Source organism: Chlorocebus sabaeus, chromosome 22, assembly GCF_047675955.1.
Source record: "Chlorocebus sabaeus isolate Y175 chromosome 22, mChlSab1.0.hap1, whole genome shotgun sequence".
NCBI lineage: Eukaryota > Metazoa > Chordata > Mammalia > Primates > Cercopithecidae > Chlorocebus > Chlorocebus sabaeus.
The window spans coordinates 6,930,914-7,003,002 of record NC_132925.1 but is presented as its reverse complement, the minus strand read 5'-3'; positions in this window follow the sequence as shown (position 1 = coordinate 7,003,002).

Sequence of the window (72,089 nt, the reverse complement as noted above, 5' to 3'; positions counted from 1 at the left end):
ATCACTCTTTCACCCTCTTCTTCCTGGAGGCCCTGATTGCTCCTGCACTCTCCAAAGGTTTGTTGACTCCCTAATTCAAATCAAACATAATGGAACCATAACTTTCTCAAGTATATTATTCAGGGTTCTCCAGAGAAACAGAACCAATAAAATATTTAGAAAGAGATTTATTCAGAGGGATTGGCTCACGAGGTTATGTAAGTTGAGAAGACCCACAATTTGTCATCTGTAAACTGGAGGCCCATGAAAATCAATGTTTCAGTTCTATTCCAAACTCAAAGGGCTGAGAACCAGGGAAGTCAGAGGGGAGTACTAAAATCCAAGGTCAGGATAAGATAGAAGGTCCAACTGAAGCAGAGAGAGCAAATTTACCCTTCCCCTGCCTTTCTGCTTTGTTCAGGCCCTCAGTGAATTGGATGAATCCTGCCCACATTGGTCAGTGTGCTCTTTGTTACTCAGGCCACAAATGCTAATCTCTTCCAGAAATAATGTCTTACAAACTATCTGGGCATCTCCTAGTCTGACAAATTGACACATAAAGTTAACCATCACACCACCTACTAACTAAATCTTCAATTTCTAAACACCTGAGAGCATCTCCTAGCCAGCTGATCAGACATGTTGGATACAACAGGTTTCCTGGGTCCAGAGAGAGCCCACTCAATTACAGTGGGTTGTTATTTGTGTCCCATGTGGCTCTTCTCACCAGCTCTTTATGTCCTCTGCTTCTGTTCCTCCAGCATTTCCAAATGTCCAATGGATGAGGTGTGGTGTTTGGTATCACATATAACTTTGACCATCAAAATAAAAAAAAAATCATAGTAGTTTCCAGAAATGTTAGTGTATATATGGAAAAATTAACATTAGACTAGAGTATACATGATTTCTGTGCCTGTGTTAGAGCAAAGTAATTCCATCTCCACTGTTACCAGACTAGTCCAAGTGATCTCTATCTTTATCTAGAATATTCCAATTATATTTTAACTGGATTTAACTGGTCTTTTAATATTCAATTCTTACATTCACATCAATTTAACACAAAATTAATTCATTATTACAGTTAATATTCTCTCTTTTTTTTTTTTTTGAGACGGAGTCTCGCTCTGTCGCCCAGGCTGGAGTGAGCAGCGCCATCTTGGCTCACTGAAAGCTCTGCCCCCTGGCTTCCCGCCATTCTCCTGCCTCAGCCTCCCGAGTAGCTGGGACTACAGGCGCCGCCACCTCGGCCGGCTAATTTTTTTGTATTTTTTAGTAGAGACGCGGTTTCACCATGTTAGCCAGGATGGTCTCCATCTCCTGACCTCGTGATCTGCCCGTCTGGGCCTCCCAAAGTGCTGAGATTACAGGATTGAGCCACCTAATATTCTCTTTTAATAACTCAACTGTTAAAGATATCTTTTTCCTTAAACCATTTAATTATTGCCCCGCCCTATGTTTTTTTGTTTGTTTGTTTTGTTTTGTTTTTACAGTAAGTCCAAAATTTTTTGAAGGATACAATGTCCTATAATATTTGGTGCAAATCAATGCCTCTAACTTACGTCTTATCATACAACACCTAGTTGCTTTCAGTAACTCAAATAACCATGCCTCCAAACCTTCTCAAGAAAACCTCTAAACTTTTGCACCTCCCCAATAACCATCCATATATATGTGATTTAAGAACTCCAGCTTTTCATCTATCTCCATTATTGAGCTTCTAACGAGACTTACATGTTGACTTCCTGTTGGGAGACAAATTTTTATGAGTTTCTTACGTTACTGAATTGTTCAGGCTTTCTAAGCAAAGAACATTTTTCAAAAGCAAACAGCTCTGGAAGCTACAAACATTGTATTTCTCCAGAAAGAACTAGAAATATACATACCCAGAGATTTCCCATGACACTAAAGATAAAATCATGTCTTCCCTTCTTCAGAGAGAGTTGCCTTATATTCTAGGTTAATAAACTTGGAGATGACTCTTGTCTCTCCCATAGAGGTAATTTATTTTCTCTCTTTCTTTTCTTTCTTTCTTTCTTTCTTTCTTTCTTTCTTTCTTTCTTTCTTTCTTTCTTTCTTTCTTTTCTTTTCTTTTCTTTTCTTTTCTTTCTCTCTCTCTCTCTCTCTCCTTCCTTTCTTCCTTCCTTCCTTCCTTCCTTCCAAGGATGGGTATATGTACCAAACATCTTATAAACACTTATATTCTCCTAAAATTCAAGATTCTTCCCCTATAGTGCATCCCATTGCATATACAAAAATTATGTGGCCCCATATAATCACCTTATGGAGATTCAAAGTTCAAAGCAGACAGAAGATGCTGCTCTGCCTGCTGATATTGTTGTGAGAAATAAACCATCTGTGTCTTTGACTCAATGGCCTTGTGTTGCATGTGTGTGTGTCTGTGACATATGACATATATATATATAAAATATATGTATATTTGTGTATATATATGCACACACACAAACCTACCTATATACATGTAGTAATATTAAATATAAAATACCTATTTTCTGGGAGTATTTTCCCACCTATATTGGAATTAGTTTAAGAGCCTTATATTCCTTGGATTTTTATCACTGGTTTTTATAGTGTTCCAAGAAAAGGAGCTTATGGCATGAATGAATAAATACATGTGTTTTCCCAAGTCTAAAGCATGTTTACCTCTGGTATCACAGAGTAGGGACACCTATAAAGATCAACATACGTCAAACTCAATCCACAAATTCAGGCTTGAAAATAACATAATTTCATCTAGATCAAAATGTTTATGACTCAATGTTCCTTTTCTCCCAGGGCTTTAAAAATGTTTATCTTGGTCATCGTTGATGAGCCCACTTTCACTGTCTCCAGACCACATCAAAAGGCTACAGGCTGAACTAATATCATGAAAACTGGATTTAAAAAACTCTGATGTCCTGTGTGCCAAGGTTTCTACTGACGACCTCATTGTCTAATCTCTCCATGAAGTCTGGTAACTTCCTGTTTCCATGGTGTCTTTGGACTTCTTCATGTTTATGGGATTGGATGCCCCTGTTTTACACAGCCCTTCCCTCTGAAGTTTGCTGCTTTGTATCTCAGCCTCAGACCAGTGAAATCCCTGGTGCCTGTTTAAATCTTATATGTGGGCTCAAAATTACATAAACATATCCTTTAAACTTCTCCATAATCCTGAAAAGAGCTGTTAACTGTTTGAATGAGGGAGGAAAAGCAAATAATAAGTGTAAAAGGAGGAGTAGGAGGAGGACGAGGAAGAGGAGGAGGGATAAGGAGAAGGAAAGAGAAGGAGAAGGAAGATAAAAGAAGAAGAAGGAGAATGACAAGGACGAGAAGGAGGGGGAGTAGTGAAGGGAAAAGGGGAAGGTGAAGGGGAAGAAGATGAAAATGATTAAAAGAAAAAGAAAGGAAAAACAAGAAGGAGGAGGAGAAGGAGGAAGAGAGGAAGGAGGAGGATAAGGGAAAGAGTAAGGAGAAGGGGAAGAAGAAGAAGAGGAAAAGGGGTGCAAACAAAGAAGAAAGGAAGAATAAGGAGGAGGAGAAAGAAGAAGAGAAGGATGAGGAGAGGGGGGAGGGGAAGAAGAGGAAGACAGAGAAGAAGGGGAAGAAGAAGGAGGAGAAGAGAAGAAGAGGAGGAGGCGGAAGATGTGAAGGAGAAGAGATTGTGATTGGGAGAGGGAAAGAGAAAGAGGGGTGGAAAAAGAAGGGAGAGAGGGAGAGAAAAAGATACAGAGAAACAAGGAGAGTCCAGGTCCCTGCCCGTTAGACTCTCCTTAGCTCCAAGTATTTCCACTGCAGGGCCCTGCAGACACTGATGAATTAGAAGGATCTCCTCTAGAGTTTCATTCTCCAGATTGGCCTGACCCAGCCCATCCCAAGCTTTACACAGAAGTGTATTAGATTCCTGTGATCTAGACCTGGAACTCACAGTGACATTTTCATTCCCTCTGCTTACCAACTACCAGCTTTGACTCACCTGTGCCCCAGAAGGTTATTTCTATTGGCCGAACAACTACAAAGCAGCTCCCCAAAGTTCCACCATGCAGAGGGGTGCAACCACGCCTTCTTCAATAAGATCTGAAATCTCTTCCAACTTTGTTCCTCTCTGACTGCTCTTTCTTTAGACATAGGATATCCTTGAGAGTCTTCTTTCATTTTTGTAGTTATTCTGCTATTGTGGCTTAATAATTTTTATATTAAACTTCTCTGTTTAAGATTGATTAATCCTGGACTGATTTACTAGTTTTTTGAAATTACTTATTAAAAGCTAAACGGCAAGATGATTAGGCACTTATCAGTGAGGATAAATTCGGCAGATATGCTAACACTTGGTAGAGACATCTTCTTGTGAGGGACTGGCCACATCCATCTCCTGGGATGCTGTCTGATCACTTCCCTGAGAGAGGGTGTCAGATTGCAGACACAGAGAGAACCATATAAATACCATTCCCACTAGAGGATATGACAGGTGTTAGAAATACATCTGCTTCCAGTAGGCAAGCTGAATTATATCTTACATATTTCTTTTTTGTTTTTATTATAGTTTAATTTCTAGGGTACGTGTGCACAGCATGAGAGTTTTTTACATAGATAGGAGCCCACATAGACAATCCTAAGCAAAAACAACAAAGCTGGAGGCATCATGCTACCTGACTTCAAACTACACTACAAGGCTAAAGTAACCAAAACAGCATGGTACTGGTACCAAAACAGATATATAAACCAATGGAATATCTTACACATTTCTACATACAAAACACTCAGAAGTTCAACCAATTCTAAATGGAACATAGGAAAAAATTAAAAGGCATCCAAAGAATGGAATTAGGGCTACAGGGCAGACTTTCAGATCTGATGCCATCTATTTTCTTTTGTCAGTGGAGATAAAAAGTAACATTGTACATGAATCTTAAAACATAACAGGGAAAGAAAGAAAAAGAAAGAGGAAAGAAAGAAAGAAAGAAAGAAAGAAAGAAAGAAAGAAAGAAAGAAAGAAAGAAAGAAAGAAAGAAAGAAAGAAAGAAAGAAAGAGGGAAGGAAGGAAGGAAGGAAGGAAGGAAGGAAGGAAGGAAGGAAGGAAGGAAGGAAGGAAGGAAAGAAAGAAAGAAAGAAAGAAAGAAAGAAAGAAAGAAAGAAAGAAAGGAAAGAAAAGAAAGAAAGGAAAGAAAAGAAAGAAAGAGGAAGGAAGGAAGCAGAAAAAAACAAGAAATAACAAGAAAAAGAAGTATATTTTATATAGAATAATTTTATAACAAAATATTAAATATATAAAATATTAGATTGACCTAATACATCCCACTTATGAATTTTTTTTTACTTTAAAAGCATATTTACCGCCTCGCATTGAGAATTAAATATTTTCATAGCTAGCAGATAATCACTCTGTGATAGTATATATGAGTAGACATAAACTTGTATAGAGAAATAGATATACTTCTAAATCACTAAAAATGAAGAAATCAAATATTTACTGGCTTAAATGGAAGCTGAACATTTTAGTAAAATATATTTCCCACATATCATGATAACACTAATTATGAATTAGAAATTATTTAATCTTGTTGAATAATTATTTAGATTTCTTTTCATCCACCTATCAATCTCTGGATAAATTTGTATAATGTGATGAAAAGAGAGATTTCATTAAAAATTACATTGAATTAAAAATCATAGACTTGGGATTAATCTCTAATTGATTTTGATTCCATAAATTAAAGATATGTGATAATACAAATACAGATTTAATATGCACAGTTAAAAATAAGAAGTGCTTAAAATTTGGCCGGGTGCAGTGGCTCATTCCTGTAATCCCAGCACTTTGAGAGGCTGAGGTGGGTGGATCCCGAGGTCAGGAGATCAAGACCAGCTTGGCTAACATAGTGAAACCCCGTTTCTACTAACGATACAAAAAATTATCCAGGAACGGCGGTGAGCGCTTGTGATACCAGCTACCCAGGAGGCGGAGGCAGAGAATAGCTTGAACCTGGGAGGCGAGGTTGCAATGAGCCGAGATTGCGCCATTGCACTCCAGCCTGGGTGACAGGGTGAGACTACGTCTCAAAAAAAAAAAAAAAAAACACTTAAAATTTAAATATGTATACATACACACACACGCGTATATAAATATATGTATGTGATATAGCAGGATAAATGTTTAAACTGGGAAAAGGACGTAATTGTCTAGTTCATAGTGTGATGTATAGATTAATATTTTACTTTTGCATAAAATAATGTGTTAATTTTCCATGCATATTTAGTGTTCACTAAAGTTAGATATCTGGCAGAATATCGTTCTGACAAGAAGCTGTTAGCAGTTAGTTTGTTGTCGTTCTTTGAAAATAATAACGAAACAGTACTACTTTTAAAGTATTGCATACTTCTAACTTACCTTGAAACCAATTAACCTAAATTATTATGGGATTTAATTATTTGATGATATTCTGATTGAATTTTCTTTAATGCTTTGACTTCAAGAAATAAATCCCAGTTATAATATACCAGTAAATTCTTGTAGTCATAATTCATTTATTTATAAAACAGTGCTACTATTTAAACCTAAAAAGGTTTTGTAATTATCTTTACAACTAAATTGTTGAGAGTTTATCTCCTAATTATCTTGTATTTAGAAATGAAATTAATTCTGCATAAATAAATGGAAATTTATAGAGAATATTATGTTCAACTAAATAAATAATGCTGACATGTCCATAGTCAATGAACATCAATTAATTAGTGAATATGACAAATTGTTTAGTTTTATTATTTAAAGTAATAATAAACCATTTTCTAGTGGCAATCATCACCTGATCTGTTGATCTTGCTATACTTCAAATTTTCTATTAATACACTATATTTTATTTTTAATATTTTGAGAAACCTCCATATGCTTGTCAGCATCTGTAATTTCTTGTACTTTTTTGATAATAGCCAATCTAACATGTGTTAAATGATATCTCATTGTGTTTTTCCTTCCGTTTCCCTGATGATTAGTTATGTCGAGTATTTTACATGTACCTATTGGTCATTTTTTAAAGGGGGGAAATATTTCACATTGTATTTAATTATTTTTATTTTTATTATTATACGTTAAGTTCTGGGATACATGTGCAGAACGTGCAGTTTTGTTACATAGGTATACACGTGCTAAGGTGGTTTACTGCACCCATCAACCCATCACCTACATTAGGTATTTCTCCTAATGCTATCCCTCCCCTGGCCTCCCATCCCCCAACAGGACCCGGTGTGTGATGTTCCCCTCCCTGTGTCCATGTGTTCCCCTTCTTCACCTCCTGCTTATGAGTGAGAACACGCAGTGTTTGGTTTTATGTTGTTGTGATAGGTTGCTGAGAATGATTGTTTCCAGTTTCATCCATTTCCCTGCAAAGGACAGGAACTCATCCTTTTTTGTGGCTGCATAGTATTCCAGGGTTTATATTGTCACATTTTCTTTATGCAGTCTATCATTGATGGACATCTGGATCATTTCCAAGTCTTTGCTATTGTGAATAGTGCCACAGTAAACATACATGTGCATGTGTCTTTGTAGTAGAATGATTTATAATCATTTGGGTATATACCCAGTAATAGGATTGCTGGGTCAAATGGTATTTCTAGTTCTAGATCCTTGAGGAATCTCCACACTGTCTTCCAAAATGGTTGTATTAATTTACACTCCCACCAACAGTGTAAAAGTGATCCTATTTCTCCATATCTTCTCCAGTATCTGTTGTTTCATGACTTTTTAATGATCACCATTCTAACTGGTGTGAGATGGTATCTCACTGTGGTTTTGATTTGCATTTCTCTAATGAGCATCACTGATGAGCCTTTTTTCATGTTTGTTGGCTGCATAAATGTCTTCTTTTGAGAAATGTCTGTTCATATCCTTTGCCCACTTTTTGATGGGGTTGTTTGTTTGTTTCTGGTAAATTTGTTTAAGTTCTTTGTAGATTCTGCATATTAGCACTTTGTCAGACGGATAGATTGCAAAATTTTTCTCCCATTCTGTACTTTGCCTGTTCACCGTGATGATGGTTTCTTTTGCTGTGCAGAAGCTTTTTAGTTTACTTAGATCTCATTTGTCAATCTTGGTTTCTGCTGCCATTGCTTTTGATGTTTTAGACATAAAGTCTTTACCAATGCCTATGTCCTAAATGGTATTGCCCAGGTTTTCCTCTAGGATTTTATGGTTTTAGGTCTTATATTTAAGTCTTTAATCCATCTTGAATTGATTTTTGTGTAAGGTGTAAGGAAGGAGTCCAGTTTCAGTTTTCTGCATATGGCCAGCCAGTTTTCTCAACACAATTTATTAAATAGGAAATCTATTCCCTATTGCTTGCTTGTGTCAGGTTTGTCAAAGAAAAGATGGTTGTAGATGTGTAGTGTTAGTTCTGAGACTTCTGTTCTGTTTCATTGGTCTATATATCTGTTTTGGTACCAGTACCATGCTGTTTTGGTTACTGTAGCCTTGTAGTGTAGTTTGAAATCACATAGTGTGGTGCTTTCAGCTTTGTTCTTTTTGCTTAGGATTGTCTTGGCTATGTGGGCTCTTTTTTGGTTGCATATGAAGTTTGAAGTTTTTTTTCTAATTCTGTGAAGAAAGTCAGTGGTAGTTTGATAGGGATATCATTGAATCTATAAATTACTTTGTGCAGTATGGCCATATTTACAATATTGATTCTTCTTATCCATGAGCATGGAATGTTTTTCCATTTGTTTGTGTCCTCTCTTATTTCCTTGAGCAGTGGTGTCTAGTACTCCTTGAAGAGGTCCTTCACATCCCTTATATGTTATATTCCAAGGTATTTTATTCTGTTAGGAGTAATTGTGAATGGGAGTTCACTCATGATTTGACTGTCTGTTTATCTGCTGTTGGTGTATAGGAATGCTTGTGATTTTTGCACATTGATTTTGTATCCTGAGATTTTGCTGAAGTTGCTTATCAGCTTAAGGGGATTTTGGACTGAGACGATGGGGTGTTCTAAATATACAATCATGTCATCTGCAAACAAAGACAATTTTACTTCCTCTCTTTCTATTTGAATACCCCTTATTTCTTTCTCTTGTCTGATTGCCCTGGCCAAAACTTCCAATAGTATGTTGAATAGGAGTGGTGAGAGAGGGCATCCTTGTCTTGTGCCAGTTTTCAAAAGTAATGCTTCCAGTTTTTGCCCATTCAGTATGATATTGGCTGTGAGTTTGTCATAAATAGTTCTTATTCTTTTGAGATATGTTCCAACAATATCTAGTTTAATGAGAGTTGTTAGCATGAAGTTGTGTTGAATTTTGTCAAAGGCCTTTATTGCATCTATTGAGATAATCGTCGTGGTTTTTGTCATTGGTTCTGTTTATGTGGTGGATTATGTTTATTGATTTGTGTATGTTGAACCAGCCTTGCATTCCAGGTATGAAGCCAACTTGATCATGGTGGATAAGCTTTTTGATTTGCTGCTGAATTCAGTTTACCAGTATTTTATTTAGGATTTTCACATTCATGTTCATCAGGGATATTGGCCCGAAGTTTTCTTTTTTTGTTGTGTCTCTACCAAGTTTTGGTATCAGGATGATGCCGGTCTCATAAAATGAGTTAGGGAGGATTCCATCTTTTTCTATTGTTTGGACAAGTTTCAGAAGGAATGGTACCAACTCCTCTTTGTCCTTCTGGTAGAATTCAGCTGTGAATCTGTCTGGTCCTGGACTTGTTTTGGTTGGTAGGCTATTAATTACTGCCTCAATTTCAGAACCTGGTATTGGTCTATTCAGAGATTTGACTTCTTCTTGGTTTAGACTTGGGAGGGTGTATGTGTCTGGGAATTTACCATTTCTCCTAGGTTTTCTAGTTTATTTGTCTAGAGGTGTTTATGGTAATTTCTGATGGTAGATTGTATTTCTGTGGGATCGGTGGTGATATCCCCTATATCATTTTTTTATTGTGTCTATTTGATTCTTCTCTCTTTTCTTTTTTATTAGTCTGGCTAATAGTCTATCTATTTTGTTGATCTTTCCAAAAAACCAGTTCCTGGACTAATTGATTTTTTGAAGGATTTTTCATGTCTCTATCTCCTTCACTTCTGCTCTGATCTTAGTTGTTTCTTGTTTTCTGCTAGCTTTTGAATTTGTTGGCTTTGCTTCCCTAGTTCTTTTAATTTTGATGTTAGCATGTCAGTTTTAGATCTTTCCTGCTTTGTCTTGTGGGCAGTTAGTTCTACAAACTTCCCTCTACACAAGGCTCTAAATGTGTCTCAGAGTTTCTGGTAGGTTGTGTCTTCATTCTCATTGGTTTCAAAAAGCATCTTTATTTCTGCCTTCATTTCGTTTTTTACCCAGTAGTCATCCAGGAGCAGGTTGTTCAGTTTTCATGTATTTGTGTGGTTTTGAGTGAGCTTCTTAATCTTGAGTTCTAATTTAATTGCATTGGTCTGAGAGACTGTTTGTTATGATTTCTGTTATTTTGTATTTGCTGAGGTGTGTTTTACTTCCAATTATGTGGTCAATTTTAGAATAATTGTAATGTGTTGCTGAGAAGAATGTATATTCTGTTGCTTTGGGGTGGAGAGTTCTGTGGATGTCTATTAGATTTGCTTGGTCCAGAGCTGAGTTCAAGTCCTGAATATCCTTGTTAATTTTCTGTCTTGTTGATTTGTCTATTATTGACAGTGGGGATGGAGGAATATCTATCAAGCAAATGGAAAGAAAAAAAAAAAGAAAGAAAAAAAAGCAGGGGTTGTAATCCTAATCTCTGATAAAACAGACTTTAAACCAACAAAGATCAAGAGACAAAGAAGGGCGTTTCATAATGGTAAAGGGATCAATGCAGCAAGAAGAGCTAACTATCCTAAATATATATGAACCCAACACGGGAGCACCTAGATTTATAAAGCGAGTTCCTAGATACCTACAAAGAGACTTAGACTCCCACACAATAATAGTGGGAGACCTTAACATCCTATTGGCCATTTTTGTGTCTTCTTTGAAAAAATGTCTATTCAGATCCTTTTCCTATTTTTCAATTCATTTGTTTATTGAGTTGTTTGAGTTATTTACCTATTTGGATATTAGCTTCTTATCATATATACAGTTAGCAAATATTTTCTCCCAATCTGTAAGTTGTCTTGTATTGTTTTGTCTTGTCTTTTCTTTCTATTTTCTTTTCTTCTTTCTTTCTCTTCTCTTTTCTTTCTTCTTTCCTTCCTTTTTTTATCTTCTTTATTTCTTTTCCTTCTCTTTTTCTTCCTTTTCTTCTCTGTCTCCCTTCTTTCCTTCCTTCCTTCCTTCCTTTTTCCTTCTCTCTCTCTCTCTCCCCCCCACCCCCTTCTTTCTTCTTTTCTGTCTTGTTCTCATCCAGACTGGAGTTTAGAGATACAATCTTGGCTCACTATAATCTCTGGCTCCTGGGCTCAAGTGATCTTCCCACCTCAGCCTCCTGAGTAGCTGGGACTACAGGCATGAGCCGCAACACTCAGCTAATTTTTAAAATTTCTGTAGAGCAGAGGTCTTACTATATTGCTCTTGCTTCTCTCCAACTCCTGGACAATTCCTCCCTGTGTCATCCTCTTTCTAAAGTGCTGGAATTACAGGCATGAGTTACCACACCCAGCCAATTATTTTCATTACAATGTGTAAGTTGTTTAAAATAGTGCTACTTGTTTATTTTTTATTTTGTTATGTTAATTTTTGGTGTGATATGCAAAAGAATATGATTACCAAGGCCGAAGTCAAGAAGCTTCTCCCCTATGCTTCCCTCTGGGTGCTTTAGGATTTCACCTCTTATATTAAGTCGTAACTCTTTTTCAATCCATAAACAGAATATTTTTATATTTATTTATATCATTTTCAATTATTTTCATTAATGTCTGTTAGCTTTCAATGCACAGATTTTATCTCCTTAGTTAAATATATATCTAAGAGATTTTTGAATTTTTCTCTTTGTATGAAAACTGCTACTGGAACTTTGATAGGGTTGTGCTAAAACTATATATTGCTTTGGGTAGTGCAGACATTTTAACAATTTGAATTCTTCAAGTCCATAAACAAAGTGTCTTTCCATTTATTTGTATAATTTTCAATTATTTTCATTAGTGTTTATTAGCTCTTCTGTGTTCAGATTTTTCATCTCCCTGATTAAATTTATTTCTAAGTGTTTAATTCTTTTGAATGCAATCATAAATGAAATAATTTTCTTGACTTATTTTTTGGATAGATTGTTATTGCTCCAGCATCGTCTCTTCTGGAAATATACCCAGGGTTTTTTTGTTTCATTGGAAAAAATTAAAATCAATGCCTCATGGAGGTAACTTTCACTCCTACGTTCATTGCATTATCATCACAATAGCCAATATATGGAAACAACCTAAGTGTCCATCAACAGATGAGTGGAAAAGAAATTACTCATCATTAAAAAAGGAGATCTTGACATTTGAGGTAACATGGATGAACCTGGAGGACACTGTGAAAATTGAAATAAGCCATACACAAAAGAAAAATGCTGCGTGATCTCACTTGCATGTAGAATCTAAAAATAATTAATACATAGAGACTAGATCAGTCCTTACCAGGGACAGTGAGAGAGGAAATGGAGAGATATTGCTATAAAAGTACAAAGTTGTAGTTAGGATGAATAAGTCTAAAGCTCTAATGTGCAGCATGATGACTATAGTTAATAATATTGTATTTTACATTGGAAATTTGCTATGACAGTAGATTTCAGATCCTACTACCATACACACAAAAAAGGTCACTTTGGGAGAAGATGAATATGTTAATTTGCGTGACTGTAGTAATCATTTCACCATGTGTATATGCAAGAAAATATCAATCATGCTGAAAGCACTAAACAAATATGAAGGAAAATAAAAAATATAAGAAAAGATACAAAAAAATGTATTTGAAAACAGTATTCTTTATCTACTACTCTGAGGCAGGAGCTCTAAAAATATGAAATCGACTCCCATAACCCAAATTTCTTGTTCACATTTCTTATTTTGATTTAACTTCTCATTAGTTTACAGATACAGAAAGTCCTAGTCATGTTATCGGGTTTCAAATAGTATTTTTTGTTACATGTTAACTTATTAGCTTTTACATTTTATATAAATTTTTGTGAATTAAACTATGCATCTCTTTCCACAGGAGACTGACTCATCATCATAGTTAAGAGCTCATTTTGGCTGACAGTAATTTGGACAGTGATAAATTGACAATAACTATCACCCGAAGTAAACCACCTGACAGCTTTGTTGCAAGAGCTACTTCTATTTCTGAAACTTTTTCAGAAATAGTTAAAATAAAATTGGCATTATTGCTGCCCAGAATAAGCATTTGATATTATGATTCACAACACTGTTATTGTTGTCTTTATTATCTATGTAATATTAAGGCATTCATCCTCTATTAGTTTTAATCCTTCTTTACTTCTGATTGGTGTAGGTAGTTATTGATCAAGTAATTTCTGTACAATCAGGCTGATTATTCTCTTTTGTACTATCATTAGCCATGAATATTTTCAACTAATTATTTTTCCAATATAACCAGCAATGCGTTTCTTACATATGCAGATAGATTTGTTTACAAATATTACAAAAAAGTAATATTACTGTAAGTAAGAACTAATAAAATAAAAATAATATTAATATTATAGTTTTCTCTGTTAAAAAGTCACGTGGAATATGGTGATCCTCAATAATAGAATGTGTGACATGTGAATTCATTAAAAAAATTTTTTATTGAAAGTAAAGCTCTAAAAATCTAAATTAGATAAATGAGTAAGAGCTTTTTAAGCTCAACTATCTGCCAATATTGTACCATTATTTACATAATTTTAAATTGTGTATCTAAAATTACAATAAATAATAGTCTTTAAAAATAGAGATTTTTATAAGAAATGGGCACACAAATTGACCATGACTTTTGGATTGTATTTATTATTCAATATATTTAATTTGTATTTAGGTATATTTCCAAAACACATACATATTTTAATGACAAAATGTTGGCGCACCTTACAGACATAAGTAGTTCATTGTACCAGCAAACAGTAAAATTTTACATGTAAAATGACATTATCCAGCTCAATCTTCTTAATTACACATATTGATACTTTATATATGACATTTCTGATGGTAATAAATACATGACTTGTATAATAAACCTTCAATAAGTTCACTTTACTCTGTTTAAAGGATTGAAAGGGCATGGTACTTTTAGGCTGAAATAACATTATTTAATTGCTTTTATTGATTTAAATCTTTTTCTTTGTTCACTATACTCTACCTCATCTCAGTTTGCTTGGTTAGGTACTTCTTTATTTTTTTTCCTAATATACTTGTGGTTCCCTTCCATTTACAATATACATATATTTTTATTGTGAAACATAACATCCATGTTAAACAAAAAAGTATAAAAGAAATATATATATTGTGTGTTTGTTTTTGGTCATTGAGACAGAGTTTCACTCTTTTCACTCAGGCTGGAGTGAAATGGCATGATCTCGGCTCAGTGCAACCTCTACCTCCTGGATTCAAGCGATTCTCCTGCCTCAGCCTCCCAAGTAGCTGAGATTACAGGCACCTGCCACCACGCCCAGCTAATTTATGTATTTTTAGTAGAGACGGGATTTCACCGCGTTGGCCAGGCTGGCCGTGAATTCCTGACCTCAGGTGATCCACCTGCCTCAGCCTCCCAAAGTGCTGGGATTACAGGCATTAGCCACCGCGCTCAGCCTAAAAGAAACACATAGATGAAAAAATGTATTTATACAAGAAACAGTCATTTATTTAACTGCGACCCAAGTGAAGAAAAAATTTAAAAAATTGCTTTTCCTACCAGATTTCACCTGTAAAGTTCATAACAGGCAACTAAATCAGTGCTTCCAGAACCGACATTGGAGTGACAGCTCCTTGATATAGCAGTTGCAACACAGAACTTGCCTCTCTCATTTATGCAGGAATGTGGACTTTTAACTTAATGCAGGTATCCCTAATTTGAAACAGCCAGAAGGGCACAAATCTTAATCCCTTAATGAATCTGAAAGTTATACCACTAGCAGTTAATAAGTTTTAATGTTAAACTTTCCTGTCGTCTCAGGTGATCTGTCTTACAAGTCAAATTGTAGTATAAATTCTCTATGGAAAAGAAAATCTCCCCATTTTGAATTTGAAACCTCAGAAGGATGCACACAATTTTGATATAACTAAGACAATACAAATAACACTGGATGTTGCCAAGGATGAGTAAACTGAAAAACAAATGACTGTATTGAAGCATTGTTGCTCCCCCAACAAAAGAGAAAAATATTCTTTTTCCTGAGGAACTGGACTAAATATTTTCATCTAAAGCAGAATTGCTTTTAAGAATTTATTTTGCCTTATAACAAGCTTGTCCAACCTGCGGCCCGCGGGCTGCATGCAGCCCAGGATGACTTTGAATGTAGCCCAACACAAATTCGTAAACTGTCTTAAAACATTATGAGATTTTTTTGAGTTTTTTTTTTAGTAACTTAGTGTTAGTGTTAGTGTATTTTATGTATGACCCAAGACAATTCTTCATCCAACATGGCCCAGGGAAGCCAAATATTAAACACCCCGAAAATAACATAATTTTATAAGAAATCTCATATTTTAAATAAACTTCATCTGACAATAAAAAAGGTTTAGTAACTTTTTTAAATTTGTAGAGTAATATTTTTAATAGAATACTCTATGTTTATTCATCTAAGCCACTTCTGCCATAAGGGAGTTAATAGAAGATATATCAAAAAATAGAAGATATATAGATATATCAAAAAATAGAAGATATAAGATAAAAGAAGATATATCAAAAAATAGAAGATATATAGATGATTGGTAGATAGATAGATAGATAGATAGATAGATAGATAGACAAATGGACATGCCTACTTTTTATCTACCTATGTTTCATAATACTATGTCACATTTCAGGATATTTTAGTGTTTATTTATTGCCTTTCCTTTCAATTTAATTATTCCTCGTAATAAAGAAGAAATTTCTAATGCAAAGCACATATGCAAATCTATCACAAAAAATCCAAAGCTGTGTATATTTGCATTAGACAGTGGAAATAACTTAATGAATTTAAACTCAGTCACTCATGGATCAGAATCTTTGCTTTGGTCTTTGTCAATTGTGTATCCATGGTTTAACTATTTAATTACTTTGAGTCTCAATTTATTCATTTACTAAAAGGGGGATATTTATACTTACCTATTTAGGGGCAATACCTGGTTAATAGATGTAGAAAACATAAATTTTATGTAAAAAGCAAGGCTTATTGAATATATACAGAAAATGACATTTTCCCTGCTGTTCATTCAATTGTCATTCCAATTGCTCCTTTGGATGAAAAATAGAATGTGTGACATGACTTCTACTAACTCTTGGGTAATTAAAATTTATTTGGTTATTTCAGTATTAAAACATGCATTAGTTCAGTATTTAATATATTTATCCAGTAAATAAGTTAAAAATCAATCTTCATTCCAAGTAAAATTTCTCTCCTCCTCCTACCTAGCTTACTCCAAATAAATTGCCTGTTATAGGGAAAGGGCACATGGGAGTTTTTTTCTATTTTTCTACCTCGTACCTCTCCTAAATGCTGGGCTGATTTTAGTGCCTTTGGTATAGAAGTGGAGAACAAATTGTAACTTAAGGGGCAAGAAAGTTTATATTGCATTAGCAATTTTGTGAGACAACATTAACGCTTCTGCCACTCAGTAGTTGGTTCAAGAGGATTCTTTTTCTTGTAAGGTACATTCATAAGCCTTTTCCTGCCCTCACTAGTGGTCTTCCACAAGCTGTCCTTTTAAATCAGTAGGATGGATTTCCTCTAGCAGGTTACCTAGGTGTTCACACTTACAGATCAGACAACATCCCTACTGGGTACATATTTTTGGCAGCAGTATAAGACAACCTTATAAAAAGAATGTAAGACAATGCCAGGCCAGTTCTCTTTCAAACATATAACCCAATTTTGGTACATGAAAACAATAATATGTCCTTATTCAAACAAGCTCTGGGAGAACATGCCACCCTAAATACTTTCTCTCAAATAAAGTATAACAGCCACATGTCTACCCTTTCGATTTCTTAGACATATCAGACATCAGCACCTAAGTTCCTCAACCTTCAAAAAATACACATCAAACTCACTGAGTAGCTGTGTTGAACCCATTTCCTAGGCTCGAGATAAGGGAAAAAGTTTCCCACCACACTAAGAATTTGCTAAGAGGTGCCTGTACGTGAATTTGGTCACCCTTTCCTTTTATCAAAATTAAAGTCCAAAAGATTAAGAAGTGTGACTTTAGAGGAGAAAGTTTTACGGTACAGTGAGACTCCATACAATTTTATATTTTCAGTTCGACAAATCTCTTACCTCACTTTTATATGTTAATATGTTAATAGTTTCCCTCTCTGTCTTCAGGTCCCAGGTGAAACTGTAACTAAAATAGTGTTTTCCATAACAGTTTTTTTTTTTTATTTTTAAACTATTCTGAGTTGTGTGCCTAGCATATAATATTTACTAATTAATAGTTATTTTTTCCTTATATAATTAAAATACACATTGTTTTATGCTAAAGATATTTAAGGGAATCATTTTGAGGTAAAGAGTTTCCTGGAAAGGGCAATTGTTTTACTTTGACCTGTCATTGCAAGGGTGAAAATAAGTTTTACAGAATTGAAATAGACATTGTGCCATAAAAGAGCACATGGTTGTTTTCACACAAGGTTGAGTTACTCAGTGTCCTAGGAAATACAAAAATGAATGAAGTTCTATTTCCTAGAAAGATAAAAAAATTAGACCACACAAACTTTTTCTATCTTGGTTCTATATCACTAGTAGTTTTGTGCTGTTTTCCAAACTTCATTTCAGTCATTAATATGACAAAAACATGTATAACAATCTAAGTTGCTCAAGACATTTACATGTGTTTGTTAAAGCTAGAAATGTTCTCAATACTTAAGAATACCTTAACCCTAAAAATAACAAGTTCTTACAATCATTATTATACTAAAATGGAAAAATCTATTAGATAGCTCCTAAGGAATACTGAGAAGAGCTACTCTGCTGAATGACTGAGTGAAGAAAGGTCATTTTCTATGGCAGAGATTTTAATTCCATTGGAAATACGGTCTTTAATACATGGTTGGTAACCTTTTAAGGAAAGAATAGGAAACCAGAGAGAGGAGAAACACAGAACCTGTTCAGACAGACTAAATTTTACAGTAGGAAAATAGTCACCTCCAGATACTGAATGTTGTTATAGAATTTTAAATCCATATAAAGCAGGAAATTAATAAGACACTTGTGTGACTATAAAAATCAAATAATATCTCAACCCTAGCAATATATAAATATCAATGCCTTATTTTATAAAATTCAAAATTGGTATATTCCTGGAAAGAAAGATTTGCATCAGTACCTAATTAACGAACAGATCTGAATAAAATTGATGTGTAATACGGGCATGCAGTCAGATTTATTTGTATGCATCAAGTCCAACTGACATATGGCAAAACACATTCAAATAATTGAATATTTTTACAATTTGCACCCTTGAAAGGCCAATGCTGGTATGATATTGGTGGTGAGATATCTTCAATAAGAAGACAACTAAATAGCACACTCATCATCGTCATTATTCTCTTGAAGAGTGCTATTTTGGTACATAAACTTGCATGTGTCACCGTGGGTTCACATGACATCACCGCAGGCAAATCTTGAACATAAAATTGTGAAGTAGGTTCACTGTGTACTGGTATCAAGGGCAGGGCTTGAAACCAGGCTAATGTTATAAACAAGTATCAATCCACTTACACGAGTCCAGTAAGACAGAACACTCACCCACCATGTTAAATGAAGCAAGTTTATTACTCACAGATAGGCAGCATGGAACAACATAAGCTTAGGATTCACCATGCAGCCGCCTGCCAAGGCTCAGGAAAGCTGCCCAGGGTGGTGCATAGAGTCTCTTCTGTGCGTGTCCCATACCACACTGCAGCTGAAGAATCCCAAAAGTGTGCTCCACCCTGGGTTTTATACCTATGAACTCCTGACAGTCTGGGCTAAAACATTTCATGACAGATTGTTCTAGAAAAAGATGAAAACAGAACCCAGGCTGTTTTGGTCGGTCCCTCCTTACCACAGAATGTTGCATTACTAGCACATTCTGCAGTTATTCTTGAGAACTACAAGTGAAAAAGGGAGACAGAGCTGGGTCACCAAAGCCATCTGGGGACTTGTCCTGCAATAATTAGCTTATTAAATATTACTAGTAAAGATGAATTTCATGAATGAATTAGAATTCCTCATTATAATTGATTTAATAAAATGTAATATAAACAATATCATTATAAGTAATGGTAGAAATAAAACATTTTTTAATTTTCCATTTTTCTCCTGTAAGAGTGATTCCTATCAATGGGATAATTACTGTGTCAAGGGATATAAACTTTTTAAAATACTTGATCTGTGTTACAAAATTGCTTCTCATAAAAGCTGTGCCAACTAAATTGCCCACGAATGCAATTTACAAAGGTAAAAGTTAGTATCTATTTTACTATACCAGAGGAACATTGATGGGTACATGCAATTTAACATGTAACACTTCTTTGAGCATTAAAAAAAATTATTAGCTTTTTAAATTTCTTCTAGAAGTATTGTTTGCTCATTTCTATACTTGGTTATATTATTTTTATAACTGATTTATCACAGGATTTTAAGAATGTCTAAAATTTGTATGGTTTCCTCATGTTAGCAATAACCTGTTAGGAGTCATTAAGATAAATAATTTTCTTCATAATAGCAATAACAACAGCAGTAAAACAAACTTAATGTATGTGCTAATAAATAGGCAAAAATTACCAGCCTTACATTTGGAAGATTAGAAAAACAGTGACAACTATTTTTTTTAAATATTTTGACAAAATATAGCAGTAAAGAGAAAAGAAAAACAATAAACTCCCTTGATATTTAATGTCTAGATTTAACAATTATACATATACATCATTTCACAGTTTTAATTTTTTTTGGAAAACCCCTGAAGATAAATAAAAAGCTGACTATCCCGCTATGACATATCCCACTATGATATACTACATACCCCTTATGATATCCAAATGCTATCACAAATTTTAAAGTATAACAATTAGACAATGTACTTTGCCTAAATAAATGAGGAATAACAATTGGAAAGCAAAACATTGAAGATAAGACATAATTCAGTAAAGGCTCATCTTACTCAGCAAAAGAAGAGAAGAGTAGATAATAGGTCATAGTAAGTAGAAGAGGGTTCTACTGTTTAAAATATGCATTATTTTATTGTACACCATCTTCTACATCGATTTTTTTTTAGCTAAAAGTGGACTTCTAAATATTTTGCACTTAAATGGAATTTAAGAATAAAGTTTAACACAGAAAAACTTCCTTTAGGGCAAAGTAAAGACTACAGAACAAGAATAATTTCTTGTTTATATTTTAATTTTTTTAATTTTAATTTTTTTATTCAACTTTCATTTTAAGTTCAGCAGTACATGTGCAGTTTATGCAGGTTTGTTGCATAGGTAAGTGTGTGCCTTAATGGTTTGCTGCACACATCATTCCATCACCTATGTATAAAGCCTAGTATCCATTAGCTCTTCTTCTTGCTGCTCTCCCTCCCCTATCCTTGCTGTCAGACCCCAGTGTGTGTTGTTCCCCACCATGTAACTATGTGTTCTCATCAATCATCTGCCACTTACAAGTAAGAACATCTGGCATTTGGTTTTTTTGTTTGTTTTGTTTTGTTTCTGTGCTAGTCTGTGAGGATAATGACTTTCAATTCCACCCATGTTCCTGCAAAGGACATGATCTCACTCCTTTGTATGGCTGCACAGTATTCCATGGTGTATATGTACCACATTTTCTTTATCCAGTCTGTCACTGATGGGCATTTAGGTTGGCCCCAAGGCTTTGCTATTGTGAATAGTTCTTCAGTGATCATACGCATGCATGTATCTACATAATAGAATGATTTATATTTCTTTGGGTATATACCCAGTAATGGGATTGCTGGGAAATGTTATTTCTGCCTCTAGATTTTGAGGAATCACTGCAGTGTCTTCCGTAATGGTTGAACTAATTTACATTCCCACCACCGATAATGTAAAAGCATTCCTTTTTCTCTGCAACCTCACTAGCATCTGTTGTTTTTTGACTTTTTAATAATAGCTATTCTGACTGGCAATAGATAGTATCTCATCGTGGTTTTGATTTGCATTTCTCTAATAATTAGTGATCTTGAGCTTTTTCTTCATATGTTTGTTGGTCACATGTAAGACTTCTTTTGAGAAGTGTCTGTTCATGTCCTTTGCCCACTTTTTAATAGGGTTGTTAGTTTCTTTCCTCGTAAATTTAAGTTCCTTGTAGACTCTGGATATTAGACCTTTGTCAGATGGGTAGATTGCAAAAATCTTCTCTCATTATGTAGGCTGTCAGTTTACTCTGATGATAGCTTCTTTTGCTATGCAGAAGCTCTTGAGTTTAATTAAATCTCATTTTCAATTTTTGCTTTTGTTGCAATTGATTTTGGTGTTTTCTTCATGAAGTCGTTGCTTGTGCCTATGTCCTGTGTGGCATTGCCTAAATTTTCTTCTAGAGTTTGTATAGTTTGGGGTTGTACATTTAAGTCTTTAATCCATCTTGAGTTAATTTTTGTGTATCGTATAAGGAAGGGGTCCAGTTTCAATTTTCTGCATATGGCTAGCCAGCAGTACCAGCACCATTTATTAAATAGGGAGTCCTTTCTCCATTGCTTGTTGTTTTCAGGTTTGTCAATGATCGGACGGTTGTAGGTGTGCTGTCTTATTTTTCAATTTTCTATTCTGTTCCATTAGGCTGTGTGTCTGTTCTTATATCAGTACCATGCTGTTTTGGTTCTTGCAGCCTTGTAGTATAATTTGAAGTCAGATAACATGATGCCTTCAGCTTTGTTCTTTTTGCATAGAACTATCACGGCTATTCAGACTCATTTTTGCTTTCATATGATTTTTAATTTTTTTTCCTACTTTTGTGAATAATATCAATCCTAGTTTAATGGGAATAGCATTGAGTCTATAAATTACTTTCAGCAGTATGATCATTTTCACAACGTTGGTTCTTCCTATTTATGAGCATAGAATATTTCTCCATTTGTTTGTGTCCTCTGTGATTTCTTTAGGTAGTGGTTTGTAGGTCTCCTTGAAGAGTTCCTTCACTTGCCTTGCTATCTGTATTTCTAGGTCTTTTATTCTCTTTGTAGTAATAATAAATGGGAGTTCATTCATGATTTGGCTTTCTGCTTGCCCACTGTTAGTGCATAGGAATGCTAGCAATTTTTAGACATTTATTTCATATCCTGAGACTTGGCCAAAGTTGCTCAATAGCTTGAGAAACTTTGGAGCTGATAGACTGGGGTTTTCTGGACATAAGATCATGTCATTTGTAAACAAAAATAGTTTGACTTCCTCTTTTCCCATATGTCTTTCTCTTGCCTGATTGCCCCGTCCAGAACTTCCAATACTATCTTAAATATTAGTGGTGAGTGATGGCATCCTTGTCTTATGCCAGTTTTCTAGGGGAATACTTCCAGCTTTTGCCCATTCAGAATGTTAGTGGCTGTGGGTTTATCATATATGGCTCTTATTATTTCTATGTATGTTCCTTCAATACTTAGTTTATTGAGAGGACCAGACAAATTCACAGCTGAATTCTACCAGAGATACTAAGAGCTGGCACCAATTCTAATGAAACTGCTCTAATAAATTGAAAAGGAGGGACTCCTCTCTAACTCATTCTGTGAGGCCATCATCAGCCTGATACCAAAACCTGGCAGAGATATAACAACAACAAAAAAGAAAATTTCAGGCCAATATCCTTGATGAACATTGATACAAAAAATCCTCAATAAAATACTGGCAAACTGAATCTGGAAGCAAATCAAAGAGCTTATACACCACCATCAAGTTGGCTTCATCCTCAGATGCAAAGTTGGTTCAACATACACGAATAAGAAATGTGATTCATCATATAAACAGAACTAAAGACAAAAACCACATGATAATCCCAATAGACACAGAAAAGGTACTTGATAAAATTCAACAACTCTTCATGTTAAGAATATTTTCTAATGCATGGAAATGGTATGAATAGAAAATGTATTAGAAATTCATAGAATATGCCATTTGTTCATATCTTTCAACTGGTGAATGTAGGCAAAGTGGAACAGTTTGAGTTCACGCTAATGTAGTGCACAATTAAACATTTGTTTCATGTGATATTCTCTGACAAGAAACTGCTATGTTAACTAAATTAGAACCTGAGTGTATCTTTTGCCGCTTATGAAGTATTGAAATATAACTTATTTTTCTAGTTAGTCAACATGTTTAGAGATTTAAAAAGTTATTCTTTAAAAAAAGAGACACTTCTGTTCAACAGTAGAAGTAAAAGCCTTTGACAAAAGCAAGTTTTAAATGCCATCTTATACAATTGCCATATTATTTAATTGCCATATAAGTAATCCTTACAAATCATTTTAAAGCAAATATCAGCTATCATGACATTCATCACTAAGTAGTTTACTATGCATCTTTAAAAAAGAAACATTTTTTAAAAAATATGTTTAACATTCACCAAATTTTTAAAAAAATATTTAAATATAACATACTACATTAATTTTTTCTTAACTACCCCTTGAAAACATTTTTACTATTGACCTCAGGAGTAATTATTTTTAAACATTAGAATATTTGTTTAGGTGGAAAAGGTTAGACTTCAGTGTACTCCAAATGTCAGAAGTGATACTGTGAGCCTAAGTTAGAAGTGGACATAAGTGGACATATTTGTACTTATTAAAAGGAGTTTTGCAAAATGGAATGATCTGCCTTGTGCAATAATAAGCTTCTAGCCATTGCAAATATTTAAGCAAAGTTCATTGGCCACATATCAGAGATAAAGTAGTAAATATTGGTACATTGGGTAAAAAGTTCGACAAAATTATATTCACTCTCACTCTAAGAGTCATTAATCTGGGGCGAAATGTCACTGTTGTACTACTTAAAAGCTTCCTACAATTAAAATATATTTCAAAATATAAGGTATGTAAACTGTGAGAATTTTGGTTAGCAAGTGAGTGCAGTATAAAATAAATATAATGGCATTGTTTTATTTACGCATCACTAAACAATTTCTTTCCCTACCTTATGAGACTTATTCTGGTTCTTCAAAACTGCCTTAAAAAACACTTAATCACTTCATAATTTTGCCTTATACAAAAGAATTTCATGGTCAGAAAAAACTCCCATCAAGAGTCACTTCAGTGCATTTATTCAAAGTACTTATTCAAACTGAGAATAATTTCAGCACTGGTATTCTTGATATAGTGTGCTCACTATATCATTATGTGCTCTTTGAAATTTCTTTTTGTGTAAATATTAGTTATTATTTTAAATAATTTGAGATTTTCATTAACTTTTTCAGCCTTGTTCATGAATACTTGAATTTTGACATTTTAATGTACATTTATTAAAGATGAGTATTATGAATTAATACAATTTACAGCTAAAAGAAATAAAGAAATATATGAAACAATACTGTCACTTTAAACCAAGATAAAGAAACATGGAAGTATTTATCCTCTGGCCTGAAGTTGCCAAAACAGAAGGACAAAATATATAAAACAACATTTTGAAAGACAAAGGGTATCAGGTAATGAAGGAGAATAATCTTGAGAGATGGAGGAAATGAAAATAATATAAGCACTATGACACCAGATTCCTGCTTAGAGAGAGACTCCAGACTTCAGTGCAGTTAGGAAGAATCCGTATATTTAACATATTTAATACAATCTAGCAGACTCCTTGAGTTGAGGAGACAGTGATAAAGTACATGGAAAACAAGACAGGATTGAAATAACAGAGTAGCAGAGAAGAAAGAGCTGCATAGAAACAGAAGACCGAAGACTGGCATATAGTCACATTCACATATTCATCTGAGTACCAATAAGTGTGTGAAGAAATTACCAAAAAAAGATTCATCTAGACGTGTTGAGATAACAGTGTCACTCACACAGGCTTGAGGTAATCCTCTTTTCCACCAGTCAGACTGGAAAGCATCATGATTCGTCAGACATGGGTTTGAGTACACAAAGGGGCTTGCCTCTGTAATAGGGAACAAGTAGGCCTAGAAAGAGAACTGAGACAGTGCTACCTAAAATGCCTGGACATCCAGAAAAGACTACTAAATTCACACATAGAGCAATACAAATGTTTTAAATCAAAACCCAGAAACAAAAGAAAATCAAAAAACAATGATCAAAGTACCAGTGAGCTGTGGAAAGAGAGGTGGAAGAAAAAAAAAATATTGAAGAAATCATAACTATCATTTTGTTTTCCAAATCATAAAAAATATAAATGAGACAGAAACTCAAACTTAAAGCACAGTACTCAAGAAGAAAATTGCAACAAGACATGTTAGAATCACATTGTTCAAAACCAGTGATAAGGATGCAACCTTAAAAGCACCAACAGGAAAAAAAAAAAAAAAAAAGGTATCTGCAAAGGAAGAAAGATAAAAATGATGGACCATTCCTCATTGGAAAAAAAGTTAAAGCAAGAAGATGGTGAATGAAAACAATAAATTCAAAAACAAAAAAAAAAAAGTTGATTGAGGTCATTATTTTAGGGGTATGGTTGTGAGGGGCTGTTTCTGGAATAGATTGTCATTTAAATAATTAAGTAAGTCTTACTCAGTGGACTGCATAAGAAAAATTCATTCTCACTCAACCTAGGCGGGCACTGTCTGGTTAAGGACCCAAACAGAACAAAGAGGAAGAGGGAAGGCAAATTCACACCCTCTCTCTCCCTTCTGGACCCGGGACATCCATATTCCAGTGCCCTTGATTACCAGAATTCCAGGCTCTCTGACCTTTGAACTAGCACTTGCACCAGTGGCTTCCCTGGTTCTCAGCTTTTCAGCCTTGGAATGAGAATCACACCACCAGCTCTCCCACTTCTCAGGCCTGCAGAGTTGGACTGAGCTATGCCACCAGCTTCCCTGGTTTTCCAGCTTGCAGGCACCATATGGTGGGACTTCTCAGCCCTCGTAGTTTTGTGAGTTAATTCTCCTAATAAATCCCCTCTCACATACCTCTCTTTATACCCTATTGTTTCTGTTTCTATGGAAACCCTCTCTAACCATGCTAGCAATTTTAGAAACACCACATAACCGTATCAATAGACACACAAAAACAATGATGGCTGAATCTAACATCCGGTCCTCACAAAACCGCTCAGCACACTGAGGTAGAAGTCAGTTCTTTAATCTATGAAAACCTACAGCTAACGTTATATTTAATTGTCGAAAACTGAATGCTTTCCCTCTAAGTTCAGGAACATGACTAGCATGTTTAAGTTCCTCTGTTACATTTAACATTATGCTAGATGTTCTCGACAGAGCAATAAGGGAAGATAAATAAAATCCTTCCAGATAAAACAGGAAGTAAAACTGCTCTTATTTATAGATGGCATAATTAAGGGAAATAATCCATCGAAATTTTAAATAAGCAACTAAAGGCAGTACATTTAACAAATAAGATTAATATGCAAAATTAGTTTATTTCTTCATACTGGCAACAAGTAATTGGAAAATATTTTTAAATACCATTTACAATAGCATCAAAATGGAAAATAAATTTTTTTGAAAAATGAAAAATCTGTACACCATAAACTATAAAATACTGCTGAGAGAAATTAAAGAAGAACTTATATAAATGAAGAGAAATACATAATCATGTGTCAAAACACTAAATACTTTCAATATGAATTTTTCAAATTTGCCATTAGATTCAACACACTATTGTTTAAAATCACAGTAGGAATACTTTCTAAGGATTCTAAGGAATTAACAAAATTATTATAAAGTTAATAAGAAAAGTTAAAGAACTTAGAATAACTAAAGCAACTTTCAAATAGAACAAATTTGTATGCTGTCTAAATTCAAAATTGACTGTAAAGCTAAAATATTCAATATATCAGCATGAAGATAAGCAAATAAAACAATAAAACAGACAAGAGTGCAGAAATAGAACACATATGGAAAACTGATTTTCACAATAGGTACAGAGACAATTACATGGTGAAGTGTCAGTCTTCAATAAACATGCTGGATACCCATGTGCAAAACTAAATTTGGATTCATACCTCACAGCATATACACAGACTAACTCTAAATGTCATAGGTCTAAATATAAAACTAAAAGTTTGAAACTCACATAAGAAAACACAGAAGACCATTTGATATAAACAGGTTTTTTAATATTATGGTCCCACAAGCATTACTCATAAACTAACAATCTATAAAATTGGGCTTTATCAAATTAAAATCTTCTGTTCATCAAAACACACTGTGAGGTTTATAAAAAGATAGTCTATATGTTGGGAGAAAATATTAGTAAAGCATGTATCTGTTGAAGAACTTCTATCTAAGATATATAAATTATACTTCAAAGTTAATAATAGGAAAACAATAAGAATTTGTTTTAAAAATCTGAACAGTAATTTCTCCAAAGAAGGTGAGTAGATGGAAGAAAAGCTCAACATCATTAGTTATTAGGAAAATGTAAAACTAATTTATATTAATAATACTACAGACACAGCAATATGTCCAAAATTAAATAATAATTTAAAAAATTTACTACACCTATTATTATGCAGGATGTCAGAAAATGGAATTTTCATACCCAGTTGGTAGAAATGTAACATAGTGTAACCACTTTGGAAAATTGTTTACTAGTGTCTTAAAAGTTAAATATTCACATATCATATGATCCAGTCCATTCCTCTCTTTCACCCAATGGAAATGAGAGCATATTTCCACACAAAGATTTTAGTATGAATGCTTATAGTATCTTTATTTGTAAACAAAAATAATCTGGAAAATAATTCAGATTTCCTTCATCAAGTTAATGACTAATCTAAATGCAGTGATTCCATAGAATGTATTGTTACTCATAAAAAAAGCAATGGACTATGAATATGTGCTACAAGATGGAAACATCTCAAAATAATTTTGTTCACAGAGATGCTAGACAAAAGACTAAATACTTTTATTCCATTTATATAAAATTTAAGAAAATTAAAACTTATTTTTCAGTTTGGTTGGAAGCTGCTTCTCATGAATCAGATTAGGGTTAGATTTTGCTTCCTTTTCAATCACTACCATACAAAGACAGAAATAGTTTTCACTATGCTGGGCATTGCCAATGTTTCCATGGCTTTCAAGACTTATATAACCACAAAAATAATTGGCCAGCTGTAATCCAAATAAACAACAATATAAAACAAAGCTGAGGACTTAAGGAGACTTAGTAACTGCAAAATAGGAGACTAAGCTAAGCTCCTAAATTAGGCAGCTTTGTAAAAGAGAAAAATAGCCTATTTAGATTCATTTTTAGTGTTGATAGACATAACAAATAAGCCTATATGCTAACTTTTTTATAAATTACAAATTTTAAAGAGATAATTGTATGTTTTATTGAATCACAAAATATTAGTTACAAATCTATATGAATTAAATTAATTATATTAATTTTTATAGTAAAGTTATACTGTACATTATTCAATCTGTTAGGAAATATAAATATAAACTCATGACTATTAAAAAACATATTTTTTCTAGCTCATAATTTTGACAAGTGTTTTTTAGTTCCTAGATTTTTGGTTTTCAGATACTGTTTTTCAATGAGCAGAACCAGAGTCTGTTGAAAACAATAAGTTTCATTTTATATCTAGGGCAAGGAAAGCATAACTTGAGACTTTTCGTTGCCAGAGAGAAAGAATGCTTATAAATATAGAGGACTGCAGAATCTTACGTTTCCACTGACTAGACTGTATTTGAGCATCGACAAGAAACTAATAGTTACTCAATACAAATGAAATCTGTAAAAAGTTGTGATAATGATAATCAAAAAGAAAAATTTTTAATCACATGTCAAAAGTAAGTAAATGCAATGGAGCATGTTTCTTTTGAATTTTGTGATTTATCCTGTTATAATTACATTGAATTTTTGTGCTTAGTACTCATGTTTTTTGTTTTAAACAAATAAAAATATATTAGGCACACAATTTTTATTTAACTTAAATTTAGAGTTTGAAGTCAGAATTAAGTTAAATTTAGCACTTTAAAAAAGAATTTTATATATATATAATATAATATATATAATATAATATGTGTGTGTGTGTATATATATATATATTTGGACAGTGGTCTCTCAGCATTTTGTCCAGGTTAGTCTAAAACTCCTGCCTCAAGCTATTCTACCACCTCAGCCTCCCAAGTAGCTGGAGTTACAGGTTCAAGCCTGGCTTAAATTTAGCACTTTGGGTTGGAACAATGCAGTGCATCATTAACATGACATTGCTGATTTCACCCCAAGATGAAAATAATATATAAGAGAAGTTCAGCATGCATTTGTATATCAATTAAGTATTTTTAAGATAAGAGCCCTGGCTAGAAAGGGGAAATGAGAAAATAATCAAAATTCAGTTCAGAAATATTTTGTTTTAAATGAATTAAAAAATCACAATAACTCAAGACAAAAAACTGGGGAGCAGTAGTGGAAAACAGGTAAAGCATTAACAGAATATTGATTACTATTGAAATTGGATGATTTATATACATTTAAAAAATATTCAGATTTTAGATTTTAAAATATGCGCTGCTAATTAAGAGTTAAATGAAGCAAGAAGTTATGATTTGAGAGTGAGTGAGGTTTGAAATAAATCTATTGGGATAAACAGTTGATGCAAATTGAACTCAGAAAGTAGCTTTTGAAAGCAGTTTTGTTTGAAGATATTTGTTTGAAATACCCATGTTAACCTAGAAAGTTAGAAAAATTGTGTAAATATGTATCTTGCAGGACAAAACATACTTCTTAGCTATCTTCCCAGTAGGCTGACTGACAAACCCTTGTTTATATAGGACAATCTTTCCTCCCTTAAGATGATTGAACTCTTTTTTTAAATGTACTTTTAATTCAGAGAGCTTTATTAAATAGTAAGATAATAAAATAAATCAAGCCCATGGTGTTAGCCATTTCATATTAAATTTGAGAATAATCTCTTTAAATTTGTCATACAGCATATTAGTAACTTATTAAATTAGAAGATCCTAGATATTGTTTCACATCTTAATGTAAAATGTGAAACTAAGTAATTTTTGCTTTAAGATTTGAATTTAGAAAAGTTAGGATAATGTGGTTTATCTATAAAAAGTAGTAAACTATTTTTGGAAACTTTAAATTGACTCAATTTATAAATTTGTCTTATTATATTTAAGAGCTCCTCAAGTATTACAAAGGCTTTGTTTTACATTGTCAAAAACAAAAATGAGGCCAGGTACGGTGGCTCAAGCCTGTAATCCCAGCACTTTGGAAGCCAGAGGCAGGAGGAACACGTTGGGTCAGGAATCCAGCCTGGGCAACATTGTGAGACCTGGTTCAGGGAATTTTACCTATTATTTTGAACAAACAGACCAAAAACCTTAAGTAATTTTCTTATGTTATTACATTTATAAATATAAGAATATTTATAAGCTGAATTTAAATGCTTAGAAAACACTAAGTTCTAGATTTGTTTTTAATAAACCCTTAATTAAAATTCATCATGTTAATTAATTCTTATTTTATAACTAGGTACCAAAAGTTAATCTAAAATTTTAATAAAATCTCACAGCAAAATAGACCACTGATATGTAAAAAACAATAAATATCCAAAGGAAAAAAATAATGTATTTGAAATAAGGAACAAATTGGTATACGACCAAACTCAATTTTTAGATTAAGAAATGTGACATTCATTAAATCAAAAAAAAAAAAAATGGCTCAAGTAGAAGCAGATGCTGGCAGATAAAATTAGGGCAGGCAAAGTTGGGAAATTAAGGAGGTGGGTAAATGGAATTTATTAGAGGGAAAATCAATAGTCTAAGTGATATATTGGGTACGAGGCTGAAAAAATTCAAAGGTAAAATTTTGACTCTTAAGTCTGTGGTCCCTGTGGAGCTATTTGAGAAACGGTGCCTTTCACTAGGATAAGAAACCCTAGAAGGATAGAGGAGGACCACTTTAAGTGACACAGGTGCAAAAGGATTGTCAGTTTAGTTATCCAATGTTGTGTTTGGGGTCGATAAATGTTTGTGATTCAGAAAAGATACTGGGACTAGAGACGTTAATTTGGGAACCACTTAGGTATGTCTTGTTAGTAAATAAATCCACCTAAAATTTATAAATATTGAGAAGAGGAAGGTCCCAAAGTCTCAACGAAACCCAACATTAATGGCTGAGTAAATAAAGATATGATAGCAAAGGAAATAGAGAGTAACAGGAAGAAAACCAGCAATTTTGTCAGGAAATCCAATGTAAGAGCGATTTTCAGTATTCCTGAAAAGTCCATCAAGGTAATATTTATAAAATATCCACTAGATGTAAAGACATAGAAGGCACTGGTAACCTTAATGAGACTAGAGGCATAAATTATGCTGGAATCAGATTAGAATCTGACAAAGAAGTTGAAGAAAAAAAATCAGCTATGAAAGAAAGATAACTAGGTCAGAAAACAGGAAAATTTTGTGTGATCAATATTGTGTGTTTAGTATGTTTCTTTAAAGTAACAGATACTCTGGGTGAAGTGGAGGTATTGAATGAACAAGAGCAAGTAGTTGAAATTTAAAATCTTTTCAATTTATTTATTCATTTATTTACTTATTACAGAGTAAAATGAAAGCAAGTTTATTAGAGAAAGTAAAGAAATAAAAGGGTGGTTACTACTACATGGGCAGAACAACCAAAATTTATGTTCCTTTTTTTTTGTTTTTTGTTTTTAGACAATTTCACTATTGTCCCCCAGACTGTGGCGCGATCTTGGCTCACTGCAACCTCAGCCTCCAGGGTTATAATGATTCTCCTGCTTCAGCCTCCCAAGTAGCTGGGATTACAGGCGCTCACCACTGCTCCCGGCTAATTTTTGTATTTTTAGTAGAGATGAGGTTTCACCATGTTGGCGAGGTTGGTCTGGAACTCTTGACCTCAGTTGATCAGCCTGCCTCGGCCTCCCAAAGTGCTGGGATTGCAGGCATGAGCCACCACGCCTGGCCCAAAATTTATGTTCTTAAGGTGGCAGTAAGAATTGTAACTCAAATTATAGTTTGGAGAATCCCCTAAAATAGTTGAAGAGTCACCTTTTACACTGTACCAGAAGAGAAGTTGTAGCATAGGTAGACGCACACGTTTGGCCAAAGTCTCATCTTAAACCCTCTACTGAAGAGGACACCGTGGGATAAGGTCAAATATTTATAAAAGTGGAAAAGTTTAAGTGCTCGGTTTTGCAAATTGAGGTATTGAATTTGAACACGGAATTACAGTTGTAAGAATAAAACACATTTGAACATAGTATTATCCCAGTAGGAATAAAATATCAAACTTTGTTGAGGTCATATTTAAGGTTATTGATCCTAAATTTATCACATTTGCAACATCCTTGTTTATGACTATATCTAAAAAAGCACCCCAAAATTATTCATTAGTATTTTTGCCATTCAATGACAATGAAAATTCAAGGGAATTCAGATTGTTAATGGATGAGTGTGCTATGAACTTTATGCTAAATAAGAAAAGAAGTGAAGAAAGGACTGACAGAAAAGAGAATCTGTGAACTAGATGTCCTGATGAGAAAGAAATTTTTTTATGATTTTCCTTATGTTTGAATTGGTGATTTTAGAGATTAGAATGACAGAGGGGATCAAAAGTTCCTGTATGCTGAGGAGGCATTAAAAAAAATAGGTCACTGTAAATCAGGAGGTTTAGAAACTGCAAGACAACGTTATCAGAATGAAATTTATCCACACAGTGTATGGATAAGCTATTCAAAATAACACAAAATAACTCGTGTTATTATGTGAAAGAGAAGCAGTTACTAAGAATTCCACAGATGCCAATTATTAGGAGTAAGCAAAAGATTGGTGGGAGTAGAGTATTTAAAGAATAATAGGGATAATAGAGATTTCTGTAGCTTTTATTATGGGGGTTGTTTTATCAGTTTTCCTGGAAGGTGAGAGAATTGTGCTAGCAGCAGAAATGAAGAGCATCACTTGGAAGGCTAAAGAGAAAGTTACATCCTTGGGGAAGAAATAGGTTTCAGCCATGAAAGAAGCAGCAGGAAATTATTTCACAAGGAGTAATAAACTCACTGACTATGGAGTGTAGTTTCTATAGGCAGAAAAGAATTTGGGAGATAGTTTATTAGCAGAGGTCATACTGTCATACAGCATAGTAGAGAATATTTAACACAAAAACTTAGGTTTTGGGCAGTGGTTTACAAAAACAGGAATAAAAGGTCTAGATATATGGTTTAAAGAGTTTCTTTGAAGAATATTTTAGTTCTCTATTGTTGGATTGAAAATACTGCTAATTTAGTGGTCTAAAAATTACCCATTAGCTTACATTTTGGTAGGTAAAAAGTCCAGGCAAGCTTGACTGTGTTCTCTGCTTAGGATCTTTGAGGATCAAAGCTGGAGTGTCATCCAAGCTATGTTCTTATCCGGAGTGTCTGAAGAAAAATCTGCTTCCAAATTCATTGAAATTGTTGGTGGAGTCTAGTTCCTTGAGATTGTATAATTGAGGACATCAATTCCTTATCAGTTCTTAATAAGGGGCTGACTTCAGCTTCTAGAGGGTATATTCTAGTTTCTTTTCATGGAGCCTAGTCCATCCTCAAAGCCAACAATAACACATTAAATCATCCTTGTGCACTGAATCTGTTTGACATTTCCTTCTACCACCATGTGGATATAGTTCTATACTTTTAAGAGCTTGTGCAATTATGCCAAAACTACCAGATATGCTTCTTGCCTTAAGATCAACTATGCTGCATAAAATAACACAATCACCAAAGTGATAGAGCACAATATTCTGTTTCTGGGGATCAAAGTGGGATATTTTGGTGGCCATTTTACAAATTCTGCCTAACATAAGGTCTTTGAGGAAAAAAGGAGTTAGACTTGGCATCACTACATGTACACCAGAAGGGTTAACCTAGAGTAAACATTAGAATCATTTGTGGGGCTTTAAATATAACTCAGGCTGGAACCCTACATGAGAACAAAAAAGTGATCATTTCTGAGGGTGAGGCCTAGGAATCAGTACAAAACTTCCCAGTCACGTTCGACTCAGACGTTACAAGTTAACTAACTTAGTACACCATGTATGCTAGCCACATCAGGCATAGTTTGGACTAACTAACAGTAAACAGTCTCAATCTCCTATTACTCTAATTAATTCATTCCCAGAGCTTTTTTTCTAATTTCAAGGATTCTGAGAGTTCTAAGTTGAATATTTGGGTGCTCGTTATGTCCCACATATGAGCAATGCACACTTTCACATAGAAATCAATCTGTAGATGGACAAGCAGGTCTTGCCAAATTTGGGAAATCATTTAGAATCCTTCAAAACCTGCTGAAGCATTAAACCACTTTCAAAGGTGGATAATGCAATAGAAAAAGTGCAGCTCCTCTGAGAAGTTCTGCTAAAGATACCTGTAATCATACAGGGATTAGAAATGTGACTTTATATTTTGAAAAGGCATATATGAGCCCAAAGGATTTATAGCTTAAAATTTCTAGAATTATGCTTATGTCAAGTCAGAGTTAATTACTGTAATGGCTCTGAATAGTTTCAAATTATACCCTAAACTTGAATTAAGTCCATCTGATCATTCATAAATAGTGAATTTATCTGAAAATGACAAATTTCCGAAGAAATATCTTTAACTACCAATAACAACGGCCATTAATTTATCAAAAAGGTACAACTATTTCTACATTAAGAATGTCTGAATCTTGATTATATTTGAATTTGGAGGCATGACTCCCCAAACAAATATATAGTTATCAATTTCAATTTAAACTGTTCTAATCTTATGAAAAATTAAAAGCCAGTGTTGTCCTCAAGGATGTCACAATTCAATGTAGGAGGCAGAAATACATTTAAACAACAATAATAAGAGTACTTACTTAGCAGTCCTTGTCCAAGAGTTCATAAGCATTAACTCAATAATTCTCATATCCATAATTACACTGGTATTTTTTCAAAGCTCATTTTACAGATGAGGATAATAAGGTCCAGAGAGCTCCAAGAACTTGGGCAAGATGCCAAGATCACATAACTATTTAGTAATTGTGGGGCTATGATTTGAAACTCAGGGGGTTAAGCTGCAGAACAAATACATAACTTTGGGCACTTTCCCTACCGACCGATAAAAGTGGTAAAACTAACTCTAGCAAAAATAGAATGTGAAACAACAGGATTGCAACTAACATTCAAAAGATAATTATTTATTTAGACTTGGAAAGTGACATTTGAATTGAAGTTAGAATTTCACCAGGTATGAAATTGGAGGAGACAGAGTATTCCAGACATTGATAACACTTAATGGTCTTAATTACCAGCTTGAGAAACTGTATTGTTATTTATTTTTAGAAATCTCAAAGGGGTGCTTTTTATCTGCTCCCTCCATTCTCTCTCCTTTTAAATACTCCTCAAATGTTTTAATCTGACTTTAACCAGTCCATGAAAATATTTTATCTCTATCATTACATCTACTGCATTTAAATTATAGTGTTAAAGTATATAAATATATTTGTCAAATTATTTTATGTAATTTTACATAAAACTGCATATATTTGCATATTTATTATAAGCATACAAGGAAAACATTCATGAACATTTTAAAAAACATTTCATAATTTAGTGTTACAAATTGGTATCTCATTTTCATTGCTTTTCTTCTAACAGAATGGTAGTCTCTCAACTAAATAAGGACATCCAAAATAAATTGTAACTAATTACATACCTGTTGGGAAATACTGAACACTTTCCCATGAAGACTAAACAAAATAAGATTCTGTCCACTTTTACCACTTCTATTCAAAATTTTACTGAAGTACAGAACCAGTGTAATAACGCAAAACAAAAATAAATAAATAAAAGTTAAAAAGCAAGAAGAAAAGCTATTTTTATTCACAACGGTTAAAATTATCTACATAGATTATCCTAGGGAATGCAAAACAAGTATAACTAACAAGTAAATTTATCAAGTCTTAAGATAAAAGTTCAATATATAAAATTCCATTGTATGCATTTTGTTTCTTTTTATAATTATATTTTGATAGAATTAAAAATAAAAAATCCACAATATTATTAAACAATGTAAACTATCTAATGAAACAGATTTTAGCCTCCGAAAGATATGTCCATACCCTAATCCCCAGACCCTGTGAATGCTTTCTTTAAAAAAAAAAAAAAAAAAGTGTTTACAGTTGTAAATAAATTAAGGATCTTAAGTTGGGAATATACTGGATTATTTAAATATTCCCTAAACCTAATGAAAAATGTCCTTAGAAACACAGATAAGAAGGCCATGTAAAAATGGAGGTAGAGTTTGGAGTGAAAGTGTCATGAACTAAAGAATGATGAAAGCCTACTGAAACTGGAAGAAAAAGGAAGGTATCTCTCCTAGAGCTTCCAGAATGAGTCTAGGCCTGCTGACGTCTTGATTTTGGGCTCTCGCCTCTAGAGAGAAGAAAGAAAAGAATTTCTGTTACTTTAACCCACCGAGTATGTGATAATTTGTTTTGGCAGCTCTGGAAAACTAATATACTTAATAATTAATTAAAAAGATGTTAGATATATAAATATATTGAAACTATAAAATATTGTTGAAAGTGAAGAACAACTAAACAATTAAGAAATAGCATATCAAAGTAATATTGTTATCATTATGATGGCAGTGGCGGCTCCAAATGGCCTGCCGTTACCGTCATACCGACTGCAGCAGGGAGTCATGACCTGGGCTGCACACTCCATAGAGCTCAGGAGCAGTGAGGAGCCCTTCGCCACCCAGGAACAGCTGCAGCCTCCGACCCAGGCCTCCCATTCCACAGAGCAAACAGGAGCTCAGCTTCCCCCCAACCAACCCCAGGAGCAGCTGGAACCCCTCAAACTGTGGCATCCCTACATTTTGAGGGGCCAGGAAGCCCTCTGCCCTTGTAGGCTCAGAAGTGCCTGCTCCTGCTGTCTAGCTACTCCCTGCTGTTGGCACCCACGCAATCTCGGAACAAAGTCGGGGCCAAGCCTTGATGCCATCAGTGGCAGCAGGAAGCATACAGGTTCCTGAGCAGAAGGGGGTGGGTGCCTGGTGAGGCCCAACTTTCAGTCTAGGTATGCCGGAAGGCTGGGCACTGGGCTTCCAGTCCCGCTTTCACAGACCAGAGTGGGAATTTGTGGTGCCTTTTCCAGGCCTGTCCATGGCTGCTCATGGACCAGTCAGCATGCATTTTCTCCCTTCTGAAGCCCATAAAAGTCCCAGGGTCAGCCAGAGCTGAGCAGATGTCCGGACAAGCTTCAAAGAGGAGCTACCCACTCCAGGGCCTCCTCTAAGATATTGTTGCTCTAAAGCTCCTCTTCATCTTGCTCACCCTCCACTTGTCTATGTACTTCATTCTCCCTGGGTGCAGGACAAGAACTCGGGACCTACTGAATGAGGTTGAAAGAGCTATAACATGAACAGGTCTGAGACATGCCCCTTGCTCAACACGTTGTGGGTGAAGAGAAGCAAATAAGAGCAACAGCCCCTTCGGAAAGCCCAGGCCTGGGAGGTCTGGGCTGTGATTTCCTATTTGGGGCCCTGTGGTTCCTGGCATCTCCTAGCTTCCAGGAACCATCATGTTCTCCAGTGGCAGCTGTGGAAGCTACTTGCAGTGTGCCTGGTCTGGCCACAGCTTCGCAGAGAGCCAGCACCCATGCTGGTACCTGGAGCTGCCTGCCCCACTGAAGCAGCCAGCATGCCTGACTGCACAGTGGCCAGACTCCACCCTTGCTCACGCACCCCTCACCACTCCACATAGTCTCCCTTGCCAGGTATGGGATCCAGGCCAGTAGCATGAGCCGAGAATATCCTGCCAGGCTGATTGGCTCCAGCAGGCCTGAGCAAAACTCTGGCAAAGGCACCACTGACCAAAGACATTTCCAGCCAGAAAAGAGACACTCCAAAGATCCCATAACAATTGTTATAAATTCAATAAAACTCAAATAAAAATCTTTGAAGTCTTTTTTAACTCCAATTGTACATATTTCTTTTATATGTATGTAAAAATCCTTATAGAATTCTCAAGTGACTGTTCCCCTCACCCCTGGTCCTTCAAATACAGTCATACACTGCATAATGACAATTTGATCAGTGACAAACCACACATAGGACAGTGGTTCTTTTCCATTTTAATGGAGCAAAAAGTTTCCTATCATCTAGTGAAATTGTAACCATTGTAACATCATAGCACAATGCATTGCTCACGTGTTTATGGTGATGCTGTTGTAAACAAACCTGCTACATTTCCAGTTGTATGAAAGTATTAAACATTTACATGCCATACAGATAAATTAATAATGATAATAAATGCCTATGATACTGGTTTATGTATGTACTGAACTATACTTTTATCGTTATTTTAGAGATTATTCCTTCTACTTATTTGTTTTAAAGGTTAACTTTGAAACAGCCTCAGGCAAGTCCTTCAGGAGGTATCCCAGAAGAAGGCATTGTTATTATAGGAGATGACAGCTCCGTGCGTGTTATTTCTCCTGAAGACCTTCCATTGGGACAAGATTTGAAGGTGGAAGACAGTGATATTGGTGATCCTAACCCTCTGTAGGCCTAAGCTAATGTGTGTGTTTGTGTCTTACTTTTTAGCCAAAAAGCTTAAAAGTAAAATGAAATTAGAATAGAAAACTTTATAGAATAAAGATATAAAATACGTTTTGATACAGTTGTATAATGTGTTCGTGTTTTAACTGTTACTACAGGAGCGAAACAATTTAAAAATCAATGATGACAAAGTAAAAATTTAAAGTATACTAAGATTAATTTATTATTAAAAAGGAATTTTTAATAAATCGAGTTTAGCCCTATTGTAGTGTTTATAAAGTCTAGAGTAGTGTACAGTAATATCCTAGGCCTTCATATTTACTCACTACTCACTCCCTGACTCACCTAGAGCAATTTTCAGTCCTGCAAGTTCCATTCATGGAAAGTACCCTATACATATGTACCATCTTTTTATTATTATATTGCATTTTTACTGAACCTTTTCTATGTTTATATATGTTTAGATACACAAATACCATTGTGTTACAACTGCCTACATTATTCAGTTCAGCAACATGCTGTATAGGTTTGTAGCCTAGGAGCAAGAAACTATTCGATAGAGACTAGATGTGTTAGGCTATGCCATCGAGGTTTGTGTAAGTATACTCTACGATGTTCACGCATTGATGAAAATCACCTAATGAAATAATTCTCAGAATGTGTCTAATTTTGATGTGACATATGGTTGTGTATTGTCCAACTGCTTATGGCCTTCAAAGATTCAGCTGAGACTAAAAAGCTTCTGCATACGAACTATCAACAGAGTATACAGCAACCTACAGAATGTGAGAAAATATTTGCAAACTATGCCTTCAACAAAGCAATAAAATCCAGAATCTATAAGGAACTTAATCGAATCAACAAGGGTAAAACAAGCAATTCTAGTAAAAAGTGGGCAAAAGACATGAACAGACACTTCTGAAAAGAAACATATGATTAGGCAACGAATGTATGAAAAAATTTCAGCATCACTAATCATCAGAGAAATGCAAATCAAAAACACCATGAAATACCATCTCACATGAGTCAGAATGGTTTCTATCAAAAAGGCAAAAAATAACAGATGTTGGCAATGTGCAGAGAAAGGGGTATGTGCATACACTGTGGTGAGATTGTATATTAGTTTAGCGCCCTAAAAAACAAAATAGAAGTTGGTTGCTATTCTTATTGAGAATCCCTTGGATGCAGTGAGTTGCACTTCTCTTCTCTTGCTTTTTCTGGATTCTCCTCTCATCTTTGTTTTTCAAAAGTTTAATTATAATTTGTCTTGGTGTTAGTCTCTTTGGATTTATCCTATTGTAGCTTACTGAGTTTCTTATATATGCATATTTATGTCTTTCTTTAAATTAGAAAAAAAATCAGCTATCATTTCTTTGAAGACTCTCCACCTCTCTCTTCTAAGACTTCTATAATGTGTACATTGGTCTGCTTGATGTTATGATATATGTCCCTTAGGCCCTGTTCAATTTTCTTTGTTCTTTTTTGCTCTCTGCTCTTCACAATCAATAATTTCAAGTGTATTATCTTCAAGTTTATGGATTTTTTTTGCATGTTCAAATCTGCTGTTGAGATGCTCTAGTAAATTTTTCAATACACTTATTGTAATTTTTAGCTTCAGAATTTTTGTTTGGTTCTTCTTTTTAATAATTTTACATCTCCTTATTGAAATTCACATTTTTTATCTACCATTTTCCTGATTTAATTAGTTCTTTGTCCAAGTTTTTCTTTAGCTATCTGAACATATTTAAGACAATTTTGTTAAAAGTCTTGGTCTAGCAAACCCAATGTCTATCTATCCTCAGGAATGCAATCTGGAATTATTTTTTTTCCTTTGAAGGGGCCATGTTTCCCTGTTTCTTTTGTGCCTTGTACTTTTTTTTTTGTTTTGAAATATTGGGCATTAAAATAAATTGGCAACCTCTTCTAATTTTAGCAAACTGTGTTGAGACATCCTCTGCTTGTTAGTTGGGTATGCTTTAGTCTTTGTGATCAGCCTCAGGTAAAACCTTTACATATTTTTATGTCTTTTCTGAGTATTCATCTTTTCTCTGGGCCTGAGTATGGCTTTTTTGACTATCCTGTATACACAGATGCTTTCAAATTCCCTAATTTTCTGAAGAGATTGTTTTATAGATTTTGAGGGGCCTTACACGGTCTATTGTGTCTTCTCCTCTAATTTCTTGTCCTAGTCTGTGAGTCTTTGTCTCCCTGCAGTTTTTTCAAGCAGCATTTGGATTCAAGTGCTGCCTGAGATCCAGGTTAGAACACTATATTCTACTCTCTCACCTGAACTCTGAGTCGGTTGAAACAGAGACCAGTCCTTCTGGCTGCCTCCAGGCAGATTGGTACATTGCAAATAAGGTATTTTCTGCTCCTTTACATTAACATGAGGGTATTAAGAACTAGGATACTGCCTCCTTCAGAGCAAGATTGTACCAGGCTGGGAAGATAGCAGAGCAAGGAAGAATAAAAATGCCATTTAATTTCTGACTGTTTTGAATGTGACTTTCTTCGGATGGATGTTTTCTTGCTTTCTGCAGCCCTTTAAGTGTTTTTAAGAGTTCTCATAAAGTTTCTTTAGCCAGCCTCAAGTTTAGTTTTTGGGAGTTGTTGTGGTTTTATTTTTTTAAAATGTTTCTATGACAGAATGAAAGCCTGGGGCTTTCTAATTTACAGTTTTGCAGACATCCCTCTGGAAATTTGATTTCTGATACCACATGTTTAAGGACATCTTGGCATAATTTGTTTTTCAGCGAATGTTTAAAACATTTTCAATTAATAGCAAGTATCATTTCTTTTTTTTTTTTTTTCTTTTCTGAAACAAAATCTTGGTCTGTCACCCAGGCTGGAGTGATCACAGCTCACTGTAACCCGGGACTCCTAGGCTCAAGTGATCCTCCTTCTTTGGCCTCCTGAGTAACTAGGATTATAGGCATATGACACCACACTTGGTTAATTTTATTTTATTTTTTTGTACAGATGGGGTCTCATTATGTTGCCTTTGCTGCTCTCAAACCCCTAGCCTCAAGCAATCCTCCTATCTCAGCCTCCCAAAGCACTGGGATTACAGGTGTGAGTCCCAATGCCTGATCAATTTACAGTTTCTTTAAAGTTCCTGTTTCCAAATGAAAAAAAAGATTTAGGTACAAATAGTTAAAGCAATTTTTAAAATGTTAAGTTTCTCTTTTACTTAGTAACATTGTGACTCTGAAATTAATTATTTAAGCTGATACGTAGATAAAATTCACACATATTATCTATCCCTATCAATTTATCCTATTGTAGGATGTCCCAGGATTATTATATTAAAATTATGTTTCTTGGAACAAATTAAGTTCAGTAAATTAAAATATTATAATTTTTCAATAATTGTAAGTTACCACTATTATTTTCATGTTTTCTTGCACTTCCTCCTATTTTTGTTGCTGGAATTTTCAGGGAGTGAATATTTTCAATACATACTCAAGTATTAAATATTAAAAACAGCTGACATAATTTATTTCTTCACCTCATTTTCTCAAACTCAGATTAAGAAGGCATTTTCCTCATAATTTTATTAAATCTATATATTTTAATGTTACAAAATAATCCTATGTGACAAAGGTTAATTCTTGATTCTCAAATTATCATCTTTTATTGGTTTTGTTTTTGTTTTTGAGACGGAGGCTCACTCTGTGGCCCAGGCTGGAGTGAGTGGCGCCATCTTGGCTCACTGCAACTTCCGCCCCCCGGGTTCCCGCCATTCTCCTGCCTCAGCCTCCGAGTAGCTGGGACCACAGGCGCCGCCACCACGCCCGGCTAGTTTTTTGTATTTTTAGTAGAGAGAGAGTTTCACTGTGTTGGCCAGGATGGTCTGGATCTCCTGACCTCGTGATCTGCTCGCCTTGGCCTCCAAAGTTCTGGGATTACAGGTGTGAGCCACTGCGCCTGACCTCAAATTACCGTCTTGTTTTTCAGTGGCATTGGACACAATGAATCATTCCTACTTTTTAAAAATAGTTTTTAAAATTTTATTTCAGGACATACACACTTTACTAGACTTCAGTTTACTTCTTAAGTCATTTCTTATGGGTCTAATTTTCCAGATCTTCTTTATCCCAGCCTCTGATTATGAATATTTCCATGGCTTAGTCCCTCTATCACTTTTCTTCTTCATCTATAGTCTACCAAGGTATTCACTTCCAGTCCCCTGACTTTAGATGGCATGTATTCACTAATTCCCTTTTGTTTTTTTCCTCAGCCCTCAGTTATCACTTTTGGACACATCTATATCGCCACCTATGAACTACAGCTCTTACCAGTCCTACAGTTGTTTTATATTTAAAATATAAGTAAGGCCCTAATATCCTTTCATCTGAACTATTACAATATCTTCCTAACAAATCTTGTTGCTTAAATTGATAATCCCTTCTGGACTATATTCTATGGGTTAGGTAGAATATTGTTGTAAATCAATAAAGCATACTGTATTATTTTCCTGCTAACTATGTTGTGGTGGGTTCCTATAAAGTTAGAACAACATCCAAAGTGCTACTGAAGGCCTCCTAAAAGGCCTAGATGAGATGGACTGTATTTGTTTGCTATCACTGCAGTAAAAAAGAAACAGAAACTTAATTGCTTAAATCAACACAAATGTATTATCTTACAGTCCTGGAGATTAGAAATGCAACATGGATTTCATTGGGCTAAAATGAAGATCCCGTCAGGTCTGCATTCCTTCCTGAGGCTCTAGAGGAGATCCATTTCTTTTCTTTGTGCAGTTCTCAAGACGCTGCTTATATAATCTCTGGTTTATGGTTCTCTTCCGTCTCTAAAGTCAGCAATGACTGTTGAGTCTTTCCTATTGTAGTCCTCTGTCATTGACTTTTCTGACTCTTTTACTTATAAGGAAATCTGTGATTATACTGGTCCCACCCAGATAATCTGCTATATATTCTCCTATCTCAAAATAAGCTGATAAATTTATTTCTATCTGAAATTTTAATTCCCGTTTGCCATGTAACATAACATATTCAAAAGTTCCCGGGATTAGCATGCGAACATCTTTTAATGCCCTTGGTTACTGATGAATTCCAATGCCCAATTCTAACACACTCTCCCTTTTATTCCGTGCATTCACACTAGTGACCTCAATTTTCTTCCTACATGACAAGTTTGTTCCCATGTCAGGGCATATGAATTTCTGTTCTTCCTGCTTGGAAAATTCTTCTCACAGACTTTCCAATTATGTATTTTAACAATTTTATTTTAGATGCTGTCCAAATTTTCTATCTTGAGAGGTGTTTTTTATCATTCTACTTGTAATAATCCTCCCGACTTCAGTCTTTTCCCAATTAACCTCTATTTTTATTTTAATACATTTAGGAAGTACGAGTGCAGTTTTGTTATATGGATATATTGTGTAGGGGTGATATCTATGATTTTAGTGAAACTATCACCTATATAGTAAACATTATACCCAGTAGATAATTTGTCAGCCCTCATCCCCCTCTGACCATCTCATCCTCCTCTTTTGGAGTCTTTAATATTGATTATTCCATTCTGTATGTTCACGTGTACCAATTGTTTAGCTCCCACTTATAAGTGAAAACATGCAGTTTTTGGCTTTCTATTTCTGAGTTATTTCATTTAGGATAATGGCCTCCAGTTTCATCCACGTGACTGTAAAGAAAATGATTTAATATTTTTATAACTGAGTAGTATTCCAAGGTGTGTGTGTGTATGAAATATATGTTACACATATTTTGTATATTACATATGCTATATGTTACATAATATATGTTACATATACTTTATATATTCTATATGGGATATACATATATACATTATGTATACATATGTACACACACATATATATATTACATTTTCTTTAATCATTTGTTGACAGACACCTAGGTTGGCTACTACACACAGAAAAGAACACTTATACACTGCTAGTGGTACTATAAATTAGTACGACCTCTATGGAGATTCTCAAATAACTAAAAATAGTACTGCCATTTGATTCAGTAAACTTCCTTTATTTTTTTGTATAACAGGTATCTATCAGTGTCTCTATGATTACATTGTATTTATTATACTATACTGTGTTTGTGTGTGTGTATCTATCTGTGTACTTTCTGAGTTCCAAATTAGAATACAAACCCATTGAAAGTGAGAAGTAGTTCTATATTTGTCAATGAATATCCATGTTAACTGAAACAGTGCTTGCTACATGGTATGTACTCCATAAATAGTTAATGAATAAAGAAATATACTTTTAAAGAATATGTATAGACTACCATCTATTTATCTATATTGTACTCTTTAATTCCTTCGAGTAAAAAAAAAGTTCCAAAGAGAAAATATGCAAGTTTATTGAAGTAGTAGAATTGGGAGACTGATATTCTGAATTATTATTTACATGTACACTAATTTATCTCTGAGAGGTGAGTCAAATCTTGACTTTTGGTATCTCAGAAAATAAACATAATATGATATATATTCTAATTGAAGTGTACCTTGTGCTGCCTTCTATTTAATATGACAGATTCAGGTTTGTAGTAGGAACTCTCACATCTCATTTTGCCATTCCAAGGATAAGAAAATATATATCTAAAACAATTTTCAGAACAAGTTTAGCTCAAACCAAGGAGGAAACTTCAGAAACCAAAAAGAAAAAAAAAATGGAAATCATAGTTAAGATTTGTGAGAAGACTTCAAGCCAGAGAGATTACAGGTAAGTCAGAACTAGAGAAAGACCTGAACAACAGGAGTTGGGATGTTAATGTCTGCATAGGGATGGAAAACAAGGACTTTATATTTTGCTGTGGAATCTAGATCTGTATGATCCCATAAGCAAGGAGCTTTAAAAGGTTGGCCAAGATTCAGAACTCCTTGTTCTATTCTGTAAGCCTGCTAATCATTCAGGCTCATAACGAAGAAAAGACACTCTGAGAAATCAAAGCCTTAAGTCTGCAACATGCCTGGGAATGGGTTAAATCACATTTCCTAAAGGATGCAGGAATTTCAGGTAAATTTACATGACAAAATGTCATAAATTTTTAAAATTATTATTCTTAGAAGTGCAAATGTAAACATGGACCACTTAAAAAAATAGAAAATACATCACAATAAACTTGAACTCAAAGTAAAATAAAGAAATAATAAATAAAAGCAAATAAAGTCAAATTATTCCAGAAATAAAAATGTGTCTCATCACAAGAATTGGCAATAATGTAAATTTTAAAGTTATTGAAATAAGTATGTTCAAAATATTCACGGATATACTACTACTCACAAGCCAAGCATAGACTCTGACAAATTATCTCTACTTTTTAAGTATACTTGTATCAGAACAAAATTACAGAAGTTAAAAAATATATTCATCGATATTAAAAAGCCATTGAAAAGTGAATACATACTGTACTTCTCTTGCTAATGAAAACTTCGCTATCTGCCGTAGACTATGAGACAGCCTGTGCCTTGATTCATAATGCTGGGTGGTCTCACTTAAAGTTACATTTCAAGAAAAAGCTGAACTTAAAATCCGATTCCACTGGCTGTCAGCATTCAGGCCTATAGCCAGGATCACAATCTAGCATGCTTCAGGAGGCCAGTGAAGTCGGTGGAGACGTAGACCACAAAAGCTGTCAGATATGACTACTTTGTATTAGAAAATATCTAGAGAATTTAAGTAGATACACATTCTGAAATTGCTTGACCACAAAGGCAAAAGTAATTTGACTTTGGCTGAATATATTGATTTAATCAATGGTTCTGAATAAGGGGAAATGTTGTTCTCCAAAGGAGATTTGCCAATATCTGCAGACATTTTTAATTGTCAAAATTGGTAGAGGGTAAAATTGGATTATAATGGGTAGATACCACAGATTTCGATAAATATCCTATAATGCACAAGGTAATCTCTTAAAACAAAGAATTTTTCAGCACTAAACGTCAATAGTGCTCAGATCAGAGAACCTTAATGTAAATGCATTTCCAGGGAGTCTAGATTTAATATGATACACTGAGCATCTAGTTCTTTGTTTCTTTGGTTGGTTTACTGTGAGGAAGTGAAACAAGGTTGAGTTTTTGGAAAATCCTTAGAATGATGCGGTTAACATAAATTCAGAGACTATTAAAGTGGATTATAATATGTGATACAGTTATTCTATTACTAGATATTTCTCCTTAGCGACTGAGAGATTGTCTTTTCACCAAAGTATTGAGAAATTAAAAGTGGTTTTAGGGCAGTTTCATATAGGCTAAAGTCGTCGATAGTTGTGATGGTACAGATGGGTGATACTTCAATAGATATGGTACAATCCTAAATGGCAAAGACATGACAGGCCATTTAACTAACAGAGTTAAGCTGTTGGACAGTAAGATCAAATTAATAATCAAATTATTTACTGCATGAGAATATTTGGAATGAGGAAATTGGCAAGTGTCCCTAGTACCAAAATATACTGGTATCCCATTAAGTGCCTACTTTCATTTTATAACCGAAGAAAATTCTTGAGTCTGCTTATTAAAAGACCAGGCTTGAGCCACACAGGGTTTCAAATGCCTTTAACCAAATTCCAGATCTGAGTCATTTTACAGTCTCAGGATGATTCAAATGAAAAGGAAAGCAAGTATTGAAAAAGAAATCTATAATGATAACACTGGTATCTATGATGAATTTTCAACCTAACATGTCTGGAGACATACCTGCAGCAATTTTGCAATTTGAATGACAAAACAAAAGAAGAATAGCTTTATCCTTTTTGAAATAAAAATCCTGCAGTGTGAAGGAGATTCTTAATATTCATGAGGACAGAATGACTTGCTCTGAGGATATCAGTTATCTAATATCCCCTAAACCCTCAGTGATATCTGTGGAGTTTATGGACACAAAATGTCCACGGTGACAAAAATGAAGGCTATTTGTCAGCTTATCAAAAGAAACTTCACCTCACTAAGACTTCTCTGATGACCCTCAGTGTTAAATGCAGTTTGCCTCATCTTGAAGTCCCTAAAATGGGACGATTACACTTGACTCTTTTTAAAAATCACCAAGTGATTTACTTATCTATTCATTAAATGTTACTAGTTCTAAAGAATAATTGCATGAGCTTGGGATACATTAGTGGAAAATAAAAGAATAAAACAACAAATGAAAAATATTGCCTTCTTGAACTTACATTTTCATCGGGAGCAAGGCAAATATAAGCAGTAACTACCACAGGAAACTATGTTAAATAGTATGTTGTAGGTTGATGGATGTGATGGAGAAAAAAAAGGAAAATTGAAAAAGAATCCAGAATGTCAGGGTTAGGGAAATAGTACGGTTTCTATGCCTCATTGACATCATATTTGAATGAAGATTTGCAGGAAGTGGATCATTCAATGGGTAACTAGGAAAATATTGGTTCAAGCAGGGGAAACTTTGCACTTAGCCAATGCAATGGCGTTAAAGTGGGAATATGCATAGCAAGTATCAAGACAATTAGAAGGCCAGTGTCGGGGGAGTGAAGATGACAAGACAAGAGGAACAAAACTAGGAAAATAAGTCAAGGAGGTAAAAGAAGGAAATAGCAAGGACTTGTACTCCTATGTGCCTGAAATTTTGGGTGTCAAACATATTCAGTAAGCTATGTTGGTGACTATCACAGTGTGTCCCTCTGTTCTCCAAATATTAGATGCACTGTCTTCCTCCACTTTACCCCTTCACAAAGGAAAAAATCCTAAAACCTAAAGCTAGTTATACCATCTATCTCCAAGTCCAGGACCTCTGTGTGGTGTGTAGTAGTTTTGTTGTGGCTTCTAGATGCATCTCTGTTTGATCTGATGACTATGAATTGAAAGGACAAGTTATGTCAGTTCAAATATGAACTAAAAGGACAACTTATGCATTCCAGATATGAATGGAAAGGGAAAGTTACCTATTCCAAATACCGCAGTGGAACAATGACAACAGAGCCATAATATTCAGTCCCATTCGTAAAGAGGGGGATAAAGGACATAGGTGGTGACGTCCTCAAGTCAGATTATATTGGGTCACAAAGCCCAATTGTTAATTAAAAAAAAAGTCTTGTGTAAGTTAGCATCACAATAATAGTCTGAAATTGGCCAGGGTGGAAATATTTACACCAGAGAAATGGGTAAACACTACAAATCAGGATTATTTTTGCCAGGGAGCTGGTAGAACATTTATCAATAAACCACTAAGGTACACAACAGTCGTTTCTAAAAATTTTCAGGACAGATGTTAGGAGGGTTCTTAACCCTGGGAGTGTGAAATGATCCTTCAACAATCTCTAATTCTGTGGCTGGAAATTACTCCTTGGCAGCTGAGCAGATGACAGCTTTCTTTCTAGACAAGGAAAGTAAGGGGCATGAGTGGATATTTTTAGTTTCAAACAATCCAGGCTTCTGGTTCTTTTAAAAGTACAGTTTTCATTTTTTTTTCCAAAAGTCAACAGATACTGTACTCCTTTAATTCCAAGACATTTGTTGTGCCAGAAACACTATATACAATTATTTTTGAGATATAAATCTCACAACTCTATATTTTTTGATTGCTAACCCATGTGTCTTTCCCTCTATTTCCAGCTTCCTTGAACCTTCTATGCTTTAGTTGGAAAGTCACATATCTATTCTCTTCTCCCTGAGGCATTTTGTATATTTGAAAGAATATAAATTCAAGTAGGCTCCACATTCTTAACTTGATCTTTGCTCTGAGATACTTAAATCCATTCATTGGCTTTAAAATTGACAGAAAGCAGGTCCGTGGTTGACTGACGGTGGAGGGGAAGGGTAGAGGAGGGATGCATTACAAAAATCACAAGAAAACATTCGAGGGTAATGACAGATAATATTGCTAATCTTATTTGTGGCAATGGTTTCTTGGATTGTATACTTATGTCAAACCTGATTTTAAAGTATACTTTTAAAATACTCGGCCTTCATTTTTATAACCTAAATACATTTGGAAAAATATAATCATGAAGTCCACACTTTAATTTGATCTTCACAAACAGGACTTTTCCATTTTACCTTTTTCTAGTTGTGTGCTGGGTGGAAGGGCAGGAAGGGAAAATTATCACCTCCTATCATTCTCATCCCCTTTATACTTATTGATTAACAAATTATTTATCTTCTTAAGTCCTCAGTCTCCTGTCAGTGCCAGTAACCAATACACACTATTAGCATTCTGCTTTCCAACATCTGTATCTAGAGCTGCATTTTATTAAGTCAAATATATTACCACTGCCTAACATGGGGAACCGTCCTGGAGATGGTTGCCAGTTGCATCTTCACTATTTGCCCCCAGGCTTCTATGCTACATCCAGACATGTTAAGATCTTGTTATAACAACATTGCACTTCTAGAAGACAATTTATTTTTCCATCAGCATAGTCTAAGTTATACACCGTAATAAATAAATCCCAACATAGCCATTCTTTTAAACAGCAAATATGTATGTCTTATGAACACTGCATGTAATCAGTACAATGGCCTTAGAGTAGGGATTTGCCTAGAAGACATCAAGACAACAAGGAAGCTATGTGTTCCTACATCATGAATTGGCTGGAGTCCTTACTCTTTGTACTTACTCTAATATCAGGGGAACCAGCCCCCAATATTTCAGCGTAGGTTCATTTCTATTTTCCCTAAGTGTCAGTTGGTCTGAGAAATAAAGAGAAAGAGTACAAAGAGAGAAACTTTACAGCCGGGCCTCCAGGGGTTGTCATCACATATTAGTAGGACTGTGATGGCGACCCCAAGCCACAAAACCAGCAAGTTTTGATTAGGGATTTTAGAAGGGGAGGGGGTATATGAACAGGGAGTAGGTCACAAAGATCACGTGCTTCAAGGGGCAATAGAGATCACAAGGCAATGTGAGATTAGAACTAGTGATGAGGGTCTATGTCCCGCTGTTCATGCATTGTCTTGTTAAACATCTTAACAGGAAACAGGATTCAAGAGCAGACAACCGGTCTGACTAGAGTTTACCAGGCTGGAATTTCCCAATCCTAGAAAGCCTGAGGGTACTGCAGGAGACCAGGGTGTATTTCAGTCCTTATCTCAACAGCATAAGACAGACACTCCCAGAGTGGTCGTTCATAGACCTCCCCCAAGGAATGCATTCCTTCCCCAGGGTATCAATTATTAGTATTCCTTGCTGGGAAGAGAATTCAGCGATATTTCTCCTACTCACACATCTCTCTAGAGGCTTTCTGCATGAGGAAAAATATGGTTCTATTCTGCCCTACCCCACAGGCAGTCAGAACTTATGGTTGTCTTTCCTTGTTCCATGAAAATCACTCTTATTCTGTTTTTATTCAGGGTACACTGATTTCTTATTGTTCAAACACACATATTTTACAGTTTGTACAATAGTGGTCCTGAGGTGACATACATTCTCAGCTTACGAAGATAACAGGATTAAGAGATTAAAGACAGGAATAAGAAATTATAAGAGTATTGATTGGGGAAGTGATAAATGTCCATGAAATCTTCACAATTTATGTTCAGAGATTGCAGTAAAGACTGGCATAAGAAATTATAAAAGTATTAATTTGGGGAACTGATATATGTGCATGAAATCTTCACAATTTATGTTCTTCTGCCTCAGCTCGAACCAGTCTCTCTGTTCAGGGTCCCTGACTTCCTGCAACACTCTAAAACTGAAGTTGACAAGGAAATTGTTATTTGGAACCCTGTTGGTAGCTACCTTTCTAGGTGAATAGTAGAGGTGACTACATACAAGAGGAAGTGACCTGGAACAATAATAGGTGGTGTTTAAAGAGTAGGACAGACATTACTGAGTTTGTGGAAGGTATGCAGATATTGGTAATGAGAAGGTCTAGAGTGTGGTCATGAAATTGTGAGACTAACAGCTGATGGAGAGATTGTAGAACAAAATCATTAAGCAGTGCCAAATAACTGAGAAGCTAAGACCTTGTACTGATAATCTATGTGTATATTAAAATTACTAAGAATTGACATTGAAATAAAATAGGAAAGAGTAACATAAAGCAGTAGTTAAAATCATTGAAAAATGAGATAAAGTAAATTGAAGTCATTATATCCAATGTTGTCTAGAAATTAGGAGTAGTAAGAACAACGATGATAGTTATCCATATCTTTTATCTATGATGTGTTAGCAATATAACTGTATTTTAACACATTTAGTATTTATGCTAAAATACCCTTGTCTCCACTTTTACATTTTATGTTATGGATAAGTTGGCACAGTAGCTCACAGATTACCACATATTGCGGTGAGATCATAAAGGGGAATGGAAATTTGCATTAGGCATAACTGATAAACATTAGCATTGGAAAAGAGAGAGTGCATTTTCATTTATTTGAAGAAAAGGTGTATTAGATTTGAACATTTTTTTGGAAGACAGATATTCAAGGTGGTGACTCTCATCACTCAGAAAGCTGAAGTTTTGAAACTATTAAGTTTATATTATATTCTGAATATAAACTATTAAGTTTATATTATATTCTGAATATAAACTATTAAGTTTATATTATATTCTGAATATAAACTATTAAGTTTATATTATATTCTGAATATAAACTATTAAGTTTATATTATATTCTAAATAGTCTAAGAGTGCTGAAACTATTACATTTATTTTCTTAATGTTTCTGAACTATTCCACATTTTGGCCAAGTGCAGTGACTCACGCCTGTGATCCCAGCACAGCACCTTGGGAGTCCAAGGTGGGTGAATCACTTGAGGTCGGGAGTTTTAGACCAGCCTGGCCAACACAGTGAAATCCTGTCTGTATGAAAAATAAAAATAAAAATAAATAGCTGGGCGTGGTGGTGGATACCTGTAATCCCAGTTACTCTGGAGGCTGAGGCACAAGAAACGCTCAATCTTTGAACCCGGGAGGCAGAAGTTGCAGTGAGCTAAGATTGCACCATTGTACTCCAGCCTGGGTGACAAAGAAAGACTTGGTCTCAAAAAAAAAATAATAATATTTCACATTTTGAGAACTGATGGAAGGCAGGTCCTGTATCCCATGATAGACACTGAAAAGGACAGATACCTATTTTCTTAACCTGACTTGGCGGTAATGGCAGGAATATACCCCTTAGGCAAGGCCAACCAAACACACCCACTTTGGACAATAATGGGGAACTAATGTGTAAAGAAGGAACAGTGCAGAATATTTTCATGTGAGGACAACATCTAGTCTCCTGGAGCCCAGTGGAAGTGGCTGTAAAACCAGTGTCCAGTGTCTAGCACTAGGAGTGCTGCCCATGAAATCCACCAGGTCTAATGGTCTGCAGTCCCGCGCTATTCTCTCCAGCGTTGTTTGTGGTATGCTTTGGTCTCAGGTGCTGATTGCTTTACTTCTGCTCACTTTCTGATTTTCATTCTCCAGCCTCCCTAGCGGTTTATTTTCTCCTTAAATCAAGCAGTTTATTTGTTTTGCTTGCAATTAAGAACACTGACTGTTAGGAGTCTCAGAAATATGACAAACAGAATGGAGAGGAGAAAACATTCATAGAAATAAAGTCTGAACATTTTCCAGAGTTGAAGAAAGATCACATCAAGTTTCGAGTAGGAAATACAAAAACAATTTCACACTGAGACTCATCAGAGTGAAATTACAGAACTTCAAAGACAAAGAAAAACTAACGTAAAGTCTGCTCTTAAAAGCCTGACAGACTGACAGATTTCTCATTTGTAACAATAGATGCCAGAAGACAGTGGAACAATGCCTTCAAAATAATACTTTCTAAATTACTGTCAATCTAGAATTTGATTCCCATTTTAACAGCCATTCAAGAATAAGAGGGATTGAAGAAATATTTTAGACCAAAATTCTAAGTTTATTTCTCATAGGCCTTTACTAAGGAGACCATTAAAACATATACGTCAGAAAGAATAATATTAAAACCGAAAGGATGATGTTTAAAAAATGAGAGAACATATTAGTAATAGGATGAGGTTAAGAAGTATTCACAGTAAAATATTAAACATTAAAGAAATCAAAATGTGAATGCCCACTTTAAAAAAATTAACATTATTTTTAAAAATTTTGCATACAAAAATGCATCTACTTTTTGATGAATTTTGACAAATATATAACTGTTTGTAACTATCAGAAAATAAAGACCTGGAACTTTTCCATCAACCCAAAATTTCTGTGCATCTCTTCTCAGTTTCTGTATCGTGACATAAAAAGCTGCTGCTCACCTCCTTCAAGAGAACATGTTACAGGGGATGAGGTTGGGTGACATCCCTGGCTGCCCCCTCTATAGATCCAAAAACGCATTCATGACAATATCATGCTTCCAGCAGGCTTCTCTGATTAAGTGACTAAGCACTACAGAGGTCCTCAGGCTGATCCCTTCCTGCAGCGTGTGGGACTCGTCTACCAGTCTCCACACTGACCTGACCACATATTATTAACTGAGCTGCATTCTGAGATTCTGTTTACCCATTCTGCCTATAGCTTCTCCCTCACCTTTTATTCTTTTGAGATATTTTCTCAGGAAATTTTTTGCACATCAAATTTCATCTTGGTGTGTACTTTTTGGAAGACCGAAACTGACATAGTTGATGAATAAGAGTGGCCCAAGAAAAAGATAGTAAAATGAGGTTTTTTAATGCTGGCTCATATATCTGACCAGAAAATTATGTGTAGAAATGCTTTCCATAGTATATTTAATAATTTTATATAAACATACAAATACATTATTGAGTTTGCTTCTTTAAAGCAGTGCATGCCCCATAGTCACAACATTTCAGATTCTGGTAGATCCCTACCCTTTTCTCTAACACACTTGGAGAGAGTACTGTTCTCTCGACACACTCGCTAGTTGAGAATCATTCCGTTAAAGTATTCCCTTCCCTGAAAGGAGAGCCTGAGTAAATAAATTCCACTTTTAGTATAACAATTAATACCTGAAACTATTTTGTGACTTTTAAGTTTAAATGATTAAACCATGTTTTCGTTTTATTTTCCTTTTCTCACTTGGATTTTAAAAGTTAGTCCACTTTGTCTTGCTTTTTTTCCTGTGTCATTTGCTCCTATTATAATATATAATGAATCATTGAAGAAATATTCACTGAAAACCAAGTCCAAATTAGGTTATATATGTAGATGTTATATAAGCAATTGATTTAGTATTATCATTTTATAATTTTGAGAAGCCATTCATTTAACATTATTGTTTGCTATTCCATATAGACATATGAGTTTTAAGGTTTTTTTATTTTTGTTTAAGGCTCATTTTTCCTTACAAAAGAATTAAACTGGAAGCCAAAGTACCTTAATTCATCCCAAAGATTTACACCTTAGTACAAACCAGAAAGCTGGAGAGAGCAAAAGAGCAGTATTTACTGAACAAGAGGGAACTTAAATAAGATGGATAGAAGAGTTTAGAAGTGAGACAACAACAATACACTCTTATGAACACCAAAAAAATGCATCACTAGTTTGCTTAGTAGTGGCCCTTTTTGCACTTTATATTGCCAAGAGTAAATTTGAAAATTTTGAAAAAAATATTGCTAAGAAGATTATTTTTGTTTCATAAAAATCAACTTAGTATATTCCCATTAATGACCTACTTTTGGCTGAAAACATACCTCCTTATACTACAAAAAGTTACTGAAAAAAATACGTGTCTATACTTACATTACTCTAAGTACAAAAATATGTTCTAAAGTAGTTAATAAATATTGGTTTTCATTTTACAGTCACACAGTATATTGCTTTTTGTAAAGCAGCTTCCCTGATGATAAATGCTGCAAAAATAATTCTTGCTTATGCTAGAACAAAATTGGCAGTAAAGATTAAACTCACATTATACTAGAAAGGCAGGGGATTTCAACTTGAGCCTCAAGCAACTAGACGTTCTAGTTAGAAATGTGTCAGTAAGATTAAATAGTTCAGGCTTTCCTCTGGGTAGTGTGGACAAGACTGAATTTTCAATCACAGTTTATTGTTAAAAAATGGTAGTGAATATTGGAAAGTAGCTTTCATTTAACAAACATTAATAAGCTATTATTATGTGCCAGGAAATGTTCTAGGTTATAGGCAGTAGATGAAACCAAAAACGTCCTTCCATTGTAAAATTTGTAGTGAGTAAACTTCCAGGTAGTTGAATTGAGATATAAAAATTTCCAGTGTATGACACTTCATATACTGTCTTTGAAATCAATTTTAAATTTAGATAAATTTAAAAGACATTCCAAAGGTCTTGGGGAAAATATAACTCGTTTATTTTGTTGTTGTTAGCAAACCAGAGACTTATTTCTAAACCTAATAAACAACGTAATGAGGTAACATTGCTAACCTTAAAGCATTTATTAGATACCACTCAATACAAAGTAAAATTCTCCAGGAAATGTTTCATCGTTTGTGTGTATGATTCACTAAATTGCAGCTTGTTTTAAAACAAACAAGCTGGGTATTCAGATTCGTGTTTTTAAAAATTGCTATAAAATGTAAAACTAAAAAGGAATTCAATAAGGATAGTATATAGTTCAAAATCCCTGTATCACCTAGTGAATATTTTGAGATAGTTTATTTTTATTTATTTCTCAAGTTATACACTTGATTTGTCTGAATAATCAAAAGCTATATTTCACAAGTCATGTAAATTATTAATAAAAATGAGCAATGTGTAAAGACTCCATTGACACAGCAGATTTTAAAAGAATAATAGTGAAATTAATGTATTTTAATTTCAATTAATTAATTAATTAATTAAAAATAAATTAATAAATTAATTAATGTAATTAAATTTATTTTAATAAAGTATTTTATTTATCACAGCACAGATTTTTTAAAATTACTAAGACTCACAGTTATAATTGTGTTTATTTATAGAACTTAGTATAATTTCCCATTTGAGACAACTCTGTAATTTTTGAGTTTAGAAGCTGGACTTTGAAGGACCGTAGTTAAGGAATTTGAACCATTTAATTCATGAGAGGGAAAATCATATTATTTGCAACTGTCATTATTAAGTTCTGACTAATACTAGGTCATATTTATTTGAATTTTAGTTTATTAAAAGCAGAATCAAATACATATTTTAAAAATACATGTCTATACTTGTATAAATGTATGAACTATTGAAACACAGGCATAAGAATGAATAACTATGGCAAGGTGTGGAAATAGTGTCCTAGTGTTATTGCAGATTTTTTACATAACTTATCCATTATGCTTGAAACCCTTTCTAAATTGGCTGGTATGGTTAAGGATGGAGTTTTCAACTTAACTGCCTTTCCTTGCTTCTCTCATTCTCACCTAAACCTTTAACTTCATTTCAGCAAAATGTTTTTTCGTTTTTTGGGTTTTTTTGGTTTAGTGCCTTCTTGCTAAGCACCTCAGAATTTCCTCCAGGGTCCCTAATGGGCTCAATGCTGGACCCACTAAAACTTTTTTTTGACAAATCATCTTCTGGTAAGTGTGACTTGTGTGGCAAATACTCACTTATTTATGGCTGACACAGTCTTGTGTCAAAAGAACGTAAAGCTGAAGTTATACTTAATAACCTGCCACTTGGTATTATACCTGCATTTTTGCTCTTTTGTAGTTAAGGTTGTGTATTTCCATTAAAATTGATTTTCAGTGGCTTGTAAGTTAACTGCAAATAATCTGTCCATGAGAGATGAAAATGGATATATGAGTGCATCCCTTAGGAGCTGATGTGTAATTAAATCTGCATGGTTGTTTTAAAGTTAAATCACAGTAGGTTAAGGGTAATATAAAAAAGCCATGGGTTTAGGGGAACATTGTAAAGTAAATTTAGGTCAGATTCTTTCATTTTTTAATTAGCAAATACTGTTAATTTAAATAATCATTTTGATTTCGTAGAAAATACAAAAACCTTGAACTGCATAGCACTTTTGCCTCTAAGAATTTGAAGATTTACCACTTGCTATTTTAGATTAATAACTAACAATATTAGAAACAAACTACACAAAACATGATTTAGTTATTGCTGGTGATATTTACTTTATAGCAATATATCCTATTTTTTATTTTAAAAATTATTTAGTCATTTGAATCAATAAATAATTATCAATTGATTTCTCTCCAAAAGAGGCTGTACCAGATGCTGAGGATTCAAAGATAAACGATACTTCATCTGCCTGGAAGAGCCGACATTCTATTAAACGAGATAATAATTTCAATTCTAGCAAAATATTCCTTTGCTTTTTGAACTTGGGAAAGCTTTTTATCTCTCTAATCTATAAGTAGTTCAACACTGAAATGCAGACAAAAGATGATAAAATACAAAACCTCTCTGGTGAAGTTGTAAGAATTAAATGAGAGTCTACACATTAGAACTTAAAATTATGCTTAGATAAATATTAGCTGTTATTCTTACTAAGGGGAATAAAGAGAAAGCAAATATATAAGACAAACAATTTGGAAATAAATGCAATTTTTCAAGATAGAATTATTGAGAAACTTGAACAAAGGTTTTAATCAGCTGAAATAAAAATCAAAATATGAATTCAATATAGAAAGTGTGAAGTAGAAATAAGCAAGACTTGGAAGTCTAATGAATTTGAGTGGTGAAAGAATTGCAAGTAAAATAATTACTCTCAGATTTCAAGCCTGGATGACTGTGAGTGAAAAGGCAGTTTCATGATCACAAAAAGGACATCATTAATCATAAGGATGGGGTAAGGGATGACCTTATATGTAACTTTTAAAGCTTCAATTGTTCATAGGATGTGTAACTATCCAGAAGGTAGTTGTAAATATAATGAGAGACCTGAGCATAAATCTCCCCCTAAAACACATAAGAACAATATTTAAATTTCAACCTGCAATATGATATACAAGCACTATTTTAATCCTTTACTGCCCATGTTCATAATATTTGCATTACAATACACAATAATAAAAGTGAGAGGCCAACTAACTGCAGCAAAGTGTTAAATACATTTGTTATACACAAAGATTGTTATGAAATTCATAATATTTTTAGTCAACTGGAAAAATATAAATAACTATAAAATTAGGGAAAAGGTTATAATGTAATTTGCAAAAATAAAATACACATGAATAATAGCCAAAAAAATCTTCAAGTTCCCTAGTAACAAAGATATGCAATGCAAAACAATACATTTCCATATGTAAGACCTATAAATAATTATCTTCAATAAATAATACCCATAGTTGTGAAGGTTATAAGAAAATTAATATTCTCTTTCAATAGACTATTGTGGATATGAGTGATACTCTCACAACATTGACCCCTGAATATGTTTTTACCCTTTTGAATAATGTTGCTGTCGTTCTTTTAATACCAAATTCAAATGAAAATAATCTGTTATTTTCTTCTGTAGTATTTTATTTTCTGAGAACCATTTTTGATGAATATTTTCTTTAAACTATATCTACAATTCTTCTCTTCCATTATCAATCCTATGACCAAATTTACATGTTTATAACTTTTTGCTTAAATTATTGAACGTAGTTTTAAACTGTTATTTGAAAATTCCCTTAATCTAATTTATTCTGCATTTGGTTCCCAGAGCAATATTTTATAAAGATTTGCAAAACTTAGATAGTGCATTCTTTATAACGTGTGTTGTAAATAGGAGGTAACACAACGAAAGGGAAGATTCATTGTTTGGTCTATTCATTTCACCTAAGGGAATAATAGTGATAGCAGTAGTAGTATCAATAAAAAGAATAACAGCATCACAGGATACTTGGGGTGCCACTTTTCTGGCCGGAAACCTCTGTGGCCGGTGGTGCCTTTGCCCGAGTTTTGCTCCGGCCTGCTGGGCTGGTTCTTCCCACTGGGCCTGGGAGGCTGTGCTAGGCTTGCACTTACCTGCCTGGATTCCATACCTGCCAAGGGTGAGCCGGGCAAGGGGTGGTGAGGGGTGTGTGAGTGAACGAGCCTGGGTTCTGGCCACTGTGCACATTCACGCATACTGCTTGTGGTGGGGTGGGCGTCTCCAGCCGCTAGCATTGGTGCTGGCTCCCTGTGAAGCTACGGCTGGATCAGGTGTTCCACGAGCAGCTTCCATGGCTGGCACCAGGGAATGTGGTGGCACCCAGAAGCTTGGGGATGCCAGGAACCGCAGAGCCCCAAAGAGGATGCAATAGCCCTGGCTCCGGGAGCTTCTAGGTTTGGGCTCCCAGAGGGCCGTAGCTCTTCTTTCTCTCTCTTCTCTCCTTCTCATTGCCCACAATGTAGTGAGCAAGGGGTGTGTTTCAGCCCTGTTTTTGTTACTGCTCTTTCAGTCTCACTATTCGGTGGAGCCTGAGTTCTCCTTTCACGTTCAGAAAGAATAAGGTACATGCACAAGCAGAGGGTGAGGTAGGTAAAGAGGAGCTTTATTGAGCAACGGAACAGCTCAGAGGAGGCCCACAATGGGTTTCTCCCCTCCACAGGCAGGTCGTCCCAACGTCTGCTCAACTCTCAGAAGAGAGGAGACCCACAGTAGATAAGTCCTCTCCGCAGGCAGGTCTTCCCATTGAATGCTCTAGTCTGGCTGAGCCCAGGGGTTTCTGTAGGCTTCAGGGGGAGAAAGTGCGTGCTGATTGGTTCATGAATGGCCATGAGCAGGCCGGGAAAAAGCATCATTACTTCTCACTCAGGTCCACAGAACTGGTGGTCTGGCCCTCAGGCCTCAGGCCATCGCTGGCCGGAGGTGGCGTTTCACTGGGGACCTGCCCGTTTCCTCCCAGGAACCTGTATGCCTCCTGCCACCATTAACGTGCCATCCATGTCCACGGCCCTAGGCTGTTGAAGCCAAGGGATGCCTGCAGGCCTACACACAGCCAAACGTAGCTCCCCGTCAACCTCTCTCCCATGCTCATTGGCACCCAAAGTCAAGGTGGGGCTGAGGCAGCAGGGAGCTGGTGTGTTAGCACTGCCCCATACGTGTATACACCCAGCCAGGTCATAACAGCACCCTGGCTTGGCGACAACTTTGTTCCAGCATCACAGTGGGTGCTGGGAGTGGGAAGCTCCCAGGCACTTCGTTGAAGCCTGCAGGGGCAGGGGGCTATCTGGGCCGCTAAGAGTGCGGAGATGCCCATATCTGCAGTAGCAGCTGGGTGGCTGCAGCTGCACTAGGGAGGGTGAGGCTCCCAGCCCTCCAACTTGGAAGGGGGCGGGGATGCCGCCTGTACCCACTTCCTGCACCAGACAGGCCGCCACTGCCATCAGTATTAATGAAGGAGTTATTTAGTCTTTTCTTCCTATAGAAAACAACAATAACAAAGTTGTGACTGTTGACCAAAAACATGGCTAAGGAACTCAAATGTATAGATAAGTTTTACTTGCTATTATCAGTTGCATTCTTAGAGGATAGACTCATTAATGTAAATCTAGTTGCTTTCTTGTCTTGGAAGACCAGGGTAGGGAAGTATGGAAAGAACAGTAAAACATTAAAGAGAGAACAAATGCAAAGAACAGGAACCTCACGAACAAAACAGAACAAAAACAATAAACAATCACCACCAAAAAAGTAAGAAACTAAATGCAATATAATTTGGAAAGAATCTGTCACATTATTTCTTAACTATTGTCCATCTAAGAAAATGTAGGATAGTAAAATGCCAGAGAGTCTGCCTGAAAAAATGAATGCGTTCAGGAAATGCGGTGCATTAAAAAATAATTGAGAGAGAGATAAGAAATATCTAGGAGGCCTGGCATGGTGGCTCACATCTGTAATCCCAGCACTTTGGGAAGCTGAGGTGGGAGGGTCACTTGAGATCAAGACCAGCCCGTCCAACATGGTGAAACCCCATCTCTACTAAAAAAAAAATATATATATATATAAAAATCAGTCAGGCGTGGTGGTGCATGCCTGTAGTCTCAGCCACTTAGCAGGCTGAGGGAGGAGAACTGCTTGAACACGGGAGGTGGAGGTTGCAGTGAGCTGAGGTCATGCACTATACTCCAGCCTAGGTGGCAGAGAGAGACTCTGTGGGAAAAAATAAAAATAAAAAAATAAAAAACTAAGACGTTGTTACAGTTTCTATTAGAAATTATAGTGAATAGACATTAAATAAATATAAGGGTGTTAATGAACCATGTCTATATCAGCAGAAGACAGAAAGAAAATAGAGAAACAATATTGAGACAGATGTAGAAAGAACACAGGTTTTGAAACCAGCTCTGAGTATAAATTCCTGCTTCATTGCACACTCACTGTGTGACCCTGAGGAGGTCACGTTCCACCTCGAAATATTTCCAAACACATAAAATGGAATATACAGTATCTTTAAGTATCCACAAGATAAATCTGGGAGTGCAGAGTTAAATAACACCCCAAATTCTACAACAATATCACAGCTCTTATGGGTATTTGTCTTACTCTAAATTTTTAAATGAATATTTACGTCTATTTTTGGCATTTTACTTGGATTTTAAGTACAATTTTTTGTACTTAAAAATTAGCATGACATGTAGCACGAAGTCGTGTCAACATATTTCTTTTCTTCACCATCTCAGCTACCATCTCTTTATTTCTTGTTTAAAGAAACAAAGCAAACACGATTTATCTATGGTCAACTCTGTAACAGCTTCAGTAGTATCACCAGGCTGCTTCAATTATTTAAATATCCTAGAATCAGTTGTCTATGGTATGTGATATTTTCTTCTCTGTTACTTAATAACAAAGCATATCTGTTGCATCGTTTATCCAACCTAAGAGACTTTTTTCCTCCTCCAGCAGATTCTCACTGTATCGTTTCTCTAGACATCTTCCCTTTGGACTTAAGCTGATGTGAATAAAATATGTGCAACTTATTTTGCTTTGGAATTATATTTATATTTTACTGTATATTTATTTACCTTCCTACAAAATAGGTAATAATACTTGACTAACTTGCATGGCTGGCAGGCATCTTTGACTTTAGTAAGTTCTTTGAGGCACTTGAATGGAAAAAGAAATTGAAATCCAAGACATTATTACTGTTGTTATGTAGAAAAATGATATTAAAATACAACTGTATCTTTATGCTTCCCCTGGGCCATTGTCCTTTATGTTTTCACTTTATTCACTTTTCTCTGTGTTAGACTGCCATGAATATAAATTTCATAGGAGATCAAAGGCTACCAAGTACAATGTGAGTCTTGAAACACCCCCTGTAAGGCAAGAATTCGTTAAGCTTCTTGGTCTCCTCCTCCTTAATTTATGTAACAGTCTATTCCTTTGGTAAGTGTATTTTATTTTCATGGAAGTATGACTCAGTAGGCATATGTATAACTACATGGAGATACTGAATATGTAAGAAAGATATGTTAGCTTAAAATCTAATTTTTCACATGAATTACTTGCCTCAGTAGAGTGGATGGTGCCTTCTTAAATCATGCATGACATAATTTTATTTTCTTTTTTCAAACATTTACAATAAATGTTTTGTCTTGTAATGGTTTTAATGTCTGTCAGCCTTTCTAGGTTTAAAATGCAATTTTAAAAATACATCTGTGCAAGGACAATTTATGGATGTGCATATGTTTAGGTTACACTTGGGCTCACATTTTCCAAAATAAGTCCACGGCATTTCATTATACCCTTGGTTTCCTTTCAGAGCAATGGGATTTGATTACTTGGAACAAAGCAATGCAGTTCTGTGTAAAATCAGTTGCCATGTTGCTTTGGACAGGACAGTCATCTCTTCAGCCTCTTGAGCTTTTCCAGTGAGGTTAAAATATGCCTACAGATGTCAGAAGCATGTGTACAAAATAAGTAGGAGAGAAAAAATGTGTAGGATATAAAATAATAATGCATATTATAAATTAACCCGAAAGCTTTTGGTTGGTAACTGCATTTCCCCTTTATTTGATATTGAAAATTTTGAGGTCAGAAAGAAGTATCTATCTTTTAAAGGATGAAAAAAAGTGACCACCATACATTTTTTTATAACTCTTATATTTGACATAAAATTAGATTTATAGAAAAGCTGTAAGACTAGTACAAAATATTTTCTTAATTTCTTCCCCAAATGTTTACATTTTACTATGTTTCATAATAAGTTGAAGATATGGCATTCCTTCATATTAAAGAATTCAGCATGTATTACCTAATAGCCCACGTGTTCTTTTGCATTATCACATTACAAGCTATAATTTTAGGAAATTAATCTCAATATAGTATTATTATCTAATAGGCACACATTATTCAGATTTTACCAATTATCCCAATAATGTCCTTTGGAACAAAAAAAAGCAGAATTATATATTTTATTCAATCATCACATCTCTTTAGTGTTTTAATCTGGAATTGTCTCTTAGTTTTTAATTATGTTTTATAACATTGACATTTTCAAAGTGCACAGTTTGTAGAATGTCAGTCAATTTGGGTTTGTCTGATGTTTCATCATTATTGGATTCAGGGTATACAATGTTGGCAGAAATAGTAAGAAATAATATTATGTCCTCCTCAGTGCATCATCTCAGTAGGCACATGAGGCTGATTGTTTCTTTCCCAGGGATGTTACCACAGATCAGTTGGTTAAGGCAGTGCGAGTTTTCCCAACTGGCAAGTTAAACGCAAACATCTTTGAACATTGACAGTTTGCGTATAAGATTTGCTACTCCTCTTTTATCACCCAAGCTACAATCATCCCTGGTTTTACCCAATAGGCATGTAAAATAAGGCAGGGCAAACATATTTCTGGGAATAACAGTGTGATGAAGTACAAAAAAAGAGAGAAAGAAGGAAGGAAAGGCAGGGAGAAAAGAAAGAAGGGAGAAAAGCTCAGGCTTCAGGTAGATCCATGTTCAAATTTTGTTGCGCTATTTATTTTCTGAGTTTTGTTTTCAATTCTGACATAAAAGGATGCAAATTTTCTACCTGTAATGGTATTTTGTAGATTAAAAATCAGTTATATCTAGGGCATGGGAACAGCAAGTACTCAGTACTCAGTGTCACAGGTTACCAGTCATAAATATTGTGAGATATGCTCACTTACCAACAATAATCATGAGAAAGTAGTGTGAATTTACACTACGACCTAAGTGAAGCAAAGAGACCTGTTAGTATTAGTATCTGGTTGATTTGTATTACTTGTTGAAATTCACATTAGTTGTTGCATCTTTGCTTTGACACTTTAAGCTGAAAAATGTACATGTGTTGGAAAAGGTCTGCTAGTTGTTACTTAAAAAAAAAACAAAAAAACAAAAAACTGGTTATTACTTCTGCTGCATCTAACCTGTTGAAATATACCAAAATATACAGCTCTTTCCATTCTTAATGTTAATACAGTGTCAAAAAATTCATAGTAGATATCTTTCATTCATGAGAGATAGTAATACTTAATATCTTTCCTTTCTTTAATTTTCATTTTGACACTTTAGAAAAAGAGAAATGGTGCACAATTTTAAGGTACCTTCATTGTCCATTATAAAAAAATATATAAACATTATTTCAAAAGTAATAGAACAGCAACTCAAAGTAATGACATGAAAAAACATACAGTCGGGCTCTAATTTAGATTTCAAAGCAAAATATAAAGAACATGTACATTGGTAGATGATTACCAATATGAAAAATATGTTAAGTTCTCAAGAAATCACTTTTGTCATCTCAACTAAGATTAGGAAATTCAAAATGTGTATTTATAACAGTTTAGATAATTAAATGTTTTTATTTCATTGCATTTAATTTACAGTAAAATTCATTTTGGTTTTGATTACATGTTTTATTGAAAAATGAGGCATAAAATTATTATAGTAGTATTTTCTCTAGATTAACACTGAAGCAAAATGTCATCTCTTAGTAGACTTAACTTCAGAAGAAAAAAATATCAGAATGTAACATGCTTTTACCAATGCTTATTTGGTAATACTTTTTATCATGCAATGTTGGTTACCTTCCAAGCAGCTTTCTATTCTATTTTCTTCTGTGCTAGCAAAAAATACATTTTATATGCCAAGTGTCTATGGACTTCAAGAAAACTCCTGACCTCCAGGAATAAATTTTGATTAAGCCAAAATAGGTAAATTATGAATACCACATTAAAATGAGGATGTGGTACATTTCTGGTAAAAGAATTGTAAAGGGACATCTTCTAGGTCCTGGAAAAGATATAGAAGATATGAGGTTTGATTTGACCCTACTTAGGCTGTCAAAATTTCTGTGATCACAAGAGAACAAGCTGGAATATGAAACCTACACATTGAGGATAGCAGAAGACAAAATTTTGGAAAAAAAAGGAAATTGAGGGATGTGATAACATTGGAAAACTGCTCAGTTAACTGATTCTGAAATTGCAAACTTTTTGTTATGTGAGAAAATGAAATTGTCTCATTGTTTTACTTATGATTCATATTTGTGTTACTGTGGTCAAAAGCACATTATCCATTTCAGGTGCTTTAACGGGAAAGTAAAGAGGTAGATAACATTATTTATTCAAAGAACTTTTCTGACTACCCACTGTAGTCTGCAAATTACTGTGCCGAATGCCAAGGATGCAATGAATTAAAACATCTCTCCAACCATCGATTGATTTTTATAAAAATTAAAAATTAAGACAAAAAATTAAAATTAAAATATGAAGCAGGCATTAATTTTTATAAAACATTTCAATAAAGGAAATAACATTAACTTCATGTTTTCATTTTTTTTTTATTTTGCATTTATTTTTATTAAAATCATATTTCTCCCTTATCTAAATACTGATAAAAATATGAGGTCTTTTCAGTCCTTCCTCTTAATAAAAGCCAAAGTTAAAGGGCAGTTTACCCATTTTTTTTTTTAATTTATTTATTATTATTAAACTTTAAGTTGTAGGGTACATGTGCACAATGTGCAGGTTTGCTACATATGTATACTTGTGCCATGTTGGTGTGCTGCACCCATCAACTCATCATTTACATCAGGTATAACTCCCAATGCAATCCCTCCCACCTCCCCCCTCCCCATGATAGGCCCCGGTGTGTGATGTTCCCCTTCCCGAGTCCAAGTGATCTCATTGTTCAGTTCCCGCCTATGAGTGAGAACATGCGGTGTTTGGTTTTCTGTTCTTGTGATAGTTTGCTAAGAATGATGGTTTCCAGCTGCATCCATGTCCCTACAAAGGACACAAACTCATCCTTTTTTATGGCTGCATAGTATTCCATGGTGTATATGTGCCACATTTTCTTAATCCAATCTGTCACTGATGGACATTTGGGTTGATTCCAAGTCTTTGCTATTGTGAATAGTGCCACAATAAACATACATGTGCATGTGTCTTTATAGCAGCATAATTTATAATCCTTTGGGTATATACCCAGTAATGGGATGGCTGGGTCATATGGTACATCTAGTTCTAGATCCTTGAGGAATCGCCATACTGTTTTCCATAATGGTTGAACTAGTTTACAATCCCACCAACAGTGTAAAAGTGTTCCTATTTCTCCACATCCTCTCCAGCACCTGTTGTTTCCTGACTTTTGAATGATCGCCATTCTAACTGGTGTGAGATGGTATCTCATTGTGGTTTTGATTTGCATTTCTCTGATGGCCAGTGATGATGAGCATTTTTTCATGTGTCTGTTGGCTGTATGAATGTCTTCTTTTGAGAAATGTCTGTTCATATCCTTTGCCCACTTTTGGATGGGGTTGTTTGTTTTTTTCTTGTAAATTTGTTTGAGTTCTTTGTAGGTTCTGGATATTAGCCCTTTGTCAGATGAGTAGATTGCAAAATTTTTCTCCCATTCTGTAGATTGCCTGTTCACTCTGATGGTAGTTTCTTTTGCTGTGCAGAAGCTCTTTAGTTTAATGAGATCCCATTTGTCAATTTTGGCTTTTGCTGCCGTTGCTTTTGGTGTTTTAGACATGAAGTCTTTGCCCATGCCTATGTCCTGAATGGTACTACCTAGGTTTTCCTCTAGGATTTTTATGGTATTAGGTCTAACATTTAAGTCTCTAATCCATCTTGAATTAATTTTCGTATAAGGAGTAAGGAAAGGATCCAGTTTCAGCTTTCTACTTATGGCTAGCCAATTTTCCCAGCACCATTTATTAAATAGGGAATCCTTTCCCCATTTCTTGTTTCTCTCAGGTTTGTCAAAGATCAGATGGCTGTAGATGTGTGGTATTATTTCTGAGGACTCTATTCTGTTCCATTGGTCTATATCTCTGTTTTGGTACCAGTACCATGCTGTTTTGGTTACTGTAGCCTTGTAGTATAGTTTGAAGTCAGGTAGCGTGATGCCTCCAGCTTTGTTCTTTTGACTTAGGATTGTCTTGGAGATGTGGGCTCTTTTTTGGTTCCATATGAACTTTAAAGCAGTTTTTTCCAATTCTATGAAGAAGCTCATTGGTAGCTTGATGGGGATGGCATTGAATCTATAAATTACCTTGGGCAGTATGGCCATTTTCACGATATTGATTCTTCCTATCCATGAGCATGGTATGTTCTTCCATTTGTTTGTGTCCTCTTTGATTTCACTGAGCAGTGGTTTGTAGTTCTCCTTGAAGAGGTCCTTTACATCCCTTGTAAGTTGGATTCCTAGGTATTTTATTCTCTTTGAAGCAATTGTGAATGGAAGTTCATTCCTGATTTGGCTCTCTGTTTGACTGTTACTGGTGTATAAGAATGCTTGTGATTGGCCGGGTGCGGTGGCTCAAGCCTGTAATCCCAGCACTTTGGGAGGCCGAGACAGGCGGATCACGAGGTCAGGAGATCGAGACCATCCTGGCTAACACGGTGAAACCCCGTCTCTACTAAAAATACAAAAAACTAGACAGGCGAGGTGGCGGGCGCCTGTAGTCCCAGCTACTTGGGAGGCTGAGGCAGGAGAATGGCGTAAACCCGGGAGGCGGAGCTTGCAGTGAGCTGAGATCCGGCCACTGAAGTACAGCCCGGGCTACAGAGCAAGACTCCGAATCAAAAAAAAAAAAAAAAAAAAAAAAAAAAAATGCTTGTGATTTTTGCACATTAATTTTGTATCCTGAGACTTTGCTGAAGTTGCTTATCAGCTTAAGGAGATTTTGGGCTGAGACAATGGGGTTTTCTAAATATACAATCATGTCATCTGCAAACAGGGACAATTTGACTTCTTCTTTTCCTAACTGAATCCCCTTGATTTCTTTCTCTTGCCTGATTGCCCTAGCCAGAACTTCCAACACTATGTTGAATAGGAGTGGTGAGAGAGGGCATCCCTGTCTTGTGCCAGTTTTCAAAGGGAATTTTTCCAGTTTTTGCCCATTCACTATGATATTGGCTGTGGGTTTGTCATAAATAGCTCTTATTATTTTGAGGTACGTTCCATCAATACCGAATTTATTGAGTGTTTTTAGCATGAAGGGCTGTTGAATTTTGTCAAAAGCCTTTTCTGCATCTATTGAGATAATGATGTGGTTCTTGTCTTTGGTTCTGTTTATATGCTGGATTATGTTTATTGATTTGCGAATGTTGAACCAGCCTTGCATCCCAGGGATGAAGCCCACTTGATCATGGTGGATAAGCTTTTTGATGTGTTGCTGAATCCGGTTTGCCAGTATTTTATTGAGGATTTTTGCATCGATGTTCATCAGGGATATTGGTCTAAAATTCTCTTTTTCTGTTGTGTCTCTGCCAGGCTTTGGTATCAGGATGATGTTGGCCTCATAAAATGAGTTAGGGAGGATTCCCTCTTTTTCTATTGATTGGAATAGTTTCAGAAGGAATGGTACCAGCTCCTCCTTGTACCTCTGGTAGAATTCAGCTGTGAATCCATCTGGTCCTGGACTTTTTTTGGTTGGTAGGCTATTAATTATTGCCTCAATTTCAGAGCCTGCTATTGGTCTATTCAGGGATTCAACTTCTTCCTGGTTTAGTCTTGGAAGAGTGTAAGTGTCCAGGAAATTATCCATTTCTTCTAGATTTTCCAGTTTATTTGCATAGAGGTGTTTATAGTATTCTCTGATGGTAGTTTGTATTTCTGTGGGGTCGGTGGTGATATCCCTTTTATCATTTCTAATTGCGTCAATTTGATTCTTCTCTCTTTTCTTCTTTATTAGTCTTGCTAGTGGTCTGTCAATTTTGTTGATCTTTTCAAAAAACCAACTCCTGGATTCATTGATTTTTTGGAGGGTTTTTTGTGTCTCTATCTCCTTCAGTTCTGCTCTGATCTTAGTTATTTCTTGCCTTCTGCTAGCTTTCGAATGTGTTTGCTCTTGCTTCTCTAGTTCTTTTAATTGCGATGTTAGAGTGTCAACTTTAGATCTTTCCTGCTTTCTCTTGTGGGCATTTAGTGCTATAAATTTCCCTCTACACACTGCTTTAAATGTGTCCCAGAGATTCTGGTATGTTGTATCTTTGTTCTCATTGGTTTCAAAGAACATCTTTATTTCTGCCTTCATTTCGTTATGTACCCAGTAGTCATTCAGGAGCAGGTTGTTCAGTTTCCATGTAGTTGAGCGGTTTTGATTGAGTCTCTTAGTCCTGAGTTCTAGTTTGATTGCACTGTGGTCTGAGAGACAGTTTGTTATAATTTCTGTTCTTGTACATTTGCTGAGGAGTGCTTTACTTCCAATTACGTGGTCAATTTTGGAGTAAGTACGATGTGGTGCTGAGAAGAATGTATATTCTGTTGATTTGGGGTGGAGAGTTCTATAGATGTCTATTAGGTCTGCTTGCTGCAGAGATGAGTTCAATTCCTGGATATCCTTGTTAACTTTCTGTGTCTTTGATCTGTCTAATGTTGACAGTGGAGTGTTGAAGTCTCCCATTATTATTGTATGGGAGTCTAAGTCTCTTTGTAAGTCTCTAAGGACTTGCTTTATGAATCTGGGTGCTCCTGTATTGGGTGCATATATATTTAGGATAGTTAGCTCTTCCTGTTGAATTGATCCTTTTACCATTATGTAATGGCCTTCTTTGTCTCTTTTGATCTTTGATGGTTTAAAGTCTGTTTTATCAGAGACTAGTATTGCAACCCCCGCTTTTTTTTGTTCTCCATTTGCTTGGTAAATCTTCCTCCATCCCTTTATTTTGAGCCTATGTATGTCTCTGTGTGTGAGATGGGTCTCCTGAATACAGCAGACTGATGGGTCTTGACTCTTTATCCAGTTTGCCAGTCTGTGTCTTTTAATTGGAGCATTTAGTCCATTTACATTTAAGGTTAAGATTGTTATGTGTGAACTTGATCCTGCCATTATGATATTAACTGGTCATTTTGCTCGTTAGTTGATGCAGTTTCTTCCTAGCCTTGATGGTCTTTACATTTTGGCATGTTTTTGCAATGGCTGGTACCGGTTGTTCCTTTCCATGTTTAGTGCTTCCTTCAGGGTCTCTTGTAAGGCAGGCCTAGTGGTGACAAAATCTCTAAGCATTTGCTTATCTGTAAAGGATTTTATTTCTCCTTCACTTATGAAACTTAGTTTGGCTGGATATAAAATTCTGGGTTTAAAATTCTTTTCTTTAAGAATGTTGAATATTGGCCCCCACTCTCTTCTGGCTTGAAGAGTTTCTGCCGAGAGATCTGCTGTTAGTCTGATGGGCTTCCCTTTGTGGGTAATCCGACCTTTCTCTCTGGCTGCCCTTAAGATTTTTTCCTTCATTTCAACTTTGGTGAATCTGGCAATTATGTGTCTTGGAGTTGCTCTTCTCGAGGAGTATCTTTGTGGCGTTCTCTGTATTTCCTGGATTTGAATGTTGGCCTGCCCTACCAGGTTGGGGAAGTTCTCCTGGATGATATCCTGAAGAGTGTTTTCCAACTTGGTTCCATTTTCCCCCTCACTTTCAGGCACCCCAATCAGACGTAGATTTGGTCTTTTTACATAATCCCATACTTCTTGCAGGCTTTGTTCATTTTTTTTCTTCTTTTTTCTTTTGGTTTCTCTTCTCGTTTCATTTCATTCATTTGATCCTCAATCGCTGACATTCTTTCTTCCAGTTTATCGAGTCGGTTACTGAAGCTTGTGCATTTGTCACGTATTTCTCGTGTCACGGTTTTCGTCTCTTTCATTTCGTTTATGAGCTTCTCTGCATTAATTACTCTAGCCATCAATTCTTCCACTTTTTTTTCAAGATTTTTAGTTTCTTTGCGCTGGGTACATAATTCCTCCTTTAGCTCTGAGAAATTTGATGGACTGAAGCCTTCTTCTCTCATCTCGTCGAAGTCATTCTCCGTCCAGCTTTGATCCGTTGCTGGCGATGAGCTGCGCTCCTTTGCCGGGGGAGATGCGCTCTTATTTTTTGAATTTCCAGCTTTTCTGCCCTGCTTTTTCCCCATCTTTGTGGTTTTATCTGCCTCTGGTCTTTGATGATTGTGATGTACTGATGGGGTTTTGGTACAGGTGTCCTTCCTGTTTGATAGTTTTCCTTCTAACAGTCAGGACCCTCAGCTGTAGGTCTGTTGGAGATTGCTTGAGGTCCACTCCAGACCCTGTTTGCCTGGGTATCAGCAGCAGAGGCTGCAGAAGA